Source organism: Theropithecus gelada, chromosome 2 (genome assembly GCF_003255815.1).
Source record: "Theropithecus gelada isolate Dixy chromosome 2, Tgel_1.0, whole genome shotgun sequence".
Classification (NCBI taxonomy): domain Eukaryota; kingdom Metazoa; phylum Chordata; class Mammalia; order Primates; family Cercopithecidae; genus Theropithecus; species Theropithecus gelada.
This window is the reverse complement of record NC_037669.1, coordinates 190997767-191069392: the sequence shown is the minus strand read 5'-3', so window position 1 is coordinate 191069392 and position 71626 is coordinate 190997767. Positions and strand designations below refer to the sequence as shown.

The 71626-nt window shown below is 45.4% G+C and overlaps 2 protein-coding genes across 3 annotated transcripts; one reads left to right on the top strand and one right to left on the bottom strand.

The window, feature by feature from the left end:
• Window positions 1-24977: 24977 nt before the first annotated feature.
• On the bottom strand, window positions 24978-28107 carry FAM43A (family with sequence similarity 43 member A). The gene has a single exon (XM_025377692.1). The coding sequence runs from the start codon at window positions 27178-27180 to the stop codon at window positions 25909-25911; it is 1272 nt and encodes a 423-aa protein (XP_025233477.1). The 5' UTR covers window positions 27181-28107; the 3' UTR covers window positions 24978-25908.
• Window positions 28108-41353: 13246 nt separating this feature from the next.
• Window positions 41354-71300, top strand: LSG1 (large 60S subunit nuclear export GTPase 1). 2 transcript variants are annotated; one of them, XM_025377030.1, is made up of 14 exons: window positions 41354-41767; window positions 43653-43779; window positions 47491-47611; window positions 47774-47860; window positions 48416-48502; window positions 53157-53217; window positions 54473-54649; window positions 59361-59774; window positions 61292-61393; window positions 61484-61623; window positions 63689-63816; window positions 66244-66323; window positions 67730-67903; window positions 69848-71300. In XM_025377030.1, the coding sequence occupies exons 1-14, from the start codon at window positions 41492-41494 to the stop codon at window positions 70025-70027; spliced, it is 2154 nt and encodes a 717-aa protein (XP_025232815.1). In that variant the 5' UTR covers window positions 41354-41491; the 3' UTR covers window positions 70028-71300. The 2 variants fall into 2 exon arrangements, with proteins under 2 accessions (XP_025232815.1, XP_025232814.1); XM_025377029.1 differs by having other exon boundaries at window positions 61484-61627; window positions 63693-63816.
• Window positions 71301-71626: the final 326 nt, after the last annotated feature.

Genomic DNA, 71626 nt, shown 5'->3' with positions numbered 1-71626 from the left:
AAATGATTTTTTTAAAGCCAGGCTTGGCGGCACATGCCTGTAGTCACGGCTACTCAGGAGGCTTGAGTCCAGGAGTTCAAGGCCAACCTGGGCAACATAGTTAAAAACAAAACAAGGCCAGGCACAGTGGCTCACACCTGTAATCTCAGCACTTTGGGAGGCCGAGGCGTGCGGATCAACTGAGGTCAGGAGTTCGAGACCAGCCTGGCTAACATGGTGAAACCCCATCTGTGCAAAAATACAAAAATTAGCCAGGCATGATGGCAGGTGCCTGTAATCCCAGCTACTCAGGAGGCTGAGGTGGGAGAATCACTTGAACCTCGGAGGTGGAGGTTTCAGTGAGCTGAGATCATGCCATTGCACTCCAGCCTGGGCAATTGAGTGAGACTCTGTCTCAAAAAAAAAAAAAAAAAAAAACCAAAAAACAGTTTTTTATTTTTTCTTTAAGTTTGGGAGAAATTTGTTATGTAGCTGTGGATAACTAATACAAGTTCTAATTCCAAAGTTCTAATGCTAATGAAGGTTTAACTGACTGTGGTCTTAAGAAAGTCACGGAAGCACTCTCTGGGATTCGGTTTCCTCTCCTGCTAAATAATAATCTAAGCTGATTTCTGAGTCACCCTTAAGGTGAATAATGAACCATGGCAGCTGGGTGCAGGGAAAGCTCTGTGTGAAGCTGAACTCCTGGCACACATAGGCAGGTTCTTGGCAAACCGGCACCATGTACCTGTCAGGATTTCAGGAACATTTCATTTGTGCATCCAATCTACCAACACATAAAGACCTAATGTAGGTAACAATAGCCCACGATCGTCACTGAGTATCACTTAAGTTCCCTGCTCTGTGCCAAGATACCCCCGAAGTAGGGGGACCTCTGCTCATACCATTAGGTTCACCAGAAATGCCTTCCTTACCCCACAGCTACCACACCTATCCCTTACCCAAACCCATCTCACCTGCCTCTGAAGCTTCCTCAGGCAGCTCCAGCTAACACTGCCCTCGGGACCACCCACAGCAGGAGAAGCCTCAGGTATTTTGGCAGAGGCGTGCTGGTCAATGTTTAACAATGTTTAATGCTTTCTCTGCAGAGAAAAGGCCTTTCTTGACTTCTGTGGTGTTAAATACGTCTGCCGTAGCTGGTTTAAAGCTACCAGCATTGCATCCCTAAGAGCAGCATTGGACAAAGATACGCACGATCAGTCTCCCGAGCCAATACCAGCTGCTGCAGCGCAGCCCTGCGCTTCTGACTCTTTCTTTCTCACTGTCCTCGTGATTCCTTTGAAATATCCCTGGAAGCTGCCCTCTCCGCATTCCCAGCATCTCTCCCTCAGCCCAGGCCTTCATCCCACCTGGACTGTTGCAAGAGCGTGTTTCACCTTCTGTCTGCCTCCAGATCCTCCTCACCCCCATCCTTCCTCCACACCACACAGCAGGAAGTTCCTATACCATCGCCTCAGGGCACCAGGGCCTCTGTCCTCAAAATCCTTCAAACCCAAGGTTTTCAATGGGAAGGTCAAAGTTGTTGGATATACAAGCTCTTAAGGACAGACCCTTGTTTATATCTCATCGTCACACACACACACTTGACCCCAGGGGACTCATCTGATTCCTGTAGCCTAAATGCCTTCCCCAGTCTCTAATCCCACTCTTCCCTCTGGGCTCATGGGCACTATCCTCTTCCCTGCTAAGCATTCCTCCCCCCTCCCGCCCCTGCCCATCTCCACATTCCACTGGCGTTTTGCCGAGAGTTCACTCCCCATGGGGAAGCACCAGCGGTCCTGCGCAGCGCTGACCTTCTCTCCTCTCCTTGAGCCACAGGCTCCTTGAGGACAGGACTGTGTGGCAAGTCGCCCATTCTTCAGTGCCTGGCACAGTGTCCTGGCAGTGGGAGAGCCTTTTGGGATTTAGAGAGGGGGAGGGTAGTAAGGAGGTCAGTGGCGTGAGGCCGTGGGAATGGGGCAGGACCAGAGACTTCTCCCACCCTGACGCCTAGGATAAGGCTCCTGGCAGAGGGGAGTACAGGTTATGGAGGCAGGGGTGTGGAAAGAGGGGAGCAGGCAATGGAGCCTTCTAGGACCCTCTGGAGTGGCTGAAGTTCCCGGGACGACCATGAATGCACCACTTATTTTCTCTGTCCCTCTCGCAGGACTGAATGTGCCACCCTCAATAGTTTGGTTCTATGTCTCTTACGTCGCTTTAAATTGGATAATTGTGGGCTCAATACAACCCTGGTGGTCACATGTTAAAGGCTCCGGGCCAGGCTCTGACCCCAAGGAACACTCAAACTGAAGCCACTGATCACATGGACAGTGTCTTAGATTTCAGGTGGCTTTCTTCAAATAATTGCAAAAAAATGCCCTTGGCATGTCAGCTCTGCTCCAATTATTAGGAGAACTGGGCAAGCCTCTTTGTTCTAGTTGGGTTTTCCATCTGAAAAAGACAGTTTGTAACCAGACGATCAGCTGTATCTTTGACACTATGACTCTAAGCCAATGCCCCCTCTCTGTGGCTTAATTTCCTCACCTATGAAAGGGAGCTTATAACATCTGCCCACCTCAAAGGGCTGTTTAAGATCAAATGAGATCATGGACATAAAATTGTTGTTCTAAGCTGTAACTGTGAAATATGGGTTATTATTTGTGAAATTCAATTATTGTGTTATAAGTATTTTATAAACATTCCTGGGTGATTTAAGTAGATTGCAACATGATTGTAGGCATCACAGTGAATGCTAATTTAGGAGAAAAGCAAGAATACATTAAAGGCAGGTCCTCCTAAACAGGGACTTTCCCATGGCTGAGCCAACTCAGAAACCAGACATCTGTGGGGGGAGCTGTGGACAAGCATGGCAGGCCTGGCCTGAATCAATAGTTTACATGATTGTGTTTAATTCTCCAAGATTGACACAAAGGATTGGACATTTAAATCCAGGCATGCCTGTTCTACAGCTTGTGCTGAATGTTCAGTCAGCCTTTCAACAGATATGCTGCAGAGAATTAGAGTTACTCACAGCTGTTTGCCTTTCCCAGGTAGAGCATAACTAGGCCACTGTAATACTTAAAAGCCTCTTCTTTCCATCTTTGCTATTATTATTATTATTATTATTCAGCTCTACAAAAATAAGGTCAAGATCCAGAAGTAAGCCAGATCTCACTTTGATCTTTAAGATCATGGCCACACTCTGCCCAGCAGCCTTCATCCTCATGTCTCCAAGCACAATAAATGTCTAATTAGGAAATCTTTATAGCATCCTGGAGAATTGGTATACCTGGAGTGACTGAAGCCACAGGCAGCATGAGGAGTCCAAGTCATGCCATGGCCTTTGCCTGAAAATGATTGCTGACCTTCTCCAAGCTGCCAGTCGAGGAATGGCGTCCCCTGTAACTTCGCTTCAAAGGTAAGAGTGACATAGAGATAGACCAATCGGCAAAGGCGCTTTTGCAGGTGATATACGACATGCAGTTTCTATTTGCCATTCTATTTGATGTTTAGAATCACAAGTTACATCCTGAGCAACTCACTTTTTCATCAGTGTACAATGACGTGATCTATACAGGTGAACAGAAACAGACGGCCTATCCACAGGTTGCCATCTGTGTTGCAGTAACATCAAAACCCTGGTGACTGAGATAATGAGCAAGAAAGAACCACTTTCTCCTTTTCACCATCCCAAATGCAAGAGTTAGCCTAGGCTTCCTGTCCACTGACCACAGGTCAGGAACACCCTCTTTATATCTAGAAGGGAGCCCGCTGGAAAATAGGCATGAAAACAAAGCCCCCAGTGCTTCTGGGAAGGGATTAAATAGTATTATTATTAACAATAATATAGGCCGGGCATGGTGGCTCACACATGTAATGCCAGCACTTTGGGAGGCTGAGGTGGGTGGATCATGAGGTCAGGAGTTCAAGACCAGCCTGGTCAAGATAGTGAAACCCCATCTCTACTAAAAATACAAAAATTAGCCAAGCACAGTGGCAGGAGCCTGTAATCCCAGCTACTCAGGAGGCTGAGGCAGGAGAATTGCTTGAACTCAGGGGACGGAGGTTGCAGTGAGCCGAGATGGTGCCACTGAATTCCAGCCTGGGTGACAGAGTGAGACTCTGTCTCAAAAAATAAAAAAAAAAATAATAATAATATGTTGTCATTATTATTACTGTAAAGTCATTGATATTTGTATATTAATTTATATAAAAAGTCCTTTTCTAACGATTGATAATCTGCTACTATAGCCACACTAATTGGTAAAACATTGAATTACTTCCATATCTATTAAACAGCCACCTGTTTACCCAAACCTCACTCCAGTACTCCTTCTTGTGTCACCCAGCTACCAAGGGTCACCTCTGGGAGCGCCCACTACACACACCTGTCCAAGATTCAGCAATCAAAGAGTTAACAGCTGGCTAAGCAGGGGCCCCAGGACCCATTGGCCAGTGCCATCGCCAGTGTCCACTCAGACTGGTGGGTGTCCACGCCACGCTGGTCATTCCAGGTTTCACCGCCTCCTCTCCCTGTCTGCACTGACAGGCTGAGGGCAGAACACCCTGCAGAGTTCCTCTGCGCCCCACACGCTGTTCTCCGGCTCTGCAGTGGCCTCAGTGTGTGCACACAAGTCAGACGGCCCCAGAACAGCCACAGGGCAGACGCCGAGTGCCCTTCTTTAGTTGTGAGGGAGGAGTGGGGAACCTCCTCAGTGACTAGCACTTAGATATGACCTCCTTCCCCTTGGCTGAGCCCCAAAGCCCCATGTTGGGTGCCTCTTAAAAACCAGAAATAATAACACCTAACAGCCATATGGGCAAGTATTTAACCTGCCGTCTGTATCAGTTTCCCTCTGTTCAATCCAATGGAGAGGGATAATGACCTATCTTAGGCTTAATTAACATCTGGGCCCTGCTGCTGGGAGATTCCCAAACCCAAGTCTCCCTGTAATTGCAAACCTTTATTTCTTTGGGCACTTTGATGACAGCCACATAATGGGAGCTGTGGCCCCAACCCCACCCACTGCCTCATACTTGCCAACTGCCAACCTCCCTCTCCACCTCCGCTGCCTCTCTCTGTTACTCTCCTGTCTACCCGCCCTCCCCCAGGACTGCTTACCCATAATCCCCTCTGCCTTGTGCCATTCTGCAATACGCAGAATCAGGAGACCAGGACTCCAGCCCCAGTTCTACCTGTTACTCTCCACCACGGGAAACCCACACCTTTGGCCCAGCACTTTGTTTCCATACGGTAGGTTCTAAACACTTAGTGGTTGCTTTCCTTTCTACTCCATTTCACCCATTAACCCCCAGATCTCTCAAATCTGGAAACTGAGTTACTAATACTGCTCTCTGCCTGCCTCGTTGGGTGATTATGAACATCAGGAAAGAAAGCATCTGAGGGCATCCTTCAAAAGTTAAAAGGTACCACATACACAGAAGAGCAACCTCCTCAGAAGAAAGGCTTGGAGGCCAGACTATGTGGCTCACGCCTGTAATCCCAGTACTTTGGGAGGCCAAGGCAGGCAGATCACCTGAGGTCAGGAGTTCAAGACCAGCCTGGCCAACATGGCAAAACCCCATCTCTATTAAAAATACAAAAAAATTAGCTGGTTGGTGGTGGGTGCCTGTAGTCCCACCTACTGAGGCAGGAGAATCTCTTGAACCCTGAAGGTGGAAGTTGCAGTGAGCCGAGATTGCACCACTGCACTCCAGCCTGGGCAGCAGAGCGAGCCTTCATCCCTCCCCCCCCGCAAAAAAGAAGAAGAAAAAGAAGAAGAAAGGCTTGGAGGGCTGGTGGGATCACTGGCTAGACACAGCCTCCCAGGGTGACAGTCCCTTGGCGAGGCTACCAAGTCGAGAGTCTGGCCTTTCCTAATGCAGGTCCGAAGGAAATACCTGGTCTCCATCTTCAAGATGTTTTGGGGGAAGCAGGAGTCCCAGGAAGCAATTAGAAAAGGAAACAGCAGGCTCAGCTGCTGTGTGGTTAGAATCTATCTCTGGCATGCTCCCTAATTCTAATTCTGCTGAGACCTAACCCAAGCCTGACCTCCAGGCTCCTCCAGGAGGACAGCAATGAAAATTCCTCACATTTGTACACTTTTCCGTAAAAGGTGGCTTAGCTGTATGATGTCCTTTGAATTGCACTATGTCGTAAGGTAGCATAATTAGCCCTATTTACAGTTGAGAGCATAGGACCTCAGAGAATCACACCACCTTGTGCAGTGTCACAGGAGAGCCTTGTAGGACGGGGGCGAGCCCAGCCTCTGAGTCTGAATCCTGCGCTTCTCCTCCAGCCGCTGGGTAGCCTCCAAGAAAGATGCAGCTTGCCTCCTCTGCTTTCTTTTGTCTTTCCTCCCTTCTTTCTGTTTCTTGATAATGATATCTTTATTTCAACTATTAACAGATTTATTCCTAATGTTATCAGAAAATAATAATTATAATAAAATTACGCTGTATTCCATGAAAACCCATACCTGTAAATTTCCCAGATAATCCTGCTAGGTACCATAAGCCTTTCTAAAAACACCATTTTGAATCAAAATATCTCTAAAAACGCATTATGCAATCCTTTACTTTTTAATCAGGTTAGTTTATTGCAAATGTAACATGCTAATAAACAAAATAAAAATCCAAGCCAGGTGCGGTGGCTCATGCCTGTAATCCCAGCACTTTGGGAGGCTGTGGCAGGTGAATCACCTGAGGTCAGGAGTTCGAGACCAGCCTGACCAACATGGTGAAACCCCCTCTCTACTAAACATGCAAAAAATCAGCTGGGCATGGTGGCGGGTGCCTGTAATCCCAGCTACTCAGGAAGCTGAGGCAGGAGAATCTCTTGAACCTGGGAGGCAGAGCTTGCAGTGAGCCAAGATCGTGCCACTGCACTCCAGCCTGGGCGACAAGAGCGAAACTCCATCTCAAAAAAAAGCAAAAAAACAAAAATCCAAATATTACCATATATTATAAAGCAGGTAAACTTCTTGAGGATGGAAACCCAATATTTCCCCAGGACCCTCATAACCGAAGGCCAGACTTTGGACCAGAGTGGCCCCACCAAGCAACTGTAAAGGTCCACCTGCCCTGCCCACCCTCCAGGCCAGCATGAAGCATTAGCTAGTCCATAGAAGTGTTTCTGACAGCGGACAGTGGCTCCTCTGTCACGCATCTCAGTGGGGCCATGGCAGGGGGTGGATTCACTTAGAGGCTTCCTAGAGCGTGCAATGAGCGCTCACACCTCTATGCAGGTCTCCCTGTCATCTGGAAAGCAGGTGTCTAGGCTCCCTGGCAAAAGGCAGCTGAGGCCTCCGGGAAAGAAGAGCACAGGCAGCTTCCCTAGGGCGGCTGGGTCTGACGAGGAAGTGGAGTGGGAGGCCTGTCATGGCAAAGTTTCTGATCTGCCCTGCACACCGGAGAAAACCAGACGACCCACTCTGCAGCTCACAGCGCAGACGGAGGAACGGTGCAACGGCTCACAGGAAGACAAGTCTCAGAAGAACTTTCCAAGAATCACAGCTGTCCTTCCAGGGGCTGGGCTGTCCCGGGAGAAAGAGAGATCTGCTCCTAAGGGCTGTAAGAACTGAGGGACCGCCCCTCCTCCCAATGAAAGACAGTCCAGCTCCAGCGTTCCTTCTAGTCTCGAGCTCACGTGATTTTCAGCGTGTTTCTGAGAAGTGACTTGGGCTCTGGGCACCGACCTATATTTAAGCAGCCCCTGGGACCATGTGCAAGCTGAGTGATGAACACTGACACAAAGCATAAATAAATGATTTCCCCATGACCCTTCCAAAGCCTTCGTCCATATAAACCTGAGCCAGTGGTCATAAAATGAAGAGAGGACAGGAGAGTAGGTACTTTTACTGTTTCGGACAAGATTTGAATCTCCAGGCCTGGCATGGTGGCTCACAGCTGTAATCTCAGCACTTTGGGAGGCTGAGGCTGGAGGATTGTTGGAGCCAAAGAGTTTGAGACCAGCCTGGGCAACATAGTGAGACTTCCATTTCTACAAAAAATAAAAAATTAGCCAGCCATGATTGCACACACCTGTAGTCCCAGCTACTCAGGAGGCTGAGGCAGGAGGATCACTGGAGCTTAGGAGTTCAAGGCTGCAGTGAGCTATGATCACATCACTGTACTCCAGCCTGAGTGACAGAGCAAGACCCTTTCTAAAAAAAAAAAAAAAAAAAAAAATGAATCTCCAGTGTACATGCAGACTTGGATGAGTAGGCCTGCCCCTCCACCTGTGGCAGAGTCTGCACACTTCCTCTCCAAGCCCATTTCTCCATTTCTCTTTCCTTCTGAGCACACAGCTAGACTACATTTCCCAGCTTCCCTTGCAGTGACATAAAACCAGGAACTGAGTTCTGGCCAATGGAACGTGGGCAGAAGTTCTGTGTATCCCTTCTGGACCTGGCCCATTAAAATGTTCTAAATGATAATACACATTCTCTGTCCACTGGAGGACATTCTTTGGCCAGATGCAGATGTCCCAGAGAGAATTCCAAGACCTTAGAATAGAGATAAACACATTTTTTCTGTAAAGAGCCAGATGTAAATCGATGTAAATATTTTAGGCTTCTGAGCTACACAGTCTTTGTTGCAACTGCTGTCAGAGTGCAAAAGCAGCCATAAATACATAAGTAAATGAGTGTGACTGTGTTCTAGTAAAACTTCATTTACAAACAGCTGGCATGCCCAATTTGGCCCATGACTCTTACCCTAGGAGACGGTGGAGCCACAATGTAGGAGCCTGGGTCTCTGAATGAATGCCTGGCAACCGAGAGTATTCACACTGACTCTTGCATAAGTGAAAACTAATCTTTTATTATGTCAAGCCAGTAAGAGTATGAGATTTATTAAAGCAGCTGGTAATCTCTACCCTAGTTAATTATACTCACCATATTCCATTTTTTTTTCTGATGGCCAAGTGCGCAGGTCAAGAAATGGACCAATGAGGAAGAAAACTTGAATGTTTTTCTGAAATGGCCTTTAAAAGTACAGGGCTGGAGAGAGGTTGCAGGTAGGAGATTTCCAAAAACACCTCCCCACCACCAAAAAAAAAGTTCTGGAGAATGACGCTTCCTCTAGAACCTTAGTCAGGCAGCTTTGTGACTCCAGGCAGAGCCTTTGAGGAGACCCACTTTGATGGTTAAAGAGAATGAGCATCTCCTCTGTGAAGCCCTTTGTAATCACCCCTCCCTTGGGTGGGTTGGCTGCCCCTCCACTAGTTTCCTTCAATACTTTACACATAAACTGACCACGCCTTTATGTTGGATTGGTCTTACATGCTTTGTCTTTTTCTGCTAAATTACAAGCTCCATAAAAGCAAGGACTGCATCTCGTCTCCCTGCCCCCTACCTTATCCCTTAATCTTACCCCTTCCCCACACTCTCCCACCTCCCTCCAGAACCAGCACAGTGCTTGGCACACAGTAGATACCTTGGAAATGTGCCTTCAGTGAAGGAGAGAACAGAAATGAATGAATGAAGACACACGCAGGTTGACAAAATTGCCTAGGTTACAGGGAGGTGGCTATATCATGTATCATTTATCATCAAACTGGGACACCCTGAGAGTGAAAGGCAGCTCTCCTGTAATTATGTGAGAACATCAGGCATAAACCAGGACTGTGCTGAGCAAATGAATCCATAGTCATCACAGCAGTAGGCATCTTTGGACCATGGTCTCCAGCAATACAGAGCATTCCCAAAGGGAATCAGTGGTTTCGATTTGTATAATCACATTTAATATTAAAAACAAACAAAGAAGAAAACTCAGAGCACAATGGAAAGGAAAGGATGATTGATCTGAAGGGTGTTTTGGCAGAGATCTGGGAGGATCAGCATAGCCCTCTCATTGCGCTATGAGTTTTCACTGATCATTTCACACCAACGCCAAGCACAATAGGTTGAGTGGACAATACAGCTCATATCCACCCTAGAGCACAGTCCCAGGCATACCCACAGAAACATACACACACACACACACACACACACCACCGTTCTAGCAGGATAAGAGGATTCCACATGTTCTTGTGTATACTCTCTCTGCATATGTCTCCAAGAAAAACCTCAGAACCTCCACATTTCTAGAAAATAATCAGTCTGAAGAATTACTTTAAGAAGATGTGTGTCCATTTCAGGGGCATCTAGGCATCTATTTGAGAGGTAAATGAAATCACAATTGCAAATATTTGTGGAAAGTTTTGGGCAGTTGTGCGTGTGTGTGTGCTTGAGTATAGAACACTAATCACATCAGTAACACTGATACGGGCTGATAATCAAATGCTGACTAAATGAATCCCATCATATGGAACAAATAAAAATGCAGCCAGAGAGCACAGGGCAGCTGCCGTGCTCTCCTGTCACAGCTGAGGGAGGAGACTGGGCTGGAGATGGCCATGCAGCCCATGTGGATATTGAGCATTTCGGATGGAAAGTTAGCCCACAATCTTTCCACATGAAGCCTGCCATTCAAATACCCACCTACTGCTTCCTACTCTTAATAGATTACTTCATTTTTTTCGGGTTTTCCCACCTTGAGCCATGAGATATGTTTCTGAAAATCTTCCTACCCGTGGGCACACTGGCAACGTGGGCGAGCCTCACCGAAGCTCACTCAGCCAGACTGTATTCTTTCCGTGTGAATACTCCAGCAGCAACCACTCCTTTCCTCTACCGCACTTTACGAGGCACCTACTGGTCCAACATTTAGATTCTGAGCCTAAACACCACCTGAGAGAGAGTTTGATTAGGTACTACCATCTCTATTTCACAGAAAGAATTGGTGCCAAAAGGAAGCCTGCCCAAGGTCAAAGAGTTAATATGTGGGAAAACCAGCACGGGAACTGGGTCTTAAGTGCCTTTCTCCTTAGCTGTACCTTACAGTCTCACCCACAGGAATATTTCTCCCCCGCTCCTCCGCCATCCAGCCCCCAATTCCATGTTTGTCAGGTAACGTTGGACACTTGCTAAGACCTGGGGCAGAGGAATGGAGTGGCAGATTTATCGTATATGACTGGAATCTGTTTTGATCTCATCAGTGTGGACACCGCCAAAAGGATCTGACCAGCCATGGACTCTATAATTTCCTTCATCTGCAACCACTGCTGCAGACATAAGAGAGGGAAAGCCTCATATACCTGGGTGTGTCTGTGCATCTCTTTCAGACAAGCAGCGTGGTTTGGTGCAGACACAAACAGTAGCACTGAATCACATGCTGGTCTTTCAAAGAGATGAGCTCCTCTACTGGAAATCAGGTGGTGAGCACCAGTGAGGGTTCCCCTAGGAATCAGAGCCACTGCAGGCAAGTCGACATACAAAGATGAAGGCAGGTTTCTCCACAGGGGAAGCCTTGGGGGAGGACAGACAGAAGCTGCGGGTAAGGAACTGCTGATGGTTTTGTAGATCTGTAAATGGTACCTGGGAATCATTGGCAAGCCCTGAACTGGAACACAGAACTGAGAGAGTGCTGATGTAGGACCCAGCGTCCCTACCCACCCTCCCTCCTTGAACTCATGTGACCTTGGAAACTTCATCTTCTCTTTCTCTGGGCAGGAGTTCAGCTGCAAGATTGGAACCCTTAGGAATGTGGCTTATGTTGTTAGGAGAACATCTACAAAGTGATTAAAAGTACTCCCTGCACTGAAATATTTGCTACTGCCCACTCTGGCCTCCTCCCATCATGGTGCCTAAAAATAGCCTTAATATTTGGCCTTTTAGATCTCAAAGACTTTTAATATTCAGGAGTCCCCTACTAAACTGTCAGGTCCATGGAAAGGTCATTTAGGCGAGTGTCTGGGATATTCACTGTAGACTGAGGAACAATAGCTTGAGGTGGCAAAAGTGGAGACTTTACCAGCGTGAGAACAGGGAGAGACCTGAGATTCACACACATACAACTGACTGGTGTCCCCAGGGCAGTGGGGCTCCCTGCATTGTTGCTGAGTGTCTGAAAGAGGGCAGTGTGGCATCTTAGAAAGAGACTGGGGAAAACAAAACCTGGGTTCTAATCCTGGCTCTGTTGTAAGCTTCCTGTGGCACACGCATAAGTCCTTTCCCCTCTCTGGGCCTCAGTCTCCCTATCTGTAAAATGAAAGGATTGTAACCAAGGGGTGATGAGGTTGTGTCTGGCTCTCAGGATGAAAGAGGGTACAAGATTTTGAAGTGAGCTGGTGAGTCATGATTGGCTGATCCTGGAGCAGAGGGTAGGGAGACTCCCCAATCATCAGCCAAGACCCAACTGTTTTAGAGAAGGAATCCAGGGTGGGGGTGAGTCCTGGAGCAGGAGGAGCCCTGCTGCAGGACAGACAGGGAAGCATTCCCAGGCCAACAACTCACCCTTCTTCCCAGACTTCCTCAAGTGGGTCTTGGTCTCCCTTGCCAGAAGCCCCAAACACCCGGCTGCCAGATGCCCTCGTGGCCTTTGATCAGATGCTTAGGTTCTGCCAAGTTTCCTTGGACAGCACCTGGGTTGCCTCTATACTAACTTATCCCCACCATAAAGGATTCAGGGAAAAGAGTGTAGGACTTGGAGTCAGGGGACTGTGAGTTCTGGTCCCAACTTGCTGAGTAATCTTAGGCAAGTGATTGCACTTCTCTGAGCCCTAACTTGGCCCTTGGATTCAGTGCCAGTTCCCGTTTCAGGACCCACCATGGCCTCTAAGTTTTGACGTAATGAAAGGGATATCTACCAGGTGGTTCCTGGCTTGGCCAAGGGAATGTCACTTCCAAACCAGACGTTGGTGAAGGTCCAGGAACGTAGGTCCCGAAGACTAGCTCTGTCCTCAGAGCCCGAGACAGTTTCTAGCCCATAGTCAGAGGCTTCTTCTGTTTTGTCCTGCTAGGGAAAGGGGGAAGGGAGAAACACTCTTGACCTTAACCTTGGCTTCTTTACGTCACAATAGTGAAAGTCTTGCTATTGTCTGACACAAGGCACCCACTTTACCTGTTAGGATCCAGGGGATGGAGAGTGGAAGTGACTTGACTGACTCACACACTGAGGAAGTCCAGGGCACTCCAGGCCTGGACCCGTATCTCCCTGGCTTTCTGCCACACCGTCACATTGTTTGAGTCTTCACTGGGCACAATTTAGGGAGATTTGGGCAGTTAATTTGGGGCTGGGATGAGCAGGGATAAGACTCCAATTCCACTCAAAGTCAACTCCAAATAAACCATCCTTCTCCAAACCAGAACCACCCCTCCCTAGAAGGTCAGGGACATTCCAAGGAAATTCTTGGGAATTAAATATACCTCATGGAGACTTGAGGAATTGAATGATTTCCAATCTTCCCTCCTCACCAAACATATATCCTTGAAACCTTGGTTCCTACTTCTGGACAGTGACCTTGAGCTTGATTAGACCTGTTCTCCTCTCCTGGAGTGGAATCACTCCTTTACCCCTTCCTTTGCATTTCCTGAGTACCTACTAGGTGCCAGACCCTGTGTTAAGTGTGGTAAATCAGAGCTGCCTGAGACATATGCTTGTCCTTGAAGAATTCAGCCAACCAGGAAGGACACAGATGATTCATAACAATGATACAATTGCAAGAGCTTCTCCATGCACAAAATAGACCCACTCTTCTAGGATGGGGTCTCACCACACCAGATCCCAAGGGTGGGGCCAAAAGAGGACGAAGTTCCCCTGGGGGCTGCCACCCCACCCACCAGCAGCGTTCTCCCCAGGAAGACAGATGCCCGGCCTCCTCACCCCCAGCGTCATGCATCCAGTACATATTCATTCACACTTGGTCTGGGGAATGGGAGGGTTGGTGAACAACATCAGAAATAGTTCTCATCAAGCATCTACCGTGTATGAAATGAGGGAATACAAACAAGGGGGAAAGTAAGGGGAAATCCAAATGCCAGTTTCTGCCATCCCAAAGCTAACAATTTATTTATATGCCATAAAAACTGGAGGCCTAGGCTGGGCGCAGTGGCTCACGCCTATAATTCCAGTACTTTGGGAGGCCAAGGTCGGCAGATCACTTGAGATCAGGAGATCGAGACCAGCCTGGCCAACACAGTGAAACCTCACCTCTACTAAAAATTTAAAAACATAGCTGGGCGTGGTGGTACACACCTGTAATCCCATCTACTTAGAGGTTCAGGCAGGAGAATCACTTGAACCCTGGAGGCAGAGGTTGCAGTGAGTGAAGATCACACCACTGCACTCCAGCCTGGGCAACAGAGAAAGACTCTGTCTCAAAAAATAATAATAATAAAATAACTGGAAGCCTATTAAACGCGCATCAGTCTAGGAGTTTGGACCCATGGGTCTTGGTCCCTGAGCATGCCCTGGAATTGCAGGATTGGTGCTGGCTGATGCCTATGTGTTTGGTTTGATTTTCCCTTAAAGCCTGGGCTATCTTTTCTTTCAGGCAATATAAGATCTCAGCTAGGTTTGTGGAAAGGAGAAATTCAGGTGGGGAGCTGGGCCATAGGGGAATGAGGTGTGAAATGGAGAAACGGGATGGGCTAGAGATGAAGAGGAGGGGAGAAGAGGAGGCCTTCAGAAGTGTCACTCCCTATGGGGGTTAGAAACAAGGTCCTTTTCTGCTACCACCGAGCAGCTCAAGAAAGAGGAAGGAAGGAGTGGCAAGTTCCAGGGCCATCTTCTCACCATTCAAACCACCAAGACGATGGTTAGTCAAGGCTGCTCCAATCGGGTCACAAGAGCTTTGGAGCCAGCAGTGGAGGTTTGGTCTAGGGGACACTGGGCCTAGACCAAAGTGATGAGCCAGAAGGAACAGAAACGGCCCCGGCTACTGGTAAAGCCAGATCCAGGTGTGGCTGCTGTAGTTTGGATGTGTGTTCCCCCAAATTTCATCTTGAAATTTGATCCCAGTGCTCGAAGTGGGGCCTAATGGGAGATACTGGGTCATGGAGGTGGATCCCTTATGAATAGATTAATGCTCTCCCTATGGGGAGATGGAGGCAATCAGTGAGTTCTCGCTCACTCACATGACAGCAGGTTGTTCAAAAGAGCCTGGCACTGCCCTTCTCTCCTTCTCTTACTTCCTTCCTCTTGCCATGTGATTTCTGCTCCAGTTCACCTCCTGCCATGAGTGGAAGCAGCCTGAGGCCCCACCAGAGCAGAAGCTGGCACCATGCTTCTTGTACAGCCTGAAGAACCTTAAGCCAAATAAACCTCTTTTCTTTATAAATCACCCAGCCTCGCTGGGCATGGTGGCTCATGCGTGAATCCCAGCACTTTGGGAGGCCAAGGCGGATGGATCACTTGAGGTCAGGAGTTCAAGACCAGACTGACCAACATGGTGAAACCCCGTCTCTACTTAAAAAAAAATACAAAATTAGCCAGGCGAGGTGGAGGACGCCTGTATTCCCAGCTACTCGGGAGGCTGAGGCAGGAAAATCACTTGAACCTGGGAGGTGGAGGTTGCGGTGAGCCAAGATCATGCTATTGCACTCGAGCCTGGGCAACAAGAGTGAAACTTTGTCTCTGAATAAATAAATAAATAAATATAAATAAATTGGGGGCACCCAAGATGGCCAAATAGGAACAGCTCCAGCCTCCAGCTCCCAGCCTGAGTGACACAGAAGATGGGTGATTTCTGCATTTTCAAGGTACCAGGTTCATCTCACTGGGGTGTGTCTGACAGTCGGTGCTTGTCAGCGGGTGCAGCCCAACCAGCGAGAGCTGAAGCAGGGCGAGGCATCGCCTCACCTGGGAAGCACAAGGGGGAAGGGAATTCCTTTTCCTAGCCAAGAGAAACTGAGACACGCAACACCTGGAAAATCGTGTAACTCCCACCCTAATACTGTGCTTTACCAAGGGTCTTAGCAAACGGCACACCAGGAGATTATATCCCACACCTGGCCAGGAGGGTCCCACGCCCACAGAGCCTCCCTCATTGCCAGCACAACAGTCTGAGATCTAACTGCAAGGTGGCAGCCAGGCTCGGGGAGGGGCGCCCGCCATTGCTGAGGCTTAAGTAGGTAAACAAAGCCACCGGGAAGCTCAAATTGGGTGGAGCCCACTGCAGCTCAAGGAGGCCTGCCTGCCTCTGTAGATTCCACCTCTGGGGACAGGGCATAGCTAAACAAAAAGCAGCAGAAACCTCTGCAGATGCAAATGTCCCTGTCTGACAGCTTTGAAGACAGCAGTGGTTCTCCCAGCACGGAGGCTGAGATCTGAGAATGGACAGACTGCCCGCTCAAGTGGGTCCCTGACCCCTGAGTAGCCTAACTGGGAGACATCCCCCACTAGGTGCAGACCAACACCTCACACCTCACACCTCACACGGCTGGGTACACCTCTGAGATGAAGCTTCCAGAGCAAGAATCAGACAGCAACACTCACTGTTCAGCAATATTCTATCTTCTGCAGCCTCCACTGCTGATACCCAGGCAAACAGGGTCTGGAGTGGACCTCAAGCAAACTCCAACAGACCTGCAGCTGAGGGTCCTGTCTGTTAGAAGGAAAACTAACAAACAGAAAGGACACCCACACCAAAACCCCATCAGTATGTCACCATCATCAAAGACCAAAGGCAGATAAAACCACAAAGATGGGGAAAAAGCAGTGCAGAAAAGCTGGAAATTCAAAAAATCAGAGCGCATCTCACCCTCCAAAGGAACACAGCTCATCGCCGGCAACGGAACAAAGCTGGATGGAGAATGACTTTGATGAGTTGAGAGAAGAAGGCTTCAGTCGATCAAACTTCTCAGAGCTAAAGGAGGAACTATGTACCCAGCGCAAAGAAACTAAAACCCTTGAAAAAAGAATGGAAGAATGGATAACTACAATAATCAACGCAGAGAAGACCATAAACAAACTGATAGAGATGAAAACCATGACACGAGAACCATGTGACAAATGCACAAGCTTCAGTAACCGACTCGATCAACTGGAAGAAAGAGTATCAGTGATTGAAGATCAAATGAGTGAAATGAAGCAAGAATAGAAATGTAGAGAAAAAAGAGTAAAAAGAAATGAACAAAGCCTCTAAGAAATATGGGATTATGTGAAAAGACCAAATCTACGTCGGACTGGTGTGCCTGAAAGTGACGGGGAAAATGGAACCAAGTTGGAAAACACTCTGCAGGATATCATCCAGGAGAACTTCCCTAATCTAGTAAGGCAGGCCAACATTCAAATTCAAGAAACACAGAGAATGCCACAAAGATACTCCTTGAGAAGAGCAACTCCAAGACACATAATTGTCAGATTCACCAAAGTTGAAATGAAGGAAAAAATGTTAAGGGCAGCCAGAGAGAAAGGTCAGGTTACCCACAAAGGGAAGCCCATCAGACTAACAGCGGATCTCTCAGCAGAAACTCTACAAGCCAGAAGAGAGTGGGGGCCAATATTTAACATTCTTAAAGAAAAGAATTTTCAACCCAGAATTTCATATCCAGGCAAATTAAGTTTCATAAGTGAAGGAGAAATAAAATTCTTTACAGACAAGCAAATGCTTAGAGATTTTGTCACCACCAGGCCTGCCCTACAAGAGATCCTGAAGGAAGTACTAAACATGGAAAGGAAAACTGGTACCAGCCATTGCAAAAACATGCCAAAATGTAAAGACCATCAATGCTAGGAAGAAATGGCATCAACTAACGAGCAAAATAACCAGCTAATATCATAATGACAGGATCGAGTTCACATATAACAATATTAACCTTAAATGTAAATAGACTAAACGGTCCAATTAAAAGACACAGACTCGCAAATTGGATAAAGAGTCAGACCCATCAGTTTGCTATATTCAGGAGACCCATCTCATATGCAGAGACACACATAGGCTCAAAATAAAGGGATGGAGGAAGATCTACCAAGCAAATGGAAAACAAAAAAAAGCAGGGGTTGCAATCCTAGTCTCTGATAAAACAGACTTTAAACCATCAAAGATCAAAAGAGACAAAGAAGGCCATTACATAATGGTAAAGGGATCAATTCATCAGGAAGAGCTAACTATCCTAAATATATATGCACCCAATACAGGAGCACCCAGATTCATAAAGCACATCCTTAGAGACTTACAAAGAGACTTAGACTCCCATACAATAATAATGGGAGACTTTAACACCCCACTGTCAACATTAGATCAACGAGACAGAAAGTTAACAAGGATATCCAGGAATTGAACTCAACTCTGCACCAAGCGGACCTAATAGACATCTACAGAACTCTCCACCCCAAATCAACAGAATATACATTCTTCTCAGCACCACATTGCACTTATTCCAAAATTGACCACATAGTTGGAAGTAAAGCACTCCTCAGCAAATGTAAAAGAACAGAAGTTATAACAAACTGTCTCTCAGACTGCAGTGCAATTAAACTACAACTCAGGACTAAGAAACTCAATCAAAACCACTCAACTACACGGAAACTGAACAACCTGCTCCTGAATGACTACTGGGTACATAACGAAATGAAGGCAGAAATAAAGATGTTCTTTGAAACCAATGAGAACCAAGACACAACATATCAGAATCTCTGGGACACATTTAAAGCAGTGTGTAGAGGGAAATTTATAGCACTAAATGCCCACAAGAGAAAGCAGGAAAGATCTAAAATTGACACCCTAACATCACAATTAAAAGAACTAGAGAAGCAAGAGCACACACATTCAAAAGCTAGCAGAAGGCAAGAAATCACTAAGATCAGAGCAGAACTGAAGGAGATAGAGAGACACAAAAAATCCTCCAAAAAATCAATGAATCCAGGAGCTGGTTTTTTGAAAAGATCAACAAAAGTGATAGACTGCTAGCAAGACTAATAAAGAAGAAAAGAGAGAAGAATCAAATAGATGCAATAAAAAATGATAAAGGGGATATCACCACCGACCCCACAGAAATACAAACTACCATCAGAGAATACTATAAACACCTCTACGCAAATAAACTAGAAAACCTAGAAGAAATGGATAATTTCCTGGACACTTACACTCTCCCAAGACTAAACCAGGAAGAAGTTGAATCCCTGAATAGACCAATAGCAGGCTCTGAAATTGAGGCAATACTTAATAGCCTACCAATCAAAAAAAGTCCAGGACCAGACAGATTCACAGCCGAATTCTACCAGAGGTACAAGGAGGAGCTGGTACCATTCCTTCTGAAACTATTCCAAACAACAGAAAAAGAGGGAATCCTCCCTAACTCATTTTATGAGGCCAACATCATCCTGATACCAAAGCCTGGCAGAGACACAACAAAAAAAGAGAATTTTAGACTAATATACCTGGTGAACATCAATGCAAAAATCCTCAATAAAATACTGGCAAACCGAATCCAGCAGCACATCAAAAAGCTTATCCACCATGATCAAGTGGGCTTCATTCCTGGGATGCAAGGCTGGTTCAACATATGCGAATCAATAAACGTAATCCAGCATATAAACAGAACCAAAGACAAAAACCACATGATTATCTCAATAGATGCAGAAAAGGGCTTTGACAAAATTCAACAGCCCTTCGTGCTAAAAACTCTCAATGGATTCAGTATTGATGGAACATATCTCAAAATAATAAGACCTATTTATGACAAACCCACAGCCAATATCATACTGAATGGGCAAAAACTGGAAGCATTCCCTTTGAAAACTGACACAAGACAGGGATGCCCTCTCTCACCACTCCTATTCAACATAGTGTTGGAAGTTCTGGCTAGGGCAATCAGGCAAGAGAAAGAAATCAAGGGTATTCAGTTAGGAAAAGAAGAAGTCAAATTGTCCCTGTTTGCAGATGACATGATTGTAAATTTAGAAAACCCCATCGTCTCAGCCCAAAATCTCCTTCAGCTGATAAGGAACTTCAGCAGACTCTCAGGATACAAAATCAATGTGCAAAAATCACAAGCATTCTTATACACCAGTAACAGACAAACAGAGAACCAAATCATGAATGAACTCCCATTCACAATTGCTTCAAAGAGAATAAAATACCTAGGAATCCAGCTTACAAGGGATGTAAAGGACCTCTTCAAGGAGAACTACAAACCACTGTTCAGTGAAATAAAAGAGGACACAAACAAATGGAAGGACATACCATGCTCATGGATAGGAAGAATCAATATCGTGAAAATGGCCATATTGCCCAAGGTAATTTATAGGTTCAATGCCATCCCCATTAAGCTACCAATGACTTTCTTCACAGAATTGGAAAAAAAACTGCTCTAAAGTTCACATGGAACCAAAAAAGACCCTGTATTGCCAAGACAATCCTAAGCAAAAAGAATAAAGCTGGAGGCATCATGCTACCTGACTTCAAACTATACTACAAGGCTACAGTAACCAAAACAGCATGGTACTGGTACCAAAACAGATATATAGACCAATGGAACAGAACAGAGCCCTCAGAAATAATACTACACATCTACAGCCATCTGATCTTTGACAAACCTGACAAAAACAAGAAATGGGGAAAGGATTCCCTATTTAATAAATGGTGCTGGGAAAATTGGGTAGCCATAAGTAGAAAGCTGAAACTGGATCCTTTCCTTACTCCTTATATGAAAATTAATTCAAGATGGATTAGAGACTTAAATGTTAGAACTAAAACTATAAAAACCCTAGAAGAAAACCTAGGCAATACCCTTCAGGACATAGGCATGGGCAAGGACTTCATGTCTAAAACACCAAAAGCAACGGCAACAAAAGTCAAAATTGACAAATGGGACCTAATTAAACTAAAGAGCTTCCGCACAGCAGAAGAAACTACCATCAGAGTGAACAGGCAACCTACAGAATGGGAGAAAATTTTTGCAATCTACTCATCTGACAAAGGGCTAATATCCAGAACCTACAAAGAACTCAAACAAATTTACAAGAAAAAAACAAACAACCCCATCAAAAAGTGGGCAAAGGATATGAACAAACACTTCTCGAAAGAAGACATTCATACAGCCAACACACACATGAAAAAATGCTCATCATCACTCACCATCAGAGAAATGCAAATCAAAACCACAATGAGATACCATCTCACACCAGTTAGAATGGCAATCATTAAAAAGTCAGGAAACAACAGGTGCTGGAGAGGATGTGGAGAAATAGGAACACTTTTACACTGTTGGTGGGACTGTAAACTAGTTCAACCATTGTGGAAAACAGTGTGCCGATTCCTCAAGGATCTAAAACTGAAATACCATTTGACCCAGCCATCCCATTACTGGGTATATACCCAAAGGATTATAAATCATGCTGCTATGAAGACACATGCACACGTATGTTTATTGTGGCACTATTCACAATAGCAAAGACTTGGAATCAACCCAAATGTCCATCAGTGACAGACTGGATTAAGAAAATGTGGCACATATACACCATGGAATACTATGCAGCCATAAAAAAGGATGAGTTCATGTCCTTTGTAGGGACATGGAGGCAGCTGGAAACCATCATTCTCAGCAAACTATCGCAAGAACAGAAAACCAAAAACCACATGTTCTCACTCATAGGTGGGAATTGAACAATGAGATCACCTGGACACAGGAAGGGGTACATCACACACCGGGTCCTATTGTGGGGAGGGGGGAAGGAGGAGGGATAGCATTAGGAAATATACTTAATGTAAATGACGAGTTAATGGGTGCAGCACACCAACATGGCACATGTATACATATGTAACAGACCTGCACATTGTGCACATGTACCCTAGAACTTAAAGTATAATAAAAATAATAATAATGTTTGGATAATAATGGTTAAAAATAATAATAATAAATAAATAAATAACCCAGCCTCAGGTATTCCTTTATAGCAATATTAAATGGACTAAGACAGTGGCCATGTGCAACAAGCCTGGAGCAGAGAGTGCAGAGCGCCCTGGGCCGAGCACCCTCCTGGCTGCCTGGAGCCTTGAGTAGTTTCCCATGTGTCAGCCATGGCTCCTACCCCAGCAGTCCCTGCACATTTCTAGCTCTGTCATGCATCACTCACCAGCAGATGCTGGACTACTGATGCATACCACACAGAGGAACGAGTTCTACTTATTAAATTACTAAATCCTGTTAGAAAAGACAGCAACTTGCTCCTAATAGAATTTGCATGTTTCTCATAATCCTTGGCAACTCCAGTGAGATTTTTAAATCTCCAATGTGGTGCCAGGGGTAGATTCTACCAACCAGTGGTCTCTCTCTTCACAGGCAGAACCCTCAAAAACAGTTCTGTCCCCTGGGAAAGCATTGTGCTTTCTTAGTGTAACAGAGCCTTTTTAATTTGTTTAAAATCTGTTCTGCTGACTGTGGGGCAGCGAGCGGTGTTTCTTTAGGGAAACCATGTATGTGCACACATACGTGTGTGTGGAGGGGGTTCTCTGCAGCTGTAATAGTTGGGAGGGTATGAAACACTACTGTTTATTTTATGCCATTTTATTCCTCCCACCTTCCTGCTCACATATGCAACAAATGGTAGAAGTGAACCTGGGATGTTTGTGCTGTGAGAAGTGGATGAACGCCTCCTCCCCGACTCACACTGCCTCCCCTGGGCGACTGCACGCCGCCGGAAGCCACTCTGTTTCTCATGCAGTCAACACTGCATTGTTGAACATGGAGCATGACCTAGGCTGGGAAAGAATGTGGAAAGTGTCTCACTGCATTTAAAGTACCATCAGGTTAAGTCATGAAGAAACAAGAGCCTCACTTTGCAAGAAGGAAAAGCTAAATTTGATGAGTAAACCAGACTTCAGGTGTTTTCTGGAAGGTGTATTTTAGCTAATGACTTAGCTTTGCTTTTGTTGCTCCATTCTTTTCCCTCTGAGCTCCAAGAGCAAAGTAGTTTTAGGGTCTTTCTTTTATTTTCATTCAAAACATCTCTTCTTACTCTAGTGATATCATCCCTGGAAGACTGAGAAGCAAGAAGAGGTGAATCACGTGTCACCTTCGCATCTCTTCTAGAATTACATCAGTCAGAGCTCCGGGCTGCAGTGGGGATTGATGCCAAAAAGCAGAGGGGAGGAAGGAGAGATGGGGAGGGCACAGACGGAGGAGGAAGGGAGCTGGCTCTTTCCAGCCTGCTTATTTTCTTCTTCCTCCTCCTCAGCCTTCAAGCCCCCCTTCCTATTTATAAATCACGTAAGAGGAAATGTCAGACGTTAAAGAGATGGCTGCTTTATATTTATTGATGGTGTTGGTTTCAATGCCATTTGCCTGAACTTTTGGACCAATCACCACATGCCTATCAGTCACAGATGAAAGCCAACACTGGTATTCTCACAGGACACTGACACTAGATAAGAATGAAGATGCACAGACCCTGCCTGCCTCCCAAGTATTAGCCATATTATCTTCACTGTGTCTCACCTCTTCATTGGTTTCAAACAGCAGAGGAACTTGGCTATGCATGGGAATAATTTCAAATGTGAAATATAGTCACACAGGCTAGCGATGGCCCACACAGCCCTCTGCTTATCAGGTGAGCGCACTGGTGTGGAAGGGCTGGGATGGGTGGGTGGGGTGAGACTGGACTTTCCTGACCTCTCTCTAGCTGGGGTTTTTAATGTCATTCAATGATGTGTATCTGAGGTATCAGGGAGAGGGATCGGGGCTCACAACCAAGCCAAAATACAATAGATTCAAAGGCCTGGACCTTGTCTAATGCCCTTAAGAAGAGACTGAATTTTTTTTTTTTTGTAATGTTTGTAATGTTTTCCACTCAGCCGGGTGCAGTGGCTGACACCTGTAATCCCAGCACTTTGGGAGGCTGAGGTGGGCAGATCATCTGAGGTCGGGAGTTCGAGACCAGCCTGACCAACATGGAGAAACCCAGTCTCTACTAAAAATACAAGATTAGCCAGGCATGGTGGCGCATGCTTGTAACCCCAGCTACAGGAGAATTGCTTGAACCCAGGAGGTGGAGGTTACGGTGAGCTGAGATCGTGCCACCAAACTCCAGCCTGGGTGACAAGAGCGAAACTCTGTCTCAAAAAGAAAAAAAAAAAGAGATATATATATATTTTTTTCCACTCGCCCCCTTTGCTTTTCTTTCTTAAAGATAGTTCTATGCCTGAACCATTCCCGTTAATTAGGAAAAAAATCTTTCACCCCACTTTCCTCTATGGTTCAGTGAATTCCGGACTCCTTAGGATTTCTAGGTCTAGCTGCTTGGAACATATTTATGATGAAAACAAAGCAAAGTGGCCTCAGGACACCAGGGAAGGCCAGGAGTGAGATCCATTTCTGCAACACAGGAAGAGAGGCCCGAAGGGGCAAAAGGAAAATATAATTTGCAGAAGGCACAGTTTTGGCAGCATCTTATTACAACTTCCAGCTGATCGGGTGTAGCCAAACTAGAGACATCTGTTTGGAGTTTACAACAGAAACAAACACACAGAAAGCATGAAAGCGCTGAAACATGCACACCCAGACCGCGCTCTAACAGCTCCTCTCCACCTCGACCTTCGCGCTATCCCCCCACTGGGTCACGCTGGGTTGTAGAAGGGAAGGAAATGGGCTCTGCAGCCTGCCCAGCCACCCGCCCACCTGCACCATGACTCACTCACACCAGGATCGGAACTTGTCAACTTTTCTCTCTACTTGGTTTTCCTCCCAGGAAAAACAGAGATGGCCCCACTCCTCAGAGAACTCCTCTTTAGGTTTCTAGTTCATCTTTAAAGCTCCCTGAGCTGTTTGTAATGGAAAAGATAAGGTAGTCTCCTTACGCTTGATTACTAGCATGGCCCACAGAAGGAGGTGGTAAAATCTCGGCAGACCTGGAAGTCACTCCTCCAAAAATAATCTTACAGGTCTGAGAGTGTGATATGGAGCTCACTCTGGCCTCTCCAAAAGACCAGAAAAAGACCACACTCCCAAAACTTAAATTAGTGAAAAATACAGGATAATACATGAAAAGGCTGGTCCCAGACCCAGCACCCAGAGTTGCGGAGGTCCAGGAAGGCCCCAGATGGCGCATAAAGTGGACCTTCCTTTCCTAATTCTCTCCAAGCACAAGAAAGGCCAAAGACTGTCCTATGACACCATCCCAGGGTAGGACACAGCCTCTCCCACCCCAACGCAGCAGTTCCAGACGCTCACCTGTTCTGTTAAATTTTCCTCTTTATTCTCTCCCCACTGGCGTGCAAACAGAACCAGAACAGTGCTACTTTTAAAAAATAACAAAATGTTTTATACACATTTCTGTATATACAACTGAACAACATTTTACATGTTTCTTTTGCACAGCAAAAGATATAAACATTCAGCTCTGAGAACACAGTTATGTACAGAAAAAAGTCAAAAATACTTCACAACAGTGCAAAAATATTTTACACAGTATCATGGAGTGAGATCATTTCAGCAAGAGGAAGGGCGTGTGTGTGTTTCTAAAGGAAAACTCCTTTTTAAGATATTAGATGTCTTTAACTGTAAACAAAATGCAACTCTCCTTCATCTCCCCCCACCCCCCAAACAGTTATGTGAGGAATTTGGCAAAATTTCAGGGGTCTGAGTCTGAGGTAAACAGCCGGAGTTCTTACACCAAAAAGAACCGAGGGCTAAAGGGTTGCATAAAGCCTCAAACACCTTGAGAGCAGTTTTTTTTTTTAATGAGATGTCAGTGACAGCGCAGGGCCTCTCCCAGGGGGTAGGAGGAGGAAGTGAACCCCTCCTCCTCAGGCCCCAGTGCCCCACAAACAGGAAACTGGCCAGGCACCTACGGCCTGAGACCAGCAACTTCAGCCAGCCTTCCCTCACCCGTACCCCAGAGGGCTGCCTCTCTCTCCCTCCTAGCGGGGCTTTCCCCTCTCACATCTCCACGCATCCCCGCGCGCAATAGAGCCAGAAGTGCTGGGGCGGGAGCGGGGGCGGGGAGGTAGGGGGAAGCGGTCAGGGAGAACGCCGGGCCTGGGTTCCAAGTGTAGGTATGGGCCCCAAATGCCCCATTTTCCCTTTCCTGGGGCGGGCAAGGGACAGGGAGGTTGTCGGGACCACGGATGGGTAGCCACGTTGGAGCGCCGGCGACGCGCGGAGCTCAGCCCGAGTGGGGCTCGTCTGCACTGGCGCCGTCGGCCTGGCCGGACGAGTCCCCGGCGGTGGCGGAGGTGGCGTCAGGGCCCCCGCCCTCGATGGAGCTCTCACTGCCCGTGCTGTCGCCCGACAGCAGGCGCGTCACCCGCAAGTCGGCCTGCAGGGTGCGCACGTCGTTGCCGAAGCTGAGCTCGCCCAGGTCGCTAATAAGTTGCGACAGCTCAGCCTTCATGTCGGAGGCACTGCCCAGCAGCAGAGGCGGCGGCCCGGCCCCCGGGCCCAGGGAGCCCCCGCCGCCCCCTAGCGCCTCCCCACGGCCATTCTCCAGAGTGTCCAACAAGTCCCCGCACTCAAAGTGCATGGCGACCACCAGCGCCCGCTGCGCCTCGGCCTCCTCTGCTGGATCTCCCTCTGCCGCATGGTTCTCCTCTTCCTCCGGGCAGCCCTCGGGGTGCTCCTCTTCCTCTTCTTCCTCCTGCAGCTCCTGCTCCTGTTGTTCCCCGAGCAGGTCCTCTGTGATGGAGCCGAGCTTGGGCGCACTGCGGCTGCGCTCCACTGGCGGTTTATAGCAGCAGGGTCCGTGCAGGAGCAGCTTGCGCAGCGGTACTAGCGGGATGGTGTGTGCGCCCACCAACTCCTGCTGCTGGTGACGCGCGTCGTCCCGCCGCTTGAGGCGTTTAAATTCCGCCAGCGCGTTGGCCGACGTCTGGTAGAGCAGCAGGGCCATAGCCTGCGCCTTTTCGGGCTTGGACACCAGCACGGCGTGGCAGCGCAGCATCACGGCCTTGTGCTTCAGCTCGTGCCGGTACACCCAGGCGAAGACCTTGGGCAGCCGCGCGTCCGCCACGCAGTAGGTGACGCGGTGTAGCAGGTAGAGGTGGCCCGGGCGGCGCAGCGCGCGCTCCTCGGCGTGCACCATGCGGATACCCTGCGCACTCACTGTCAGCTTCATCTTGGTGCCCTGACGGCCCGCCTCGCTCTTGCTCCAGATCTTGCCCACAGCAAGGTCGGTGCAGCCGTCGCCGCGCGCCTGGATGGTTGTGGCATTACCCAGGTAGAGCACGGTGTAAGTTGGGTCCTCGCTGGTGATGTGCAGCTTCTTGCGCTTGGAGCGGAACATGCTGCCCACCCGGCTAAGCGCGCCTTCGGGGCACGCCCGCGCCAAAGAGCTGAGCGCCGAGTAGTGCAGGCTCACAGCGTAGCCCTTGGGCTTGGACGCCTGCCGCGGCGGCGCCTCGGCCAGCAGCTCGAACTTGTGCTTCTTCCACGGTAGCATCTCCGGAGGGCGCCCCGGCGCAGCTGGGCGGCGGCGGCGGAGCGCCGGGTGCGAGGCCCGCTGAGCCACCGGCCCCTGCCGGGCTCGGCCCGGGCAAGATCGAAGAATAAAACTACTGGGAGCGGCCCAGTGGTAGGGAGTTGGGGGGAGGGGAGGAGACAGAGTGCTTAGGAACCCCGCAGGGGGTGGGGGTAAATTTTCTAAAAAAGAAAATATTCAGCTTCGATTGTGCAAAGAAGGTTGAGGGGGGGAAGGACACACGCGCACACAGAATTACCCCAGCCTGGGCAAGGGCGAGGGCAAAGAGTCTCAGGCAAGCAACAAAATGCGAGGGAGAGAGAACGAGCGTGGAGTGGAAAATGTCAGGAAAAAAGCTAGAAGCGCGCGTGCAAATAAATAAAGAGAGCCCCGTAAACAGCACCCGGGATGGTGCGAGAATAATGCGGGAACTCCTCGGCGAACGTGAAGAGGATCCCCTAACACACACAACCCCCAGGACTGGGGCCAAAACCCGCGGAAACTCTACAGTGACGGTGCCCAGGGGCCGGTGCTCCCCACCTCCGAGGGGTGCTGGAGACGGAGAGCCCCTCCGCTGGGCTGGTCTCAGAGTCAGCAGCTCGCCCAAAGTGCTGTCGGATGCTGGGTCCGGCTGGCCGCGGCTGGCCCCGCGCAGCAGTCCCGCAGGGACTCACTGCATCTTCGCTCCGCCGGGGACTCGCGCTCGGCCCGCTCACTGTCCGGGCTGGTGTGGCCGAGACAGCGCTGGGCTCCGAGGGCAGGGGGCGAGCATGGCCGGGTCCGGGGACCGCCGCTACCTCATTTCTTCCCTCGAGGCGGTGTCCAGCTCCGCTCCCGGGCTCTCCACGGTCTGCTGCCCGCCTTTGCAGCGCGCCCTCTCCGGTGCTGCGAGCGGTGGTGGCCGGCTCGCCTGCCTCACATCCTTGCCGTCCGGGAGGAAGATCTCGGGTAAATATAGGCCGGCGCGAACCATTCGCCGCGCGGGGACAGGGGAGGAGCAGAGAAGAGAATCTGTTTGGGGCTCAGACGCCGGACGGATTCCTGGTCTCTTAAAGGGACCGGGTGACAGCCATTGGTCAAGGGAGGGGGGAGACCGGTCCAATCCGGCAATTACATCCCAAATTTACCAGCACCTCTTTTGTCTACGGAAATCACTAGGACCTGGGGTTACCCCGCAGCAAAAAGACTTGAATCCTGACACTCCACCCCCAGGCTGAATTGCAACTCGCTGAATACATGTACGTCTAGATCGAAACTTCTGAGGGAGGTGGCAGAAGATGAGACTACAGATTATAATTTCCTGTGCAAAAAGTTTGGGAAAATAGTGGTTTCTTCCTTGTGTGGCGGCTTTCTGAGAATGACTGGGTGCTGTTTAATATTATTTTCAGAATTGTGTTCCATTAAAGAAAAGAGAGGTGCACAGAAAACACAAGGCTTATCTCTCACTATCTTGAGCTCGTATTCACAGGTAAGCAGCAGACAGTGTAAAGTGAGGTAAGTGGTAACATGACTGGGGTGACTACTGTAGAATATCATCAATGAATAAGGCGCTTCCCCATCCGAACCCCAGCAAGACCCGCTCCTGCTGTCGGGCCTCAGGGTAGAGCAATTTTCTGAGATACACACAATTTCTAAGTAATGCTCGTGTGTAGTTAGGACTTAGTTTACTTTGGCAAGCCGGTCGTGTGGTGTCATTATATCATGGACATATTTTGGATGAGAATTCCTAGTAAAAATTCAAATGCTATTTTTTATTTGAGTGACAAATAATGCCTGGCCACCCTCCAATGGGAGTGATCATTGCATCAGTATTGCTTTTATCATGTGCCAACTGGACAGTGTAGTTGTCCTCTGACCGGCTTGACCCTTAGCCAGTAACTCGTTTCTGGGCCCTTGAAACAGCCCACTTGCCTCTATAGTATGGTCAGTCAAAGCAAAAAGACTTATAGCTGGAGTGGGATAAATGTCCGAATGATCCTGCATCAAACTCCCAGCCCGGTCCTGGAGGAGGACAGCGATCCCTTCCCACCATCCCAGTCCACCGGGGATCTTTGAGGTCTCTGGCTTCCACGCCACGTCTTCATGCCAGAGTCACTGCAACCACTCCTGGAAATTCCCTTGGGATATTCCAACAAAATAAAACTGATCCCTGCCCATCCTCTACCTTTGCCAACTTTTGACCTTCCTTTGAACTCTGAGTTTTCTCAAGAGTCACTGGTGCTGAGTTTCCATTTAAGTTACTTTTCTGACTACCTTTTGGTGCCAGGCCCTGAGCTAGGAGCAGACGGGATTCCTGCCTCCTAGTTCAATGAAGGTTGTAAACTCTACCCAACTCTGGGCTTCCACTGGACTTTGGGTTCTCTGCAAGTACTCTGTATCCCCAGTGTGGTACAAATAGGCACTCAATAACTAGAATTAATGAGCAAGATATGCGTGTGGACAAGAAGACAGAGTGGGCTGAACGCTATGAGAAAGACTCAAAGCACTATGAGAAGCTGGAGGAAGAAAGCATTCATTGTGACTAGGAAGATCAGAAAAGGCTTCCTGGAGGTGGTGACCTTTGAAAGATGAACAGAATTTATCCAAACAGGAAAAGACTGAAGGACTTTCTGGGTATAGAGGGCAGCAAAATTACAGAAGCATGAAAATGCATGCATAAGGCCAGGCACGGTGGCTCATGCCTGTAATCCCAGGATTTTGGGAGGTCGAGGTGGGTGGATCACTTGAGGTCAGGAGTTCAAGAGCAGCCTGGCCAACATGGCAAAACGCTATCTCTACTAAAAATACAAAAATTAGCCGGGCATGTTAGTGCATGCCTGTAATTCCAGCTACTTGGAAGGTTGAGGCAGGAGTATCCCTTGAACCTGGGAGGCGGAGGTTGCAATAAGCTGAGATTGCGCCACCGCACTCCAGCCTGGACGACAGAGTGAGAAAGAAAAGAAAAGAAAGAGAAGAGAAGGGAAAAGAAAAGAAGGAGCATACACATGTAGTAATTAGGATGGAGCTTGTAACAATGAAAGAAGAAAGCTTCCTGATTGTGTTTTTTGGCTCTCTTAGACTCCAAGGGAAGGAATGGCCTCTTCATGGCTAAGTGGCCCCACAGGGTCCTTCAACCAGAGCTATAATGCCTTACTCCTCAGCTGCACTGATGGGTTAATGGAGGGATACCAGACACGCTGTTGGAATGAGGTAGTTAGTACTATAATAAGCCATTTAAGCCAATATTAATTCCTTAAATTTCTGGACTGCCTTGTAGTGGCAATGAAGGAGATAGTACACACTCTAAAGAACAAGAAATTCTGGTAAAAACATATCAAATGAGGCTGTGTTAAGTGACCTTTAGTTGGTCCATAATCTTGATCCACAAAAGTAGACATCACGTTCAAGCAGTGATCATTTCCAAATGGCTCAAAGTTCCAAGGCTCAAGAGGGTTTGGGGAAGAGGAAGAGGGAGCAGTAGCAGGAGCTAAGGCTGGTCTCAGACTCAGCGAGAGGCACCACTTCGCACTTCATGCAGTGGCATGGACACCAGTGGCCCACAGAGGCAGTGAGAAGGAGTCCACTGGTGGGCGGGCTCTTCAGCAGCAGCCAGAGTGCCAGTCCCAGCGGCCCAGGCCCACAGAGCTGCTCCTGTTGGCGAGGCTATGTCACGCCTTGACCGCCTTCCTAATAAGCTTGTTTTCAACCTTGGGAGAACAGAAAGGTTCTAGGCCAATGTGAACACCCCGGTGTGAGTCATGCCCTGGAGGAGAACCCGCTGTCCCCTTGTGGCCTGGACCTGTGCCAGCCTCTAGGGCCCGCCTCACCGTATGAAGAAGCTGGCCACCCCACCTGAAACACACATCACAAATAAGGCTGCGTTTCTTCAGCTGGGAGAGCTGGCAGCGCCACGTAGGAGTCTACATCACAGATCTGAGACGGGGCAACTCCAGAACAGACGTCAGCAAACTGGAGCTGGGCAACAGGTGAGAAACTGCACAGCGTACTTTTTTAATGACACTGCCCCATCTACTGGTAGCAGGCAGACATGCTGCTTGGTGGATGGTTTCTCATCAAACCGGATAAGCTAGTGGATGAAACTACACACAACCGGGTCACAGCTGGAAGGAAACGTTGCGATCAGGAGTCCCAGCCCTAAACTTGACATCCAGGAGTCAGCCTTTCATCTCACAGAGGATTTGGGCCAGCTTCCTCCCACCTTATGTCTTACATAATGCTCCTTCCTCTCTCCCCCTCCTCCAACATCCCACTCAGTGGACATTGACTTCAGAGATAACACAGGACGAATCTGGAATCTTCAATGTCATCTAGTAAACACTTGTGGAGAGTCTCCCGTGAATGTCACATAGTTGCTGGGGATATAGCACTAAAGAGGACAGATAGAGAGGTCTTTGCCTGCATGGGATTTATAGCCTCTGGTGGAGGCGGGCAGGCAGACAGTAAACAAAAATCTAATGAAATAGCAGATAGTGAAAAGTCTCTGGAGAAAAGGAGGCAGTGCTAGGAGTGGAAGATGGCTCTGGGCAGAGACGGGAATGAGATGAACCTACAAAGAGATGGGGGAGAGCATGGCAGCCTGTGTGGCCCAGTACACAGTCACCAGCCACGGGTTGCTGCTGACACTTGAACCATAGCTGGCCCAAATTTAGATGCACTACAAGTATGAACTACACACTGGATTTTCAGGACTTAGTAAAACAAAAAGAATCGCAAAATATCTTGATAATATTATATTAATTAAATATCGAATGATAGTATTTGGCCATGTTGAGTTAAATAAATTATTAAGATTAATTTTACCTATTTCTCTAGCCTGGTCAACATGGTGAAACCCCATCTCTACTAAAAATACAAACATTAGCTAGGCATAGTGGTGCATGCCTATAATCCCAGCTATTCGGGAGGCTAAGGCAGGACAATCGCTTGAACCCGGGAGGCAGAGGTTGCAGTGAGCCAAGATTGTGCCACTGCACTCACGCCTGAGCGACAGAGTGAGACTCTGTCTCAAAAAAAAACCCAAAAAAACCTTTTTTTTTTTTTTTGCTTCTTTAAGGTGGCTACCAGACACCTTGGTTTTAGCACAGTTTGGTTTTAGCGCAGTGAGGCCCGTGGTGGGCTTCTAACCTGCAGCGCTGCGAATTTGTGTTGATTGAGGCCACTACGTTCGTGGCAGTTTGTTCCAGCAGCAGTACACCTCCCATCCAGCCTTCTTTTCCCTTGTCCCGACTCTCTTCCCTCTCCCACTCTCTTCAACACGTGCCCTAAATCCTCACTAGTTTCCCAAAGCCACCTGCTCCCCCAGAGCTCAGCAGAACTGACCGGGTGCTTCCCCTGCAAAGATGCAGTTAGAGCAACCTCCAGCCCCTGCCAACCTACAAACAGCACGTCCACACTACAGCCCGCCTTCCTCCTCCAGGCTCCGAAGCCTCTCCTCCCTTCAACCTGCCCCTCCAACGCCACCTTCAGGACTTACCAAACCAAACCACATCTGACCTTTTCCCTCTTCCCGTTTTCACCTTCACAGTGGCTTCACATCAGCCACAGGGTACACTCCCTCTCCTCAGTATAATGTGAGAACATTCAGGTCTGGCACCTGCCTATGTCTCCAGCCTCATTCTTTTCTCCTGGACTCCTAATTTATGAACCAGCCACAGAGAATAGCCTATGCTTCTCCCCATGCTGGTGAGACTGGTTTTTCCCTTCCTGCCATGACTTACACGGCTCTATCTACTGATGTGACCTCCTCCTGCCATTTCTCCCGGCCAAGTCTTACTCATTCTTAGACGGCCAGCTTGGATACCATTTTCTCCAGGTAAACCGCCTAGGCCTACTCATCGCCTCTCCACACTCCCTTGTGTGTACCCTTACCTCTGCACTTGCCTTGTTAAAATATTGTCTTTTTTTAAGTCTTGCTCTGTTGCCCAGGCTGCAGTGCATGATCTTGGCTCATTACAACCTCTACCTGTCAGGTTCAAGTGATTCTGCTGCCTCAGCCTCTTGAGTAGCTGGGATTACAGGCACCCACCACCATGCCCGGCTTTTTTTTTTTTTTTTTTTTTGGAGACAGAGTCTCTCTCTGTTGCCCAGGCTGGAGTGCAATGGCACAATCTCGGCTCACTGCAACCTCTGCCTCCTAGGTTCAAGTGATTCTCCTGCCTCAGCCTCCTGAGTAGCTGGGATTACAGGCACGCACTAGCACATCTGGCTGATTTTTGTATTTTTTTAGTAGAGACGAGGTTTCACCATGTTGGCCAGGCTGGTCTCGAACTCCTGACCTTGTGATCTGCCCACGTTGGCCTCCCAACATGCTGGGATCACAGGCGCGAGCCACTGCGCCCGGCCTGTAATATCGTCTTTAACTCTCTGCCTCCCCGACCAGACTACAGGCTCCTTATGGCTGTTGACTGTATTTTATTCACACTTTGTATCCCCAACTTCTAGCATAATGCCAGTCAGCAAACTAATGTGTGGCAAGTGTTTGTAGAATGAACATTAACCATGTGTTTATTTTCAAAGTCATGGGACCGTCACGAGTACAAACTGTCAGAACTGGAAGAGCCTTGTCTGGAAGGCCCTTCAAGATAATCTAGTCAACCTCCCCTGGCTTTACAAATGAGGAAACTGAGGCCCTGACAGCACAGGTGCATGGCCATGCAGTAATTTAGTGGCCACACCAATATGAGGACCCATGTGGCCTGAATCTCAATCCAGGGCCCTTTCCTGTGGCTAAACGTAAAGCCAGAAGCTTCTAAACACATATATATGTAGAACCCACATCCTTCGTTTGCTCCCCCTCTAGGAAGAGCTGCTTTGGGGCTCATAGGTTCATTTGATGACCTGAACAGGAGCAGAAAGCCAAACATACTTCCCCCCGTGACTTGAATGAGTGGCCACTCGCTAGACCCCTTAATAAAAAGTGCACTTTGCTAATGGCTCTCACTGCCCCCAAAGACGTTAGAGTCAAGCATGACTGTCACAGGACTCCACCAGTGAGACAGCTCTCTGTAGTGGTGGAGATCGCACTTGGGTCTCTGAAAGTCTGGCAGCCCATTTCCCATCGCAGGAGAAATAACTTGTAGTCAAACAGTGCCCAGACCAGGGCCCTCTTTAGGAAGGAAGTGGACTTCGAGCATGGAAGGATGGGCAGACTGCTGTAGACAGAGGCAGGAGAGAGTGGTCCAGAGGAGGAAAAGGGCCCATGCAGAAGGTAGTTAGTGTCGAACATCCAACAACCGGGCAAGAGGAGGGAACGCAAAAGTACTGAGCTCCCACCGCATGTCACACACTGTGCTGAGTCAGATCCGTCCAAAGATTTCATGCTCCTAAGAGTGTTGTCAGGTCTGTGCTAGTCTCTTCATTTTTCCGGGGGAAAGGACCACGGCTTGGAGGAGTTAAGAAATTTGCCCAAGATCTCCAAAGCCTATGTTCTTTGTGTTTGGGTCAGGCCAGGGCCTGACTCCTGATGGCCCTGAATGGCAGGCGGAGGCGTCTCATAAGCTGTGGTGAGTCACTGGAGGCACTAGAGCAGGCACATGCCATGATCAGAGCCAAGGCTCAGGTACACAAGATTGGCCAAGAAGGAATCCTGACCCCCACCCTCCAGCCCTGACTCACCGAGGGTCCCGGAGCACGCTGCTGCTCTTCTCTGCCTGTTGGGGAGCTGAGCAAATTCTCGTTCATTTCTAAGATCACAGGAAAGCTATAGGTATTTCCTACAGCTGCCATAACAGATTACCATAAATGAGGGGGCTGAGAACAACAACAATGTATCCTCTCACAGTTTTGGAGGTTGGGAGGAGGCAGCATCCTTCCTTGCATCTTACTGGCTTCTGATGGTTGCCTGTCATCCTTGGCATTCCTTGTTTTTTAGACATATCGCTCCAATCTCTGCCTCTGGCCTCTCCTTTGTCTTCTGCATATGCAGCCACATGTTTCTCTTTCTAAAACAGAAGTTACTGGATTAGGGCCCATCTAATCCAGTATGAGTTCTTCTTCACTTGGTTACATCTGCAAACACCCTTTTCCAAACCTGGTACAATGAGCGGCTCATGCCTGTAATCCCAGTATTCAGGAGGCCCAGGCAGCAGGGTCATTTGGGCCCAGGAGTTTGAGACCAAGCCTGCACAACACAGTGGAACCTCATCTCAAAAGACCTCTTTCCAAAGAAAGACACATCCACAAGCACTGGAGGTTAGGTCTCGCTCTGTGGCCCAGGCTGGAGGGCAGTGGCGCTATCATAGCTCACCACAACCTCAACCTCCTGGGCTCAAGTGATCCTCCCACCTCAGTCTCCTGAGTAGCTGGAAACACAGGTACACACCACCACACCCAGCTAATTTTTTCTTTCTTTCTTTTTTTTTTTTTTTTTACTTTTCTGTAGAGATGGAGTCTCGCTATGTTGCCCAGGCTGGTCTCAAACTCCTGGGCTCCAGTGATCCTCCCACCTCAGCCTCCCAAAATGCTAGGATTACAGGCATGAGCCACCAGGCCTGAACATGTCTTTTTAAGGGACATCATTAACTCAAAACAGAAGCCATGTTTCCAACAAAGCTCTCTGAAAATAAATAAATATAAAAGACAAAAGATCAAAACAGAGCCCATGGCAGGAAATTGCAGGAGTGAGAAAGGACCAATAGACAAGTCAGAAGTCTATGAACTCTGGAGGTCACCCTGTGACCAAAGCTCCCAGAAATGTTCTCACCATGCCCCTTGCCTTGGAGCCTCTCCTCTCATGGGCTGCCTGCTTGGAACGTTGGACAAGGCCCAGGCAGAAATGCAAGGGCACAAGAAGGAAGCCAAGAGTGATGAAACCATGAGCCTTACAAGCGAGCCTTCTCCTCAGTGCCACCAAAGGCAGGGACCAGTCAATATTGGTTTGTCCCCTCTGAAGATGGAAGGAGGAGAAATCATTACCCCTACATGATTAAAGCAGAAACCATGGATCTTTCCTTCAAACTGATTATTTTTAACATTTCCACTTGTGTTAGTAGTATCTGTGACTAATGATGGCTGAATTTGCTAAATGGTGGTTCACGGTACCCTCAACTCTCTCATGACAGTGAGGGCAAGATGTACTCTTTTTCTCATGTTACATGGTGAAGCCACCACCCTGCTTTTGCCAACCTAGGCACCCTTTCTGAGACCATCACTGTTCCCTTGCTATTTCAAATACTGGAATGAGGCAAGAGATAGCATAAAGAGGAAGACAACCTACCAGGGTCAGGAGTCTGTTAAGTACTTTAGCAGTTCTTTATTCCAACACCCACTTTGAGGCTTGAACCTGACTTAGAAAATCTGACACCTGATTATCTGGATTTTGCTTAAATACCTCTGATGGTAGGGAGCTCACTACCTTACTAAGTTGTCCAATATATCTTTGAGCCCCTCTGATTGTAAGAAGTTTCCAACAAATTCAACCTAAAATTGTATCCCTGTGATTTCTACCCATTTGTTCTGGTTGTTCTTGCCTTGTGTCTTCTCACAACAGTCTTCTTTCCTTTCCCTATGACAGTCCTCCACATAAATGGAAATGGTTCCCACATACCCCCAGAGTCTCCCTCCTTAGACTAGTCTCATTTCTATCACCTTGTCCTCATACAACATAGTTTTGCATTCCATCACCATCCAGGTTTACATGCATATATTAGTATACTTATTATGGTGATTTAAGGAGACGGACCACTTTTAGAGACAAAATGTAAAATCCTGGTGGTCAGAGGCCCTCTTAATGGAGTAAGGTCTACCTGGTGGTACACCTTCATGGCTGTACCATGACCTGGCTCAAGTCAGGGAGCCAGGTTCATGGCTCCCTGATTTAAGCTCTTTAACCCTGGCTGAGTCTATTAGGCTGATCACCAGTAAAGTGTAAGCTCTTCAGGGCAGGGAGTTTGTCCAGTGCTGAATCCTCAGAGTCCTGTGATGAATAAATGAATGATGAATGAGTGAATGAATGAGTGAATGAATGAATGAGTGAATGAGTGAATGAATGAATAAATGAATGAGTGAGTGAATGAATGAATGGGAGAAACCTAGGACTTTCCACGTGCAGATTTTAGAGTTGGTGATTATTATTTCTACTTTTAGCCTCCTTTATTTTGCTTTGCTTAACTTAACTGTATTGAGTCTCAACTTCTACAGCTAAAAGTGCAGTAAAATAACAATACCCGTTTTCACTTGACTGTCAAGAGGGAGAAAGTAACTGCAAAGTCATCTTTGAATAAAAGACACTAGCTATTCTATACATAACACGAGTTGAGAAAAAGTTCGTGGGTTCAAATACATAGGATCTTGGGGCCTGTGTCACCAAAGCAAGAGGTCACTTTTCCTTGCACAGGCAAGAAATCAATATTTGAGCACAGGGCCTCAAATTAATCCATATAATAACCACCAATAAATGTCTGCTGACAGCAGCATGACTATGGTTGACAATATTGTGTACATTTCAAAGTAACTACAAGAGAGTGTTTTGAATGTTCTTACCACAAAGAAATGATAAATGAGGTGATGGATATGCTGAATACCCGGATTTGATTATTACACAATGTATACATGTATCAAAACCACCTCATACATACATACAATTATTATACGTCAATTAAAAAGATTTTTAAAAATCTGCTGAATTATGAAACTCATGCGAGAATCCACCCATTTTCAATAGGGATAAACTGAGAATGGCAGATAATCATAGGCGGTTTCCCTACTGATTCAATTACGCTCTACAGAGGCTGCCAGACGTCTATTTTCACAACTCTCAGCCTTATGCAAACTGTTTCAATGTCCTTGTAGAAGGAGGTGGTGTATCACATGGGAAAGGAGGAGAGACCAGGCTGCAAGCTCGCCTTGGAACAACTTTTCTGCCACCAACTCATTTTTGGCCAAGGTATGAAAGGAAAAACAAAACAGAAACCAACCCACTCTTTCCTCTCCTTCCGCAGACAGATGTGGAGCCCAGAGGCACAACAGTGTGGACCTGGAGAGCTGAAAGCAACTCCAGCGTTTGTTGCTGGGTGTGGGTTTCAGAGCTTGTAACTACATTTGCTCAGACGCGGTAGAAATCAAGCGTTATGCAACCCCATGAATAGGGAACACTCCCTGTGTCACTATTTAGAAGCTGGGTGCCAGGCTGCCAATCCCCAAATCAATGCAGCCTCCTCCAGGAGCCAGCTTGTCAGAGGATCCTGGCTTTAACGGAAGTGTTCCGCTGTGTGGGGCATCGGGAGGATCGGACCCATCTTCCAGTCACCAGCCTGGTGGGTGAGAGTTTCCGCTGGCGTGAGAAAGCAGGCAGAGGGGTTCGGCTAGGCAGTGTTGTTCCTGAAGTGTGTGGGTGAAATGGCTTCTGCAGTTGGAGGGCAGGGACCTGGCCTGATTCATCGTGGCAACCCCCTCACTTGGGCAGCAGCCAGCACCTTGCTCCACCCTTCATCACCACCATCATCACTCCCCCACAAGCTTACCTCGTTCCTTTTCATCTGGGTCCCATGATCTTGTCTCATCAACACCCTCAATTCCCTTCCTCCTTGTCCTTCTCACTGAACGATTATCCAGCTGGGCTTTCACCTTCATTGCTTCGTTTCTGGGGAAAGAAAATGTGTTCAGCTGTGCCCAACGGTACTCCCACAAATTACTAGGCAGTGACCTTGCAGCATTATCTCATGTGTTACCTCTTCGGGACAGGAATTGTTATTAGCCTCATTAACCAGATAAGAAGACAGAGACTCAATTGTCTGTCACTGGTAGATTTTCACAACGTCCTCGAGAAATACAAGAATTATCTACGCTTTTCTTGTCAGCTAGGAGTAGTTGCTGCTAATTAAATCTTTATGACCTTTTGACTCCTCATCACTCCTGATTATCACTTTGGTTTATTTGGTCAAGATTTATTTTTATTTTTATTTTTATTTGAGGCGAAGTTTCACTCTTGTTGCCCAGGCTGGAGTGCAGTGGCACGATCTGGGTTCACTGCAACCTCCACCTCCCGGGTTCAAACAATTCTCCTGCCTCAGCCTCCCGAGTAGCTGGGATTACAGGTGCGTGCCACCACACCAGGCTAATTTTTGTATTTTTAGTAGAGACAGGGTTTCACCATGTTGGCCAGGCTGGTCTCAAACTCCTGACCTCAGGTGACCCACCCGCCTCAGTCTCCCAAAGTGCTGGGATTTCAGGCGTGAGCCACCACACCTGGTCTTATTTGGTCAAGATTTTTTAAGACCTTAGAAAAGTAACAATGGAAAACCAAAGTGTTTATTTTCTCCAGAGGTGACAAAATCTGAAAAAGGAAACTAGGATGAAGTCCCAAGTTCCTGGTTGAGCTCTAGGAATGCAATGGCAAGTTTCTTTATCTCACCTCCTAGTATTATCAAAATGTGAAATCTGCCTAATCTTACTTCATCAGTTAGTTTGATCTTTAACCACTTAGCTCTGGAGAGAGAGACAGGAGCTGTCTACTAATTCTATTTCATGGGTTTTCTTCATATCTTCCTTCTGGAGATTACGTGTAGGATTTTAAAGATACACTGTTTCTAAATTGGGAAATGGGAGAAATCATGTTCTGATGCATCCCTTTGCTCATCTGTGAGCTCTGCCTTCTCAAAGGCTTGCCAACTACTTCGCAGCTTGTCAGCGGTCCCTTGGGCATTTCAACTCACTTCAATTCAGTAAGAGGGGTAAGGTGTAGCACACAGAGGGCCTGGCAGGGAATTCAGAATGGGTGGGAGTCTGGACCCAGTTTCGCCTGATACTAACTTGCTGTGACCTTTAGCCAGTCCACTTCTGTGTCTTCATTTGCACCAGAAAAGAGTGGACTACTCTTGCTCCTCAAAGTGTAACCCAGGGACCAGTAACATGGGTATCACCTGGAAGCTTGTCAGAGCCACAGGCCTCACCCCAGAACTTATGAATCAGAATCTGCATGTTAACGAGATTCCAGGGGATTTATATGCACATTAAAGTGTGAGAAGCCCTGGGTTAAATGGATTCTTGATCCTATGATTTCTTTTATTTCTTTTTGGCTGTTGTTTTAATTGACAAGTAAAAATTGTGTATTACTTATGTTGTACAGCATGTTTTGATAAATGCGTACATTGTGGACTGGCTAAATCAAGCTATGCTAGGTAATATATGCATTACCTTGATCCTATGATTTAAAAATACATGTTTGGCTGGACGCGGTGGCTCACACCTGTAATCCTAGCACTTTGGGAGGCCAAGGTGGGCATTCACCTGAGGTCAGGAGTTCAAGACCAGCATGGCCAAACCCTGTCTCTACTAAAAATACAAAAATTAGCCGGGTGCGGTGGCACGCGTCTGTAATTCCTGCTACTCGGGAGACTGAGGCAGGAGAATCACTTGAACCCGGGAGGCAGAGGTTGCAGTGAGCTGAGATCACGCCAGTGCACTCCAGCCTAGGGGAAAGCGAGACTCTGTCTCAAAAAATAAAAATAAATAAATAAATAATACATGTTAACAACCCTCATTCCCCGCTCTCCCCAGGGGTGTACAGGCTACTGACAAGCCTTGGGTCTGATTCCTGACACTGCACGCACTCAGTCTATGACTTGCTCAAGCTGCTTCCTCTCTCTAAACATCAAAACAAAGAGATGGTTCTCTGGATCAACGAGAATGTAGTTCACCAGCACACAGCCAATTCTAAGCTGACTTTCTATTATTCCCATTATAAGGAAATCAAACATTCAAGGGAGGAACAGAAGCCCAGGCCTCTAGGAGTGGAGCTGGCTCACTGTTTTCACTTTCATTTTAATTATTTGTAAAAAGGGTAATGAAATTGTAACTAGAACCGTTAAAACATTTTTTAATTTGAAATAAAGCGTAAGTCAGTTCCTGTTAACTTTCCTTACAACCTTGCCAAGCTCCGGAAATACTATTCAGCCTCTCATTCCAAATTCACATCCAGGCGAAGACTTTTCTCCCCACGTCGCAGCTGGGGACGGCTAGGTAAACAAAAAGCCGCCGTGCTGGACCTCGGAGACACCACACCTTGGGACGCCGGCTGACAACCAGCGCGGGGAACCTCCCCCGTTCCAGCGCCTCCGAAACATTCCTCCTCGGAGTCTCCGCGTCCTTCTGACGAAGCGGCGGGAGGCGGAGCTAGTGCCGCGCATAGGAACCGCCCTGTTTTCGAGGTACGCTAGTTTCTCGCCGGACGCTAAAGACCGACGCACAAATCAAGAATGAACCATTCTTTTAACTCAGTCATTTATCGAAACTCGAGACGTTCGCCAGGAAATCTATAGATAAGTTCCCAGAACCATTTTTTCACTTACATTCTATAATGCTGGCAAGCTCGAGACGTAAAAAGAGCACTTTAGGACAAGTCATTCTGCTTTCCCCTCTCAAGTTTGAGCCTGAACTACTTGGGCTCGCTTATCGTCACTTCCGGGGATCGAACTGTGAATCCCGGAAACTGCACGCGCGGAGCGGGGAAGCTTCGCCCAGTGGTCGTGTTGCCATGGGCCGGAGGAGAGCCCCGGCCGGTGGGTCGTTGGGACGGGCCCTTATGCGCCATCAGACTCAGCGGAGCCGAAGCCATCGTCACACTGACTCCTGGGTAAGACAGACCATGTCATCTTTCTTATCTTTTCTGTCTAGCCTGAGTGCTGCAAAATTCGGGGTCAAAAGTCAGGTAAGTTTTGTGGGAGGGACGCCTCAGCCTGGTTTTGAAGGACGACTTAGAGTTTCTGCCAAGCCAAGTAGCAGGTCCTGCTCCTGGCAAGGCCCAGAACGCAAAGGTAGAAGAAGCTTGAAAGAAGGGTTAGTGTGTTGATGAGGCGTGGAGTGAGAATGTGAAGAGTCTTCAGTGCCAGGTATTGAGTACGTTTGGGTTTTGCCCAAGAAGCCACTGAAGTGCTTGGAACTTCCAGAGCAGGAAAGAGACACAACGTATTTTTGTATTGATTTGTTCAAAGAATGGATCCTCCAGAGCGGTTGGTTACTGCCAGAAATACAGAATAATTCAGATCCTTGCTTCACCCTGGCGAAGCCCCCCCTAGTGGTTTAGCTCAAAGATAAATCATTCATTTTTCAGGTGTGACAGGACCTAATATTTTACTAGGCTATAGAAGGATCTTTTAAAAAATGAATGAAGTGATTTGACTTGTGTTAATCATTCTAGTCGTTATTTTCACCATTCATTCCCCCAGGAATGAATGAGAACATTTGAGTTCTAAGATCGTGTGCTAAAGTTAAGGGTGCCCCTGGAGCTAACTAACCGTGTGCCACTGTCATACCAGCTGACTTTCATCCATATAGTCTACAGAGTAAACAGCATAGAGTGCTTATCAGTATTCGTCGGTTAGAGTTACTCTGGAGATTAGATTTCTGGTAATTTTTATTAGTTTTGAAGAAACTTGTTACTAATGAAGCCTTTTAGGAAATAGTGGGAAGATTGAACATGAATGGTAAAGAATTGGATCCTAATTCCATTGCTGATTCTATGACCACTTAAACCTTTGGCCTTTAATATTTATTTTTTCATCATTCAGTCATTCATTTTCAGAGACAGGGTCATGCTCTGTCACCCAGGCTAGAGTGCCATTGGTGTGATCATAACTCACCAGCTCACTACAGTCTCCACCTTCTGGGCACAGATGATCCCCCACCTTAATCTCTGACTAACTGGCATTACAGGTGCACAGCATCAGGCCCGGTGGTTGGTTTGTTTTTTGGAGAGACAAGGTCTTGCTACGTTGCTCAGGCTGATCTCAAACTCCTGGCCTCAAGCAATCCTCCTGCCTTAGCCTCTTGAGGAACTGGGGTTACAGACACAAGCCACCACGCCTGGCACTTTTTTTTATTTGTACCTATACTAAGTATATAGCTTAGGGTGATGGTTATCAAACTCTGGATTGTGTCTGGAAATCAATTTAGTGGTTTGCAACTAGCTTTTTTGTTTTTACTTTTTCCCCAGCAAGATAGAGAAATATCAAAATGTGTTACATGTAATAGGGTGTGGCTTCAGTATTCTTTTGTTTCCATTTTACTGTACGGAATGGTACTTGAATGCTTGTATCATTATATGTACATACAGCTTTGGGTCACTATGTAAAATGTATTATTGTGGGGCTATATCAGGTAAAGTTTTAACTAATTTTGACTAGCAGAGTCAATCTGGGTTCAAGTTCCACCTCTGCCATTTAGCTTTCGACTATAGGCAAGTTATTTTATCTGTTGAAGCCTTAGTTTCATCATCAGTGAAGTGAAAATACAGTAAAATTCACCTCAAAAGTTTTTGAAAATTAATGAAATGGTGAAAGGGAACTGCCTATTATGAGGTAAGAGCGTGCTCCTTTAAACGTTAACTATGAGTAGTATTGATTCTAAAGGGACTACAACCATCCTCAAGACCATAGACTAGTTGCAAGGAAGTTTAGAGCTTATTGGATGCCAAGAGCAGAAGAGAGCAGCTGTATTTATCACCTTGTGTTTGTTCATAGTTGCACACAAGTGAACTCAATGATGGCTATGATTGGGGTCGTCTTAATCTTCAGTCAGTGACTGAAGAGAGCTCCCTTGATGACTTCCTTGCTACTGCAGAACTTGCAGGAACAGAGTTTGTAGCGGGTAAGTTGTTTATTGCTGAGTGCATGTGACACTGTCACATTTCCATGAGGGCTGAGGTTTTGTTTTTTGTTTTTGTTTCTGAGACAGAGTCTCGCTCAGTTGCCCAGGCTGAAGTGCAATGGCGCAATCTCAGCTCACTGCAGCTCCGCCTCCTGAGTTCAAGCAATTCACCTGCTCAGCCCCCCCCTCCGAGTAGCTGGGACTACAGGCAGACGCCGCCACGCCTGGCTAATTTTTGTATTTTTCGTAGAGACGGAGTTTCACCATGTTGGCCAGAATGGTCTTGATCTCCTGACCTCGTGATCCGCCCACCTCAGCCTCCCAAAGTGCTGGGATTACAGGCGTGAGCCACCGCGCCCAGCCTGAGTCTTGAACAATGAATAGACATTAGAAGGACACATAAGACCTTTTACACAGACAGGCAGAGGACTCAAGCCAAGATGTGAAGCAGCAGCCGACTTTGTTCAGAAAACAGCTAGAAGTTTGACTTTGCTAGTGCAGGGGGCGGGATGTGATGAGCACAGGTGCTGAGCAGGTGGATATGGGCCAGATTCTGGAGAGAACAAAGGTTTAAGGGAAGCTTTAAACAAGTGTGCAACATGATTTCATATTTCATTTTTCAGTGTTTTTTGGGGGGATGTGTGGGTTCCAGCTTTAATGAGCTATATAATTGGCAACTAAAAATTGTATATAGTTACAGTATATAGTGTGATGTTTGGTTTTCTATTATATATGTATACATATGTAGTGAAATGATTACTAAAATCAAGTAATTAACATATCCATCACCTCACATTGGTTTTTGTGTGTGTGTGTGTGGTGAAAACAAGATATATACTCTCTTAGCAAATTTTGTATTATTAACTAGTAAATACATTATCATCAACTATGGGCACCAGGCTGTACATTCGATCTCCAGAACTTATTCATCCAGCCTCAGTAAAACTTCACTGTTAGACCAGTATCCTCCTATGTCCCCCACTCCTAATCTCTGCTAACCACCATCTTCTCTCTGCTTCTGTGAGCTCGACTTTCTTCCACATGTAAGTGAGATCGTGCAGTATTTGTCTTTCTGCGTGCCTGGGTTATTTCGCATAGCGTAGTGCTTCATTCATATTGTCACAAGCGTCAAGATTTCCTTCTTTTGTAATGCTAAGTAGTATTCCATTGTATATATACATATACCACGTTTTCTTTATTCATTCATACATTGATGGGCTTTGAGGTTGGTTCCATATCTTGGCTATTGTGAATAGCGCTGCAGGGAACATGGGAGTGCAGATGTCTAATAGGTACATGAGATTTCATTTTTTAAAAGATCACTGATGAATTTTAAGGAAGCAAGATGAGTTAGGAGACCGTATCACTTTAGTCTAGCAAGAAAAACAGGCCAGAACTGAAATAGAGATAGTAGAAGAATGGAGAAGATAAGAGGAACAAGAACACTTAAGGAGCTAGAGTAAACCAGACTAATGGAGAGGGTAGCGTAAGCAAAAATGAGTGAAGGGACAAAAATAAACTGCTGGGTTTCACAATGAAATACCACTTCACCCACTAGGATAGCTAAAATAAAAGAGGCCTGTAACAAATGTTGGGGAGGATGTGGAGAAATTAGAACCTCATACATTGCTGTGGGAGTATAAAATGGTGCTGCTGTTTTTTTTTTTTTTTTTTTTTTGAGACGGAGTCTGGCTCTGTTGCCCAGGCTGGAGTGCAGTGGCCGGATCTCGGCTCACTGCAAGCCCCGCCTCCCGGGTTCACACCATTCTCCTGCCTCAGCCTCCCGAGTAGCTGGGACTACAGGCGCCCGCCACCTCGCCCGGCTAATTTTTTTTGTATTTTAGTAGAGACGGGGTTTCACCGTGTTAGCCAGGATGGTCTCGATCTCCTGACCTCGTGATCCGCCCGTCTCGGCCTCCCAAAGTGCTGGGATTACAGGCTTGAGCCACCGCGCACGGCCAAGGTGCTGCTGTTTTATAAAAAATTTTGGCAGTTCCTCAAAAGGTAAAACCTAGAATTACCATCTGATCCAGCAGTGCCACTCCTGGGTGTGTGCCCAAAAGAAATGAAAACACGTCTACACAAAAACACGTACGTGTGTATTCATAGCAGCATTATTCATAATCGCCAAAAAATGGAAACACCAAAAAGTCCTAAGCAGGCAAATCTACAGAAAGTAGATGATTTCCACCAGGTACCTGGGGATGGACAGTGACTGCTAATGGGTAAAGGTTTCCTTTTGGGGTGATGAAAGTATTCTAAAATGGATCATGGCGATGGCTGCACAACTCTGTGAATATACTGAAAATCATTGAATTGTATGCTTTAGTGGGTGGATTGTATAGTATGTGAATCATATCTTAGTAAAGCTATTTTCTTTTTTTTGAGATGAAGTCTCTCTCTTGTCACCCAAGCTGGAGTGCACTGGCGTGGTCTCGGCTCACTGCAACCTCTGCCTCCCGAGTTCGAGCGATTCTCCTGCCTCAGCCTCCTGAGTAGCTGGGATTACAGGCATGTGCCACCATACCCAGCTAATTTTTGTATTTTTAGTAGAGACGGGGTTTCACCACATAGGCCAGGCTGATCTCAAACTCCTGACCTCGTGATCCCAAAGTGCTGGGATCCGTGAGCCACCGTCCCAGTGCTATTTTCTTCTTGAAGTCAATTAGTAATCTCTGTGAGAACAGTTTTAGTGGAGTGATAGAGCCACAGCTGGAATCTAGAGAAACAGAAAGTGGGAGGTGAGGAAGTCAAGGAATGAGCAAGTTGTATTCTTCTGAGATATTTGACTGTGGCAGGGAAAGAGAAGTGTAAGGGCGTGTGTGAGAAGGATCTGGGTTAATGGTAGTATGTTCTTAGGTTATGGGGTGAGACAGTAGAGAGGGAAGTTGGAAAGATTTGTTTTGGCAGTATCTGTTAGAAGTTTACAGTTACAGGCCGGGTACAGTGGCTCATGCCTGTAACCCCAGCACTTTGGGAGGCCGAGACGGGCGTATCACCTGAGGTCAGTAGTTCGAGACCAGCCTGGCCAACATGGCAAAACCCCGTCTCTACTAAAAACACAAAAATTAGCCGGGCGTGGTGGTGTGCGCCTGTAGTCCCAGCTACTCGGGAGGCTGAGTTGGGAGAGTTGCTTGAGGTTGCAGTGAACCGAGACTGCACCACTTCACTCCAGCCTGGTGACAGAGTGAGACCCTGTCTCAAAAAAAAAAAAAAAAACCGGAAAGCAAGTTTATAGTTGCATATCCTATGAGCCAGCACCTCTACTTCTCAGCATCTACCCCGGAGCAGCAGAATTGCCCGGAGAACTCTTGAAGACAGATTCCTGGCCCTATCCTCTAGATTCTAGAGCATCTGATTCAGTGAGTGGGGGTTAGAGCTGCCGCATTTACATTTTTAACAAGCTCCCAGATGATGCTGTATTTTAATAATGAAAACTTGGAAACTGAATGTTCAGTAGTAGAGAAAATGTGATATAGCCACAGTATGAAATACTGTGCGGCAGTCAAAAAGAATGTAGTAACTCTGGATAGTTATTTGGTATAAAACTTCATTTGAGAAGAATAATTCATCCAAGGCTAGAAGAATCTAATTAAGAAAGCTTAAGTTCTCTTAGGCTCTCATTTTTAGTTTCCTAAGTTTATCAATATGACCAAACACTCTGTATCTACATTGCCTCTTAAGTAATAGTACTTTTCTTTATTTGAACAGAGAAACTTAATATTAAGTTTGTGCCTGCTGAGGCTAGAACTGGACTACTGTCTTTTGAGGAGAGCCAGAGAATTAAGAAGCTCCATGAAGAAAACAGACAGTTCTTGTGTATACCGAGGAGGTGAGCTGAAGAAGAATTTAGAATGCCACAAAACATACAAGGCCGCTGCGTATTCGTTTTTTAAATTGCTTCTTTTTCTCAGCTACCATTATTAGATCCAAATTCCCTATCTTATATTGGTTACTTATATGAGAAATTTTTTTCCTTCTCTGATTGTTTCAGACCACACTGGAACAAAAATACTACCCCGGAAGAACTCAAACAAGCAGAGAAAGATAACTTTCTAGAATGGAGACGCCAGCTTGTCCGGTGAGTATCATAGACTCTATGGCAACTTCCCTTGAAATCCCGAGTTCAGACATTTGGTGTGCTTACACCACCGTTTGCATTTTGAAGTTTTGATTCTTTTAAAAAGGAAATGGTAGCATTCTGTTAACAAGTGCCAATGGATGTGTGCAGAAACAAGATTGCTAGGTGCATACGCGTCCTTGCACAGACAGTGAGTCGGTTACTCTGCGCGGCTCCAGGCCTTTTCCTTTCATTCCCCTCTTTGGCCGCTGGGCGCCCTGGAGTTGATCGCTGCTCGCCTGCACATTTTTCCAGAAAGAGTGTGGGAAAGAAGTGACTTTGTGTGACAGGGAAACTTTCAGGGCATAAATAGCTTCAGGATAAAATTTGAATCTGGTGGAGTATTGTCTAAATAAATAGTATTTTTATGGTGTCTCAGCAGGAAATATATAAAATAATTTGACTCTGGATATTTGCGCACCATACTTATTTTTAGTGTAATGAATTTGAGCATTTACACTGCTAAAAATTGTCTTATAATCTGGCAAAGATATAAACTTCTCATTCAAAAACTAGGCTAGAAGAGGAACAAAAGCTGATACTGACTCCATTTGAACGAAATTTGGACTTTTGGCGCCAGCTCTGGAGAGTCATTGAGAGAAGGTGAATTCATCATTTTCTTTTGTGTAATGAAGACATTGTGGTGAAGTTGCATTCAATTTGGATGTTGATATAGGCTTATAGGCTCAGGGTATGAAGAATTAAGCTATGCAGAGGGTTACTAAGAATTATTATAAAAACACAGTATGATACTACCATATATTTTGTATAGTTTTTTTGTTATTAGATGAATATGTTGATAAGTGTGTGAGAATAATGAACGTTTTCTGTAAGATGAATTCTGAAGAACCTATATAGATATTTTAGCAAATGTATATTTAGTTTCTACTGGTAATGTGGAAAATATGAGTACGAAAAAGAGTTAAGTTCCTGCCTGCAAAGAGCATCTATGTTATGGGGCGAGGCGGATGTCAAAGCTCATGTCAGCCCACTGTCACCATGTTCAGCTAAATGCTAAGCAAAGCACCAGGAACCAGGGGCACACAAATGAATGAAATGCAGTTCTTGTACTCAGAGAACTTAATACATGTGAAAATACAGAGGGCAGTAGAGTTCCTGCTTTGCGGCGGATAGAAAGGCAGTGGGCTGAGTCATAGCAGAGGAAGGAGAGGTTGATAAGTATTGAGGAAATCACGGGGTGGTTTTTATGTTTTTTAATTGGGCTCTGAAAAGAAGAGAATGATTTTGACAAATTGAGAATGAGAGATTTTTATTCTTTTTCATGTAACACTAAGGAGAATTCCTGATTGTTGGAAGTTGATGAATCACCTGTCTCTAATCTCACCTCTTTGGTGTAGTTAAGAGGTTTTTGTTTTCCTCAAAGAGTTTCTGAATTACTTTCAAGGATGCCATAAATGAACCTTATATTTGAAATGATGTTTTTCAACAAGGACCCTTCAGGCTGGTTTTTATTTTCTTTGAAATCTATAACGTGAACCTAGTAAGAAGACTAGGAAACAGAATGCCTTAATTGGGATTCTCAGAAAAGAATCTTATCACATTTAGCATATTGTTATTAAGAAAACAGGGCCCAGCCTAGTGGCTCACGCCTGTAACCCCAGCACTTTGGGAGGTCGAGGCAGGTTGATCACTTGAGGTCAGGAATTTGATACCAGCCAGAGCAACATGGTGAAACCCCATCCCTACTAAAAATACAAACATTAACCAGGTTTGGTTACTACTTGGGAAGCTGAGGCAGGAGAATCGCTTGAACCCAGGAGGTGGAGGTTGCAGTGAGCCGAGATCGCACCACTGCACTCCAGCCTGGGTGACAGCAAGACTCCTTCTCAACAAAAAAGAAAACAATACTTGGACTAAACTTGTAAAAGTCACTTACATTTCTTATTAGGGTGATGACAATTAAAGTCACTTGAATGCCCCCATCCTCTGCCTCTGGGGGTGTAGAAAGGGCTCTTGGGCTGGGGTGTGGGGAGGTCACAGAAGCAAGGCAAATCTCTAAGGCGGAAGAAAGGAAAGGCTTTCTGCAGATGACGGGTCCATGCAGGCTGCTTTTACTCAGGCTTGAGGGGGGCTTCGGAAGACCCCCAGCCATTCTCCTGGGGAACTGGGGAGCTGCTGTGAGCAGAGGAGCCTTCTCTTTGATGCCTCCTTGGTGGTTGAGGCTGTGTACTCCTGAGAATGCCCGTTTTCTCATTTCCAAAGAGAAACGGTAACAAGCGCAGAAGTACTGCAGCCCGGACCTTGAGGGCAGCAGCCTCCATCTTCACACTTAATTACAGTTTTTGTTTTGTTTTCAGATATTGTCCTACTTCCTATGTCATCTGTCTTTCTTCTTTGCTCCTTTCCTTTTTCTTCTGGTTTCTGACTTTTACAGAAGAGGCCTTCCTCAGGTGTCTAGTGATGTTCATCTGTCTTTAAGAACAAAGCATTACAAGGCTGGTTGACAGGCCTACCTGTTTAGTGGAATTTGCCAACTGGTGAGCTTCACCGTAAGGTGCCTGGGCAGGGGTCAGTTTTATTTTGTCGGAATACTCCAAGATGTTAAGATCGATAGGTCTTTTCCCCAGAGCCAGTCAGTTGTGTGTGTGTGTGGTTTTGCTTTGTTTTGTTTTGTTTTTTTTGAGATGGAGTTTCACTCTTGTTGCCCAGGCTGGAGTGCAATGGTGCGATCTCGGCTCACCGCAACCTCCGCCTCCTGGGTTCAAGCGATTCTCCTGCCTCAGCCTCCCGAATAACTGGGATTACAGGCATGTGCCACCATGCCCAGCTAATTTTGTATTTTTAGTAGAGATGGGGTTTCTCCACGTTGGTCAGGCTGATCTCGAACTGACCTCAGGTGATCCACCCGCCTCAGCCTCCCAAAGTGCTGGGATTACAGGTGTGAGCCACTGTGCCCGGTTCCAGTCAGTTTTTAAAAAGAAGAATGATCTCCTGCCAGGAAGGGGCAGGAGGTGGTATAATACAAGGGCGCTGGGCATCTTCACAGTTCAGTATCTTCATAGGCTTACGCTGAATTCCCCTTTTTGCACTTTGGCAACTCTTTCCCATTTTCCCTGTGCCTGAGGTCCCAGTCCTGGAACTTCTCAAGTTCATTTTCTCCATAATAAACGCTCGCCTTCTGCTATTAGGGTGGGGAATGGGGGCTGTGTGGTGGGTTGCAGTTGCCTCACTGAACGGACCAGAGAAGCCAACCTCCAAGCGCGCTGTTCAGACGGATTACAGGCGCAGGCCGCATTCTTGGCCTTGAGAGAGCTGATGCTTCTAATCCTGGGCTTTCTTGGAAGTCTGGGGCACAAACAGGTTTGCTTCTTGTTGGTTTGACATTTGGTTGCTGTTCTTTCTCTTTATCCTAATGGGTTTCAGCCTTTGTTTTTGTAGGTTTTGAGAGGGAGCAGAGGTAACCATCTGTGTTCAGTTTAACAGGAAGCCTCTCTTACACTGTTTCCGTCCCTAATAATTTCCCAAGTGAGCCTGTACATGTTGAAACTTCTAGCTTCAGTTTGGATTACAGTATTATTTGCTGTCTTATTTTTGTTATGTGATTTTCTCCTTTTTTTAAAATAAGAGAACATGTTTTCTAACTCAAGGAATGTAGGTATATGAAAGTGGATCTGAGTTACATAGAAATATTTACTTAAAAATGACTGCCGCTGCATCTTTGAATGGGAAATATTTATTGATGTCTTCTCCACAGCAGATGTCTCCTGTTTGGTAACAGGCTGGCTAAACCATCTGCCTCTTTACTTCTAATAGTAGTTATCAGAAGAGATTAGATGTATAACATGTCATTGAAATGCAGGAAACTGCAGAGGCACTGAGGGCGGAACACTGTCTTCCAGTAAGATAAGGCGCTTCCATTGTGCTGCGTAGACCCTTCCTGCTACAGGGCTGGCGCTTTGCTCTGCTCCTCACTCAGCACGTGAAGCAGCTGTCTTGAAGCGTCTTTTCTTACTGGTGTTTCTAAACTGATTGTTCTTCCTACTTGTTCGGTGTGTAGACATAACGTTTGTAGACGTTGTGGTTTTAGTTGATTAGGCTTTGTCCATTTTTTTGTAATCATTTTTTCATTTACTATTAAATATCCAGTTTGAAAGTGCATTATTACCTTAAAGAAGGAAATACTAGAACCGGCTTAACTAGAGAACTTAAAAAACAATTTGTCCAAAATTAGCAAGTCTGTGAGTTCCTTTGTGTCACAGGATTATGCTGACATTTTAACTATTCTAAAAGAAAATGCACTTTTAATTGTCAAAAGAATGTCCTAAATGGTAACCTTCATTCTTTGGAATTTAGCATATTTGCAAAGTTGCCTCAGAAAAGGCTGGTTAACAGAATAAGGGTTTTGGGGAGACTCTGCCGTGAGGTAGTCATGCATCTGTAGCTTATTTCCTTCCAGCAGCAGTCACGGTGGGCCTTTATAACATCTAGCTCAGAGGCTGAAGGGAGGGAGGAGCCTCCCAGAGAAGGGAATTCTTTTTTCTCCTTGCCGTGTAGACACCTGTAGTCCCCACTATATTTGTGAGGGATTTGAGGGGCTTGCACCAGCTGCAGTAAGTTGTCTTATTGCTGTACCTTCTTATATGTGATAGAAGTTGGACTTACCATTCCTGCTTCAGCCGGGCAACCTAAGTTAATACGTTCCTATTTTGTCTTTTTGCCATTTAAATACATTGTTGGAATTGGTGGATAATTGTTTGCCAAAAATATGCTTTCTTCCTTGTTATTCCTGGGTTGAAATAAGATACTAGCTTCAATAGTGGCAGCTGTCAGCAACTGATTTACCAGTTTTCGTTTGAGGCTTTAACATGAGTGCAGACTAGGGATTGAATATTTAGTAGACTTCACCTTGGAGTGAAGTGTTTGGGATACTCTTTTGTCTCACCAGGAGAGTGGAATAGAAGTACGGTGGATGTCTTAGCAATGAAACATCATCTGAACCCCCCTAGGCTGTATGAGAGCAATAGCACGTTATGATTAAGAGCATCACCTCTGGTCCAGGCTGCCTGGGTTCCCATTCTGGCTGTGTTACTTATTAGCTGGTGGCCTTGGGCAAGTTACTTAACTGCCCTGAGCCTTAAGTCACTCGTGTATAAACCGGGAATAATTATACCTTAAAAATTAATAGATGTCCAGTGCTTAATATATTGCAGGTGTTTGCTACTCTGGCCATTAATGTGTGGTTAGGAAAATCCCTTTCACCTCACACTGATTGGTCTATCTCGTGTTTGTGTTTCAGTGATATTGTGGTCCAGATAGTAGATGCTCGAAACCCACTCCTGTTTAGATGTGAGGATTTGGTAAGTCAAGTTTGACAAAATTCAAACATCAGTCCTTTGAGTAGCTGTGAGAGGACCAAATCACTCAGCAGTGACTGTAGGCACACATTCTGCCCGCTCTGGCTCTGTTAATGAGGCCTTCCCTCCTTCCAAGGTCAGGAGCTTGCATGATGCCACTGTTGAGACAGATGTTTTCTCAAACAATGATTTCCATCTGCAGGAAGGCAGTTAAATGAGCTTTCTAGCTTTTAGTTTAGAAGCCACTTAAGGCATTTGCTGGTTTCCCATTTTTCAGGAAACACCAGTGGAAATAGTATTTTATTTATTTTAGCATATTGCCAGTCACTTCACTTTTTTTTTTTTTTTTTTTTTTTTTTTGAGACGGAGTCTCACTCTGTCGCCCAGGCTGGAGTGCAGTGGCCGGATCTCAGCTCACTGCAAGCTCCGCCTCCCGGGTTCACGCCATTCTCCTGCCTCAGCCTCCCGAGTAGCTGGGACTACAGGCGCCCGCCGCCTCGCCCGGCTAGTTTTTTGTATTTTTTAGTAGAGACGGGGTTTCACCAGGTTAGCCAGGATGGTCTCGATCTCCTGACCTCGTGATCCGCCCGTCTCAGCCTCCCAAAGTGCTGGGATTACAGGCTTGAGCCACCGCGCCCGGCCGTCACTTCACTTTTTAATTCATCCTGTAAAGTTCTCTCTCCTCACACTTTAGTTATGACTCCCTGTGGTATTTTACAAGTGAACTAAGTTTATGAAACACCACAGGGGCTAATAACTAACGTGTGAGAATCCCATGAAATGATGTAATGTAGCTTTGGGTTAGTTAACAAAATATTTTATAATATGTGAGGTATTCATATTTGTTTTTGAGAACTGTAATACATATTATTTATTTATTTATTTATTACTATCTTATATATCTAATTTTTTGTAGACACAGGATCTTGCCATGTTGCCCAGGCTGGTCTCGAACTCCTGGGCTCAAGCAATCCTCCCTCCTCCGCCTCCCAAAGTGCTGGAATTACAGGCATGAGCCCCCATGCCTGGCCCAGATTATTTTTAAATCTGCTGGTGCATAACAAAAATATTAATGGTGGACCTTCTTTTCAAAGCTTACTGAAAGGATTAGTATAATGTGTCGTGATTAAGACTGTTTAAATTAGGAAATGATTTAAAACTGGGGGCAGTAAAAACTTGTGCTGGGATCTTCAATATGATTAGCCTCATTTTTTAGTTGTTTGGAAGAGGTCTTTCTAAATCTCTTTGTCTTGCTTAGGAATGTTATGTGAAAGAAATCGATGCCAGTAAGGAGAATGTGATTCTGATCAACAAGGCAGACTTGCTGACTGCTGAGCAGCGGAGTGCCTGGGCCATGTACTTTGAAAAAGAAGATGTGAAGGTTATTTTCTGGTCAGCTTTGGCCGGAGCCATTCACCTGAATGGTGACTCTGAGGTAACCTGAGGGACTTTTACAGGTTGGGTTTCAAAGAGGAGGATTTTGATTTCTCATAATGTGCTTCATTTGTGTTTTGTTTACTCTTACTGGAAATTTGTGGGAATTAGGGTTTTTCCCCTGTGTGCTGGATTCGGATGACCTACAGAAAGTGAATCACAAAGTTCCTTTCTCTCTGGTTGTGAGACAGTCTGACATCGCCAGTGTTGTTACACACTGGTATTAGCTGTATTATTTTTGTATAATTGTATAATTTTTTTTAAAGGTTGTAGACAGGAAGTTGTATAGGAAGTTCCACAATAACCCTGTAACTGCTTTTAAGAGAAGTCAGAACACAAGGGTATAACTGAAGGATGTAGTCAGTTCTCAGGACTTGATTAGAATCTCTTTCGACTTTGTTCTGAAAACAGAGAAACTAACCCTAAATTAAGATATACCACATTATCTGTTAGCCCGAATTTTGCAAAAGTAGTTTGGGCTTTATTTTTACTTTTGAATAAAATAATATCTATAAGAGGGCCAGGCGCCATGGCTCACTCCTGTAATCCCAGCACTTTGGGAAGCCGAGGGGTGTGGATCACCTGAGGTTGGGAGTTTGAAACCAGCCTTACCGACGTGGAGAAACCCCATCTCTACTAAAAATACAACATTAGCCGGGCATGGTGGCGGGTGCCTGTAACCCCAGCTACTCGGGAGGCTGAGGCAGGAGAATTGCTTGAACCCGGGAGGCGGAGGTTGTAGTGAACCGAGATCGCGCCATTACACTCCAGCCTGGGCAACAAGAGCGAAACTCTGTCTCAAAAAAAAAAAAAAATCATCATCGTGATACCAACTGTGAAAAGAAATTAGTAATTAGGATCGTAGAGATGGAGAGACGTAAGAAGTACTGTCTTTTTCCCTGTGCTTTTCTCCTCTCTCTGTTTATCAGGCATCTATTGACTGTAGAGTGTGTGTTGAGCTGGGTTATGAATACAGCACCCTCCCCTCCGTGAGCTCATTGTATAAACTCTCACCTCTAACTGTGTGAAGGAGTCTCTTCCTCCACCTCCATATCAAACAGTTGCATATTTCTCCTTGACTACTTTAAGCGACAGGATGCTCGAGACCAGGTAACTCATTTCTTTTTACCTCTAAATGTAGAAAGTTCTTCCATTCAGTGGAACGAAGTCAGCCACCCTACCCTTTGATCTGAGGACTCTTTGTCCCTTCGGTTCTCTCCTGCAGCTGTGCATTTTCAGCTCTTACAGACACCAGCTCCAGGACGCCCATCCTGGGTGCCTGTCTTCTTGCGTCAGGACCGCAGGCAAAACTGGCCACACCTAATTGAATACATTATTCCAGGTGGTGTTTGCCTAGGGCGTATACAGAGCATTCATATTTCTTGTGATCAGGATATTCACATTAATTCAGTTTCTGTTAGTTCATCTCCTTTCAGAAGCTGTTTGCTCTTGGCTCATTGAACCTGTGAGCAACCGAATCCCTCAAATATCAAAAAAATAAAAAAAGACTTACTAAGCAAACCTCATCCCGTCTTTACATGGAGAGAAAGATATTTGTTCTGTTTTACTTCAACTTAGGAGAGTACTGTTCCTTTTAAATATGTTAATGGCTTAGTACCAAGATAGAGTTCATTTTAGAGTGTACAGTTAGCATTTCCTCGCCTTCTAGCTGTGAATTTTCATGTCATTGATAACATCGTTGAACAGGCTAGGACAAGGGATACAGCTCTGTGACCTTTTGTGGACTTACTAGCAGCACTCTGTGCCAGGCGTTTTTATGTGAATATAGATGTATTCACAAGAATATACCGATAATAATTATTACTATAATTAATTAAAACTAACCCATAAAATTAGTAAGTTAATAAAAACATATTCTTTACCAGACACCACTATTCTAAACACTTTATGTATTTTACTCATTTAATCTTCTCGGCAGTAAGTATAGATACTTACCATTGTTAGGGAGAAGAATAGTTTGCCCTGTTAAACCATTATTTCTGTTGTTTCCAATCTTTCCTGGAAGTCAATGTCTTGCTGAAGTTTTAAAATAGGTAATTACCATTATATTGCTCTGCCCTGATGCAGTAACCCTACCAAAAATGGAAGAGATGAGTTTCTGCATCTGTGGCCTTCTTGATTTACTAACCAAGTGGTAGATAACAAAGGGAAATGAAATTTTTTGCGTAATCAGTTTTCAGGGAACTCTTACTACCTCCTGTTGATGACTGTCTTATTTTTAGGGCTCACCAGGTCACTTGTGGAATTGTTTTAATGTCAGTGTCTGGCTTAACAGTGTGTAGTTTACGGAAGATATTCTTTCCTCCTTTTTAAGACTTAGGCGCCATTTACTTCTCCCAAGTTTTCTGGACTCTCTGCTGTTGTCCGTGATTTCTCAGGTTGTGAAGTCTTACTTGTAACTCGTTACTAATATCTGTAATTTGGGCATCAAATTACAGAAGTGCTAGAAGTAGCTTGATATTCACTGTTTTCACTGTTTTCTTGCCTGAAAGTTTGGTTCATCTTCTACAGTTGTTCAACTTCAGTTGTATGAAAAATGTGAATGTTCTGAAAAAATGTGACATTTTTCAAAAGGCACAGCCCAGTTCTGAGTTGAGTATCTCTGGTTTCCTTTGGTCACCTTGGAATTGCACTGTGTTCCCCAAAAGATTGACTTTTTCCTTCTTTTAATTTTTAACATAATTATGGCAAAGTCCTTTGATTGTCTTTAGTAGTTTTCCTGAAGCCGAACTGCCCCCCACTGTAGTTTTTCTACTGCACATTCATGTTCAGTTCACATTCTCATTTTCATGCTACTTTCATGTTTGAAAATGACCCAAAAGAGCCCCACAGTGAGGACACTGACTTCTTTACATTCCCTGCTCATTTACCATAGAAATTGCTTCTGGTTCTGTATTTCTCTCATAAGCCCGGTTTCTTTTTGAGTTGCCAGGCTTGATAGTGAAATCATACCTGTTTTTCTTGACATTTTGTTTTCTTTCTGCTTTCTTGAGATTTAGGATACACGTTTGGCTGAGTTCATTGTGTCCCCTTCTGTGACTGTTAATTATTCTAACCAAATTACTTGGAAATGATACAAGATTTCCATTACTTTCAAGTCCCAACAGATTCACCCTTATTTCTGCTTTGTTGTCACAAGGGATTCAGAAGAATTAACACACCCATGAGTAGTAAATGATTTTTACCTTTCGCTTTCCAAAGGGAATCTTTCATCACTAAATAATGTGGAGTTGAGTTTTGCTGCCGCATTTCACACACGGGGATCTGTGTGTGCTCCACGGTGCTTTGACTTCTAAAAGCAATTCTGAGAGAATAGCAGATTTTTTTAAACATGCCAACCATGTTTAAAAAAGTCAGGAAAAGAACAAATTAACCTAAAAAGTACAGAAGAAAATACTAAATGTAATAGTAATTGATGAAATAAAAAATGAATAAATAATAGAGACCACCAAAAAGGACAAAAATTTGGTACTTTTAAAAGACTAGTAAAATTGATAAATCCCTGATGAGACTAATCAAAAGAAAAAAGGGGAGAAGGCGCCAAGAAAGCAATGTAAGGAATAAGAAAAGGAACACCTCTGTAGACATTAAAATGGTAAAATGATATTGTGAACAATTTGATGTTAAGACATTTCAAAGTTAGATCACATGGACAAATACTGGGAAAACTATAATCTACCAAAATGGGCAAAATAAATAAAATTATTTAAAAATTCTAAAAAAAAAAAAAAAAAAAACATGCCAACCACCGTCTTTAAAAATACAAATGTAAAATGAACTGCTTTGTGCAGAGAAGAGTATGTTAAATGTGTTATTGTTCCTGAGACATGCTTCATTTTATCGTGCAGCCCATTGCAAAATAATGTACGGCCAAAGAGTTCAGTTTAACATAAGTTTTTCCCCTTGCTGTCTTTGAAGAGTTTTGTTGTTGTTGTTCTTGTTTTCTTTTGTTTTTGTAGAGACCCAGTCTTGCTGTGTTGCCCAGACTGGTTTTGAATTCCTGGCCTTGAGCGATCCTCCCACCTCAGCTACCCAAGTGCTGAGATTACAGGTGTGAGTCATCGCACCCGGCCTAAAGAATTGTTTTAAATTACAAAAGTAATACATGTTCTTTATACAGAGTTCAAATAGTATAGAAACATATAAAGTAAAAAGGGAAGGGAAGGTCCAATTCTCCTCCCCTCCAAGAGGGCGCCACTGTCGGTGGTTGTCTGTCATGGCACTGAAAGGCTTTCATTGTCTCCTCCCTATAGTCACCTTTCCATCTCCATCGAACTTTGCTTGTCCTCTGTTCATCTTTTTTTTTTTTTTTTTGAGACAGAGCCTTGTCTGTCGCCCAGGCTGGAGTGCAATGGCACCATCTCGGCTCATTGCAACCTCTGCCTCTCAGATTCAAGCAGTTGTCCTGCCTCAGCCTCCCGAGTAGCTGGGATTACAGGTGTGCACTACCACGCCTGGCTAATTTTTGCATTTTTAGTGGAGCCAGGGTTTTACCATGTTGGCCAGGCTGGTCTCAAACTCCTGACCTCAAATTATCTGTGCACCTCAGCCTCCCAAAGTGCTGGGATTATAGGTGTGAGCCACCACGCCCAGCCGTCCTCTGTCCATCTTACATAATCAACTCATTAAGTATTTTGACTAGAGTAGAAACTGCAGTTATGTATTTCTGAGCGTTTCTATTATTTTATCAGGAAGAGGCAAACAAAGATGATAGACAAAGCAACACAGCTGAGTTTGAACACTCCAGTTTTGACGAGGCTGAAATTTCTCACAGTGAGACCGAACATCTCCCAGCCAGGGATTCTCCTTCACTTAGTGAAAATCTCACAACTGATGAAGATGACAGTGAGTATGAGGACTGTCCAGAGGAGGAGGAAGATGACTGGCAGACATGCTCAGAAGAAGATGGTCCCGAGGAAGAGGACTGTGGCCAGGACTGGAAGGAAAGCTCTGCTGCCGATTCTGAGGCTCAGAGCAGGAAAACCCCACAGAAGAGGCAGATACACAATTTTAGCCATCTCGTATCCAAGCAGGAGTTACTAGAGCTCCTTAAGGAACTACATACGGGGAGAAAGGTGAAAGATGGGCAACTTACGGTTGGACTGGTAAGATGACATATGTCATAACATTGTTGCCACATGATTGTCTTTAATGCCCATTTTTTCAGTAGCTACACGACCCCATCGGGACCATTGCCCTCTTGTTGCCCACTGGCATCACGGGATTAGGCAGTAGGATAGACAGCCCAACTCAAAGGAATCAACTTCCTCAAGGCTTATATTGTAACATACCTATTCACATTAAATGTATTCTCCAGTCTCCTTTCAGTTCAGCTTTTTCTGCCGTGTGAAGTACCGAGAGAGCAGAATGAGAGAGATGTTAAGGTTGTCTTCAGACTTCAGCCCAGTGTTCTTTGGGCACCCTGTGATCCTTGCCAGCTTACGCTGTAAATGTTCAGATGCTTAATAGGGAGAACCCCAGCAATCCCAGCATCTTGGGGCTGGAGAAAATATAACAAATGCATTGGTTGCATAAACACCGCATAGTAGATAGGGGAAAGTAGATCACATCCCCAGCTTTATATACCCTAATTCCAGAAGTGGCTGGCTGCGGAAGTGGGCAAACCCCGAGGGGCTACAGCATGGCTCTAGATGGCCCCATCCTTAGCTAAGGAGATGTGAGATGTTAGAGAAGGTATTTATTATACAGATCTATCCAGAATATAACAGTGAGGGAAAGGAGATCATGGCACGTTTAACGTCTTCTAGCTTTTCAGGTACATGCTCAGTATAGCTAATCCTAATTAGTTTTGAGCCCCCTTCTCTCCTGCCCCAACCCCCTGCCCCAGAATGCCTGTTTAAAATGACTGAAGTAGATTAGCATCTTATTTTAGTGTAGTTAAAAGAGCTGTCTGTGGAATCAGACAGACCTAGGTGTATCAGACAGACCTAGGTGTAATTCCCAATTCAGCACTAGAACTAACTTGTTAGGAACATGGGGAAAGTTGCTTATAATGCCTCTGAGCTTTAAAGCTTCATTCTTTATATTGTTGCTAAAAATTTATATCAGAAAGTTCAGTTCTCTACATGTTTTCTCACATTTATGGAAAACTGAGCATCCTCCCTCATTTTCTGAATTTCTTACTCTAGAAATTCTGCAAACACTTATTGATCACCTGCCACATGCCAGACATTCTGCTTGGCTTTAACTAAAAATGACTGAAAATTAAAGATAATTGTGTGTTGTGATTATTCAAATGTCCATCCGATCAGCCTCACCCAGTGTGGAAGATGCGATGGAAACCGCTGTCTGTAGATGGGGCGGTGAGGGAAGGCTGGGGACAAGGGTATGAAATTTTCTGTAGCATCTGCTGTTAACAGCAAAACCTATAAAATTAAAATGTACATAGCCTGACCATTTGTCACTGGAGACATGTCTGAATAAATATACCCACACCACAGGAGAAAAAAGATGTCTCAGCAAATACAGAGAGCATGGATTTCAAATAATTTTCAAAGTAACCAGACGCTTAATGCTAGTCTTGCCATCATCTATGTCATATCTTTGAGTCTTTTGATAGATGTACTGTTTTACTATTTGGTAACTTCTGAGTCTCTTCTAGGTGGGCTACCCTAATGTTGGTAAGAGTTCAACAATCAATACCATCATGGGCAACAAGAAAGTATCTGTGTCTGCCACACCTGGTCACACGAAGCACTTTCAGGTATTTTTGTGGTTCCTTACCACTCGCGTGCAGCTGTTTCTTCCTTTCATCTGTTGTATACCCAGCTCAAAACTCTTCCTTGTCTTCCAGACTCTCTACGTGGAGCCTGGTCTGTGCCTGTGTGACTGTCCTGGCTTGGTGATGCCGTCTTTCGTGTCTACCAAGGCCGAAATGACTTGCAGCGGAATCCTCCCAATTGATCAGATGAGAGATCATGTTCCACCTATATCGTTAATATCCTTTCTGCTTTGGAAACACTCTAGTTATTACGTGCATATTAGGGCTTCAGGTTTATTGTGGGCATTTGAGGGATTCCGATTTGATGAAGAATTTAAAATACTGGTGATCTGCACAAGTTTAGACTGTGAGATAGCATGAGAACTTCCAAATCGGAACCTCATTTCCTGATTTCCGCAGTGTAGCCTTGAAGAAATGGGAGAATCCAGGTTTCAGATACTCGGTTCCAAGTTGCAGACCTATTTAACAATGCCATGTAACCATTTGAGTGACCTTGGAAAACTTGCTTAACCTTCCCAAATACTTCCCTTTTCTCTAAGTGGGGGAAAAGCATCTATCTCATGGTTGATTATATTTAATCAGTATAGCTAACATATATTGAATACTTGCTATGTGCTTTTCTAAACCCTAATCAAATATCTTTTAATCCTCAAAAAGCAACCCTTAAGGCAGATACTGCTGTTATTCCCGTTTCCTCAAACTTGAGGAGACTGAGGCACAGAGAAGTTAAATAATTTATCTAAGCTCTTACAGCTGGTAAGCAGTAAATTAGGAACTCTGCTACCTCTCAGCAGCATAATGAATTAACTTACAGAAAGCATCTAGGACAGCACCCGGCATGAAAAAAGGACTCAAAGATGGATTTGTTAAGAACTATGCAGGGGCCAGATGTGGTGGTTCATGCCTGTAACCCCAACACTTTGGGAGGTGGTGGTGGGCGATCACTTGAGGCCAGGTATTTGAGACCAGCCTGACCAACATGGCAAAACCCTGTCTCTACTAAAAATACAAAAATTAGCTGGGCGTGGTGGTGCACACCTATAGTCCCAGCTACTTGGGAGGCTGAAGCACGAGAATCTCTTGAACCTGGGAGGCGGAGGTTGCAGTGAGCTGAGATGGTGCCACTGCCCTCGAGCTTGGGCGCCAAAGCGAGACTCCTGAAGAGAAAAGAAAACGAAAGGAAAAAAAAACTGTGCAAGGTCTGAGATTTGACTGTACTTACAAGCTAACAAGTTAGTCTGTTACTGTTTTGTAGATACTAGCAGAAAACAGGAGACTTCATGAAATTGGCACACTAATCCGCTGGCTTGTAAGTAGGGTAAAATTTCCTTCGTAACTACACTTGAGGCCACAGCTTATTCATAGATACATATATATGAAAAAGTATATAGCTTTTTTTATTTTTGAGATGGAGTCTCACTCTGTCACCCAGGCTAGAGTGTAGTGGTGCAATCTCAGCTCTCTGCAACCTCCACCTCCTGGGTTCAAGCAATTCTCCTGCCTCAGCTTCCCGAGTAGCTGGGATTACAGGTGTGCACCACCATGCCCAGTTAATTTTTTTGTTGTTGTTCAGTAGAGATGGGGTTTCACCCTGTTGACTAGGCTGCTCTCAAACTCTTGACCTCAAATAATCTGCCTGCCTTGACCTCCCAAAGTGCTGGGATTACAGGCGTGAGCCCGGCCTTTTAAGTTTCTCCGTAAATTAATAGTGAGACATGAATTATTTATTGCCGGTAGCCTTAGGTTAGGTACTATGGAGGATAGGGCATAAATAGAGATGGCTACTGCCCTATACGAAGCATCAATCTGTTGGGGACACGTGAGGTATGTACGTGAATAACTAGTACAAGTAGAATATTGTTAGTGGCTTAAGGAAAATTCAGACAAACTATGAGAGATTAGACAAAGGAGGAAAAGTAATCCTGCATAATTGTAGACATTAGAAACAGAGACTCCCCTTGCTTTATCTCTACATTAGAATCACAAATGCGTAATCTACTTTTCAGGGTGAAAATGTGTCATCTTTAAAGTCAGTTTCAGAGATATTTTAAATTATTATTTTAAAAGAATTCATATGGAAGAGTCGTGGGAGCTTAAGGCCTTGTTTAAAAGGAAAAAAAACTGAGTCTTTTAAAATTAATCGATAACTATACTCGTCCTTTGGAGAGGAGAAAGAGTGTTCGTCATACAAGTGATGAAGTGCTGTGCTCTTAGAGGCACGTTCCGTATGCCTTGGGGAGGAGGGAGTCAGTTCAAGAGAGTGGATTCCCTGACAAGCTACGTTTGCCAGAATATTCCAAGACATGTTTTAGAAGCTACCTATGGCATTAATATCATAAAGCCTAGAGAAGATGAAGATCCCCACCGACCTCCAACATCAGAAGAGCTGTTAACAGCTTATGGATGTAAGTTGGGATTCATTAGAAAACGTGAACAAAAATAACAGTATAGCTAATGAATAGAAATAAGAATAGTAATAGTACTAGAAATGTTATTCTGCAAAGATATAAATTTATCATATTTCTTTAGCATTTTTCAAGTCATCTTCCAGGGTTAATGTCTCTGCAGGCCTTGCCTACAAAGTAACCTACAGTGCAAAAAGCTTTCAGGACGTTTGCTGCTTTGATGGTACCCATGTGCAGGCACAGGGGTTCTCATCGGAGGCTGTGTTGGCTGTTTCTGGAGTCTTCTCCCAAACAAGAAGAAAGGGGATGTGTGGAAGAAAATGAATATGTGCACCACAGCGAGGCAGGAGAGTTGGGAGGGGAGCACCAGAAGGGAGACCCCTCAGAGACGGGACAGAGTGGAGCTTGGTTAGGACAGGGGCACAAAGCACCCTCCTTCCTCTCCCATCAGCCCTTGTAAACTTACTTGACATGAAAATGAGACCACAGCTCTCCCACCTCCATGTTTTATCCCAATTCCACATGAGGACCTATGATTTCTTGCCTTCAATGTAAACTTTAAAGGTGGCCTGGAGAACCTTGTGTCTACCTAAAAAAAAAAAAAAAAAAGAATAGCAGCATGAGAAGCATTTCTGTGCGTGTGTGGCTTGCTTTGAAAGGGATTGCCACTGGCTGGGAAGGAGTTTCGCTTATTCGAGTATTTACTGGCAGAGAAAGGTGGAAGGTGATTTGATAGGAATCACACTTAAATCAAACCTTGAACTTAGAGACTCTAAAGAGGATAAATACTAAACACTTGTGTAAGACTATTCTAATGACTGAGTCATAGAACAAGAAAAGAGCTTAAAGATTACCTCACCTCCTAGCCCCTGCTTTTAAGAAGTAGAATCTGAACCCAGAGCCCAAGCTGACCCAAGGTGAGGTGGCTGGTCAGTGGAATAGCCTGGGTGAGATCTCCCTCGAGGATGTTAGCCTGGAAAATGCAGAAAGGTGGACTTCCACCAAACTTTCAGTTTGATTGTGCTTCCGATAAAACTGAAAATAATCTGAGTCTTTTAAGATGTTTCATCTAATGCTGCCTGATAAAATCAGAGTAAGGAAAAAGCCAGTCTGTAAAAACAAATGACCACACGTACAATTGCTAAGTTCACTGTCTGCAAGTCCATATAAAAGAAAATCTCGACAGGAAATGTTCAAAGATATTGCCAGATTACTCTCATTTTACTTTGTATTTCTTTAACTACTAGTGAAGTTGAGCATCTTTCCAAATGTGACTATTTATATTTCTTCTGAGAATCACATTTTCCTATACATGGTTCTCTCTTAATGATTTGTAGAAGTTCTTTGTTATATATGCTACACATTTTTTTCCAACATTAATTATGGTTTCTTTGGCCCCCAAAGAAGTTGACAATTTTAAAAGACTATATTTTTCCTTTTTGGTTTGACTGGGTTTGGTGTTTTACTTGGGAAGGTCTTCTCCATCCCAAAAAGATAAAACTATCTTCCTGTAATATTTACTTTTTAACATTTAGATTTTTAATCTGCCTACATTTATTTTTGTATATCGTGTGAATTAGGATTCTAACTATTTTCTTCTAAACTGGAAAAGCCAGTCGACAGCTAGTATGTGAGGGGGCTGAGTTTGGAACACAGCCTGTCTGCTGAAGCCATGTTCTTAACACTGTGTTTTGCTGCCTTCTGACTGAGTTAGTATTAAAGGGATCTTACTGGGGAAAAAATGTGGGTACATCATTCAATAAGAAAACTTCATCTGTTGCTTTCTGTTTTGCAAGTAGTATTGACAGTGTAGCATTCTCCTACAGGTAGCCTCCATGAATAAATGTTTAAAATTAAGAGGCCGGGCGTGGTGGCTTACGCCTGTAATCCCAGCACTTTGGGAGGCCGAGGCGGGCAGATCACCTGAGGTCAGGAGATCAAGGCTAGCCTGACCAACATGGTGAAACCCCGTCTCTACTAAAAATACAAAAATTAGCTGGGCGTGGTGGCGTGCGCCTGTAATCCCAGCTCCTCAGGAGTCTGAGGCACTAGAATCACTTGAACCCGGGAGGTGGAGGTTGCAGTGAGCCAAGATTGTGACACTGCACTCCAGCCTGGGCAACAGAACGAGACTCCGTCTCAACAAAAAAATAAAGAGGTAGAAGGAATAACTGGAGTAGAGAGAAATCAAATTTGTCTTTCATAGCATGGTGGTAGGTGATTGTTAAGATATCAGATATAAGTAAATATTCTCCTGGATGATCTAGTGTTTTGAATGCTAAACAATATATATTCTACAATGATACCTAATTTTTTTAAAGCTAGGAGTAAGAATGCATAGTTAGTAATAGAAGCTACATCACCTCAGTTGTCTCTGTTGTGATATTCTGTCATCTAAGATTTTGCAAAATTATTTTCTCTTCACAGATATGCGGGGATTCATGACAGCGCATGGCCAGCCAGACCAGCCTCGATCTGCGCGCTACATCCTGAAGGACTATGTCAATGTAAGTGCACCCCGCCTCTCATGCTCTCCGATACGCACGTCTTTTCCCCAGTCTGTGTTCTTAGAGAATGGCAACTTGTTTGATCATAAAGGAAATACACTGAAACTGGAGTTGTGATCTTGATGTAGGGTAGTTAACATTATATGGATTATAGAGATTACAAAAGATGGAGCTCTCTGAACACCTATTATGAGTGAAAATCACCAATTTATGCATCTGGTTTTTTCGTCTCCTACAGCCCTTTGCTTGTTATGATTGCAACTATTGTCACAGTCTTCTTCGTAGTATAGCTGTTTATATGCCTATCTCTGTATTTGTGTAGTAACGATAATAACAGCTAACATTTTTTCAAAGCTAACCCTGCTAGAAATAGTTCTGTTTTACATGCGTCTTCTCAGTAAAAATACATAACAAGTCTGAGATTATTATGTCTCCTTTTCAAATGAGAACATGCTATTTGGGGGTTTCCCCATAGTAAAATGGAGATGAACAGGGCCTATCTCATGAGATTATTATGGGAAATAAATGAAAACTCTGTGTGTGTGTGTGTGTGTGTGTGTGTGTGTGTGTGTGTGTGTAGCACTAAGCTCAATGCCTGGCACATAATGAGCCCCCGATAATTGTTGTCAAGTTTCTTTCCACAAATAAGCATTACAGGGCCCTGTTAATAACCAGTTGTGAGGGTTTGGCTTTATTTCCTCCCCTTCTCAAGACCACATCAAGAGTGGAGCTCTTGGAGCATAGTGGCAACCATATGGGCTTTGCCTTCAGTTCAGGAGGAAAGCAGTTCATACTATTGGTATGGATAAGTCATGTATTCATTTACCACTTACTATGGAGGATGTAAAGATGAGGTAAAAATTGTCACAGGCTTCAGATCATTTATCATGGAAAGAGGCAGACTTGCCCCCAGTGAGCAACCCCACCTACAGGAGTCAAGGAACTCTCCTAACTGTAATAGTCTACCGGGTATTACCGCGAACTCTCCTGACTCTAACAATCTACCTGGCATTACCGTGAACTCTCCTGACTCTAACAGTCTACCCAAACATTACCGTGAGTCGTAACTGCCCAGTTGTGTCTTGAGTTTTGTTTTGGAAAATATTCGCCGTAAGTATAACCATTTCAGTATGCTGAAGAATACTTAAGTGGGAATGCAAACAAGAAAAGAAGAAAGAAATTTCATCCTAGTCTGGGGCACCATGGGAAGAGTTAGGTCTTTAGAACACTTTGACCATTGATGTGTTGGAAAAAGGACTCTTCAGCTGCAGTAGACCAAAGCTCAACTCAGCTAACGTAACCAGAAGGCGGAGAGCTCCATCGGAGTGTGACTGGGTGGGGATGTCTCCTCCGAGGCCACAGATGGCTCTTAGGATGCACTGTCGTCATTCATGCTGTCTTTGCAGGGTAAGCTGCTGTACTGCCATCCTCCTCCTGGAAGAGATCCTGTAACTTTTCAGCATCAACACCAGCGACTCCCAGAGAACAAAACGAATGGTGATGAAATAAAAATGCAGCCAGGCAGAAATAAAAAAGTAAAGCAGATTGAAAATATCGTTGACAAAACTTTTTTCCATCAAGTAAGTTTTAAAACTTTTCTTAAACTTCTGATCCAACACTCTTTATAACAGCTTTATTGAGTATCACATGCCATAAACACATTTTAATAACCCCAAAAAGGGTTTAATAACCCCCAAAAGAAACCTTATTTATTAGCAGTTACTCCCTGTTCCCCTTTTCCCCCCAGCCCCTGCCAACCAATAATCAATCTTTATGTATAGATTCACCCGTTCTAGACGTTTCATGTGACTGGAATCATACGGTGTGCTCTTTGCGACAGGCTTCTTCCACTTAGCATGGTGTCTTAGAGATCCATCCATGTTGTGCATGCGTCAGTGTTCCATTCCTTTTTATTACCGAATGGCGTTGTAGTGTATAGCTGCGCCACGTTGTGTCTGTGTATCATCTGATGGACATTTGGGTTGTTTCCACTTTTTGGCTACTGTGGATAATGGTGTAATGAACACTTGTGCACAAGTTTTTGTGGAGACGTGGATTTCATTTTTCCTGAGTATATACCTAGGCGTGGGCTTGCTGGGTCAGACTGTAATTGCGTGTTTAACATTGGAGGTATTGCCAGACTCTCCGAAAGTGGCTGTGCTGTTTTACGTTACACCCGTGATGTGTGAGGTTTCTCATTTTCTCCTCATCCTTGTCAACGTCTATTATTTCCAGTCTTTTTCTATTGTAGCCATCCTAATACCTGGGAAGCGTATTGCATTGTAGTTTTGATTTGGTATTTCCCTAATGACTGGTGGTGCTGAGCATCTTTTTCTGTGCTCATTGGCACATGTATATTTTCTGTAGAGAAATGTCTGTTATGAAGTTGTAAGAGTTCTTTATATATTCTGGATACCAGTCCCTTATCAGATTGATTTACAAATATTTGCACCCATTTAGTCAGTTGTCTTTTCTCTGAGCCAACACACTTGGTGATAGAAAGTGCTAAAGAAACAGATTTCAAAAATGTCTTCTGCACTTTAAAATATTGATAACTTTAGTTGCTTATGTCACAGCTACAATTTGTAGGCAGTATTTTAAAGGTCAAATCTACATGCAAAAGAGGTAAATCATATAGTTGTACCCAATGTAGTTTAAAAATGTTTTTAAGTGACTACTATAGCGAAAACAGGACAGGGGTTAGGAGGGGGTGATCAGCTGTACCCAGAGAATGTTTTTGTATTCATCCCATGCTTTATCTGCTGCCTCACACGATGAGCCTGTGATGCAGGCCAAGCAAATATTGTTCCCTGAGGACACTGGCGCTGGAGAGACTGAGTTACCCAAGGGCACTTGCTTTAAATTGCAAAGCTGGGGCAAAACTTAGATGTTTGTAGCTCCTAGTTTGAATTATTTCCTAGTTGGTATGTACCAGTATTTGGAAGAAAATTTACCAATATGCAAAAAGATGACAAGTTTCTCCTTGGGCCTACAGCTGTCATACAGAACATTTCATTTGAAATTTTAAATGTTTATAGGTTTCTAAAGGCTGTGTACAAGAAGGCTGAAAACTTGTCATAATTTCAATATAATTCATATGTCTCAACCGTAGCCTCTAGAGTAATATTTTACTATTATAAGTAACTTGCAAATCATAGTGTACTAATTTTTTTTTAACTAAGTAAACTTAAAACTTGTTTAGAGTCCATTTCTAATGTGGTTGAAGCAGGTTTAGTTTTTATATTAAGACAAATTTCCAGAAAACAGCTGGTATTGAGTCTAGTTGTAGATGGCATTTGAAAGTATGAGACTAAACAAAGTTGATGAGGGAATAAGGAGGGAGAAGAGATGAAATGAAGACAGAATGCTGGTGGGAGAAAGAGGACCAGTGAAAGGGAGGGAGGGAGGAATTTACTGAGTGACTGACTCCTTTTTATCTTGAAGTGATCCACTGACAGTACTGTGCATATCCCTTAAAGGACAGCCTGCTGACATCTCAGATAATGTTTTCTCTTATTTCCTAGGAGAATGTGAGGGCTTTGACCAAAGGAGTCCAGGCTGTGATGGGTTACAAGCCCGGGAGTGGTGTAGTGACTGCAGCCACGGTGAGCTCTGAGAACGGGGCAGGGAAGCCCTGGAAAAAACATGGCAACAGAAATAAAAAAGAAAAAAGTCGCAGACTCTACAAGCACCTGGATCTGTGAGGTTGGGCTGCATTGTGCAGATGGAAAAGAGCAGAAGCTGCCTGTTGCCTGTGGAACTGTCGCAAGACACTGGCACTGTAGAATGGGCCCTGCTCTGCGGGCACAGCTGCATCCAGCAGTCTCCGTGTCAAGACCAAGGGCCTCCTGGAAACACCAGCTCTGACGACAAGGAGTCATCTGGGAGCCCTAGAAACCTCCTCCTGGCCAGGCGCAGTGGCTCATGCACCAACACGGTGAAACCCCATCTGTACTACAAATACAAAACAATTAGCCGGGTGTGGTGGCAGGCACCTGTAGTCCCATCTACTCGGGAGGCTGAGGCAGGAGAATCGCTTGAACCTGGGAGGCAGAGTTTGCGGTGAACAGAGATCGCGCCACTGCACTCCAGCCTGGGTGACAGAGTGAGACTATATCACAAGAAAAAGAATTGCAAGGGATGGTTCATGAGACACATTTGGGACAAAGGTGAAACAGAAACTCCCCATTGTGAGTGTCCTAGTTGGGTTCCTCCGACTCTAAACAAGGGACTTGGGTTCGGTTAGTGCGCAGCGGGGGCTCACTTCCACTGAGGAACATGTAGAATGTACTCACCAGGTGACAGGGCAGCTGCGGTATTTACTACCTAGCCCTCATCTTCTCTGGCTATTCCACTTGTTTAAAATGTCCAGAATAAGCAAATCTCCATATAGAGAAAGTAGACTTGTGGTTGCTTAGGGATGGGAGGAATGGGAAGATTGAGGCCTTCCTTTTGCAGTGATAAAAATGTCCTAAAATTGATTGTAGCAATGGTCACACAACTCTGTGAATATGCTTAAGACCATTGAATTACACACTTTACATTGGTGAATTGTATGGTATGTAAATTAAATAACATAGTTACAAAATATAATCAAAAGCACGAAAGCACTCTTGATAGGGTTTGGATCTGTGTCCTCCCCAAGTCTCATGTGGAAATGTAAGCCCCCTGGTGGGACGTGGGGCCTGGTGGGAGGTGATTGGATTTTGGGGCAGAGTCCTCACAAATGGTTTAGCACCACCCCCTCGGTGCTGTTCTCCGTGATACTGAGTCTTCGTCACATCTGATTGCTTTGAAGTGTGTGGCACCTCCCCTCTGTCTCCCTCCTGCTCTGGCCATATAAGATGTGCCTGCTTCTCCTTCGCCTTCTAACATGATTGTGAGTTTCCTGAGGTCTCCCTAGAAGTAGAAGCTGCTGTGCTTCCTATACAGTCTATAGGACAGCGAGCCAATTAAACATCTTTTCTTTATAAATTACCGTCTCTGGTATTTCTGTTTTTCTTTTTTTCTGAGACGGAGTCTCACTCTGTCGCCCAGGCTGGAGTGCAGTCGTGTGATCTCGTCTCACTAGAACCTCCCTCTCCCAGATTCAAGCAACGTGCCCTCCCAGAAGAAAGCTGTTGAGCTGCTGGCCTGTCTCCCCCAGGTGGCTGGGATTTACGGTCACCATTGGCTGCCCACTCCCATAGGGCCGCCCAGGCCGCTGCAGCCCTTCCTTCAGAAGGACGGTGCCTGAGGTCCTGCCACCTCTGCCAACAGGAAATGCCTTTGAGCAGTCACATCACTGCCTAGCGTCCAGGAGG

Bases quoted from the DNA above. Each gene is read 5' to 3' on its own strand.
- FAM43A (XM_025377692.1), bottom strand. From the start codon at position 27,180: ATGCTACCGTGGAAGAAGCACAAGTTCGAGCTGCTGGCCGAGGCGCCG.
- LSG1 (XM_025377030.1), top strand. From the start codon at position 41,492: ATGCTGGCAAGCTCGAGACGTAAAAAGAGCACTTTAGGACAAGTCATT. The intron at 66,324-67,729 runs GTAAGTGCACCC...CTGTCTTTGCAG, and splicing joins TCCTGAAGGACTATGTCAAT to GGTAAGCTGCTGTACTGCCA. The intron at 67,904-69,847 runs GTAAGTTTTAAA...CTTATTTCCTAG, and splicing joins ACAAAACTTTTTTCCATCAA to GAGAATGTGAGGGCTTTGAC.